Source organism: Dipteris shenzhenensis, chromosome 28, assembly GCF_047967505.1.
Source record: "Dipteris shenzhenensis isolate YYH24624 ecotype China chromosome 28, Dip_SZ_1.0, whole genome shotgun sequence".
Taxonomy (NCBI): Eukaryota; Viridiplantae; Streptophyta; class Polypodiopsida; order Gleicheniales; family Dipteridaceae; genus Dipteris; species Dipteris shenzhenensis.
Window position 1 is genome coordinate 6034233 of NC_141623.1, and position 72089 is coordinate 6106321.

General features: G+C 42.0%; 2 protein-coding genes and 1 pseudogene across 3 annotated transcripts; all 3 read right to left on the reverse strand.

Annotated features, from left to right (window-relative positions):
* Positions 1-7177: 7177 nt before the first annotated feature.
* Positions 7178-51879, reverse strand: LOC147883095 (D-xylose-proton symporter-like 3, chloroplastic). Its single transcript, XM_087399362.1, has 13 exons — positions 51535-51879; positions 51325-51403; positions 39801-39860; positions 39581-39647; positions 39306-39430; positions 38076-38177; positions 37620-37985; positions 37455-37502; positions 37263-37325; positions 25109-25189; positions 24849-24947; positions 24340-24477; positions 7178-7684 (listed from the first exon to the last, which is right to left on the reverse strand). The coding sequence occupies exons 1-13, from the start codon at positions 51639-51641 to the stop codon at positions 7550-7552; spliced, it is 1470 nt and encodes a 489-aa protein (XP_087255488.1). The 5' UTR covers positions 51642-51879; the 3' UTR covers positions 7178-7549.
* Positions 49424-49541, reverse strand: LOC147883096 (5S ribosomal RNA; annotated as a pseudogene).
* Positions 51880-63882: 12003 nt separating the features above from the next.
* Positions 63883-65408, reverse strand: WIH2 (proline-rich family protein). 2 transcript variants are annotated; one of them, XM_087399823.1, is made up of 3 exons: positions 65220-65408; positions 64427-64598; positions 63883-64320 (listed from the first exon to the last, which is right to left on the reverse strand). In XM_087399823.1, exons 1-3 carry the CDS (start codon positions 65269-65271, stop codon positions 64275-64277), a joined length of 270 nt encoding a protein of 89 aa, XP_087255949.1. In that variant the 5' UTR covers positions 65272-65408; the 3' UTR covers positions 63883-64274. The 2 variants fall into 2 exon arrangements, with proteins under 2 accessions (XP_087255949.1, XP_087255948.1); XM_087399822.1 differs by having other exon boundaries at positions 64427-64613.
* Between the last annotated feature and the right edge of the window lie 6681 nt (positions 65409-72089).

Consider the following 72089-nt stretch of genomic DNA (forward strand, 5'->3'; position numbering starts at 1 on the left):
CAGTAAAACTGGTGCAGACCAAGATGAACTACTTGTTTGGATTTGGCCCTTTTTAAGATATTTCGTTAACTGTCTTTCGACCTCATGTTCCTCCGTTTGACTAAGCCTATATGGGGGTTTATAAACAAGGGTAGATCTAGAAGTTAAATCTATTTTATGATCTACTTCTCTCTCAGGAGGTAAACCATCAAGTAAATCAGACGAAAAAACATCTTTAAATTCAAACATTAAATCTTTTAAAGAAGATTTATACTTTTTAACATTACAAAAAACAACATTACTTCTTTTCAATGCAGAAGACATAAAATCACTAATAAAAGTAAGTTCACAAAGATATACCTCGCATTCTTCTTGGTGTAATAGTTGTTCTAATTCCATCAAACAAATAAGAGGAGAGTTAGGCACATCATGTTCTCCTTGAATCTGAAAGACTCTACCCTCTTTTTCAAACATAATGGAGTTATTAAGATAACTCCTCTATAAGCTATGCCCAAGACTAAACAACCATTTTCGACCAAGCACTACATCTGTTCGGTTAAGATGCATGATTTGGAAATCCAAGGCATCCTGATAGCCTTGAATATCCATCTCTACATCATATATCATGGTGTCCCAAACTTTTTTATCACTACCCTTTGCCAAAGAGACCACATATTTATGGGCACTGGAACTCTCACGCAATTTTAATTTCTTAACTAACAAGTAAATTAAGAAATTATGTGTTGCACTATCATCGACCATCACTCTTACTCTTTGCCCCTAAATTTTTCCATGCATCCTCATTAAATCATGAGGACCAAAGGTGGGCTGTCACATTGCGGATGATAGACTACTAGCATATGTGGGTGCTATCCTCATGATAGACCTCTACCGCAGTCTACTTTTTAGTACCATTGAGCGGTAACCCTTGCACCGCATGCACTTGTTTTTGTGGAGGTCTATTTGGGACTTTAGCTCCCGCTGGTTTATTTTTAGGACAGTTCCAAGCAGCATGGTCTTTGCCAAGATATTTGAAGCAAATATTTTCTTGCCTAGCCCTTTCATAATCCTCTTTCTTCAAGAGAGGATAATCTTGTGTTTGAGGTTTCTTAGGTGGTGCCTGAGGAACCTCCTTCTTAAAGTACCCCTTCCTTTTCAAATTGGAAAATTTATTGAACTTTGGAACAAAACTTGTTTGCTTCGAAGTTCCAATTCTGAATTTCCCCATCATATCATCATATATTTGGGCATACTTAATCGCTTCCTCAAAGGTTTTTGGAGAATTTCTTTTCACCTCAACCTTATAAGTGTCTTTGAGACCTCTAACGAAACCCCTTATCTTTTGGAATTCATCAATTCCCTTTAGCTTAAGAACTGCCTCCCTATAATTCGCTATGTATTGGACCAGAGTATTTTTACCCATAGTGCAATTGTCTTGAGCCTCCCACGCTCTTTCTAATTCATTTTTCAGTAAAAACTCTTTTAGGAAGGCTTGTTCAAACTCAGTCCAATATCTAGGAATTTTATCACTCTCCTGGAGGCTCATCCACCATTTATAGGCTTTATTTCCAAGGGAAAGACTTGCTTCCACAACTTGATTTTCAGGAGAGGTATTCCTAAGTCGATGAAAGTCTTACCATTTTTGCAAGAACGTATTAATCGCATCTTTATTACGCTCCTTTTCTTCCCCATTGAAAATTGGTGGTTTTAAGTCCTTAAGAATGTTCGAGGTTTCTCTAAGTCGAGAGGTAGACCTCTCAACTTGATAAGGAGGAATCAGTGATTTTTCAGTAATAGATACCGATTGAGAATCGGCTATCTTAGTTATAGCTTCAGCTAGGGTTTTTAATGTTTCACTGATAACCCCTAACTATATTTCTATATTTTGCGTTCGAGTTTCAAGTTTAGTGAATTCCGCATACGGAATTCCATAATCACCATAATCAATATCCTCCATTTCTACATTATCCTTTTGAGTTTCAGTTTGTACCTCCTCATGTATTTCCTCTCTAACTATTGCTTTCCCCTTTCTAGCCCTTTCCTCAGCCTCCCTATTCATACCATCCCTTTCTGGAGTTGTCATTTTAAAAATGTATATTTTCCAGAAAATGTAAAGCAAAGCGCTTTATATCAGAGAGAGAAATATGATGCCCACTTCCCTGGTATTTGTTCGATGGTCTTGAATTTGTCTTTGAAGCTGACGCATCCTCTCACGCTTTTAATTCTTAATCTCTCGTTCCGATCTCGCTCTTCTTTATACTCTTTTCTTCGAACTTTTCGACCTATTCTTCGATCTTCTTCTTTGAGTTTGGCGAGGCTAAGGAGATTGGAAAGAAGAAGGGGGTGAAAAGACTTTGAAAAGAGAGGGGACTTTAGACTTTAGAGAGGGGTAGAAAAAGGTGTTGAGTTGGCTTTTTCTAAGGTTCTAAAAACCTTAGATTACGTGGCTTTTACAAATGCTTAGACTCTCTGTATTTGCGTAGCAACGAATAGACGATTTAAGCGACGATTTGCTGCGCAATGATTTGCGCTACCTTTTGCATGCTCACTCATGCCATTTTCGCTTCCTCTGCTCTGAATTTCTGCCAATCTTGCAGCTGCTGCTCTATAAGTAGTCTCGCGTGGTGACCTTCTCGAGTTTCAATGGCCATCTGATTGCAATGGACTACGCAGTGCGATGGTGTTCTCAAACTCTAGTGATTCTTTTAAGTACTGCAACAGTGCAATGCAACATCAAGCATCTAAGAGGCCCAAGACTGATAGCAACTTCTGTGACGGCTCCTTCACACTGAAGATGGTGAAGGCTTCTTCACAGCAGGAATCACGCAACTCTTGGATACTCCAATTGTTTTGAAGGGAAGAGCATTGCGTAGGAAGGAAGCTACTAGTGATTAGAATAGCACCCACAAAATACGCACCCCATTGAACCATTGCGACGACAAAGATTTTGCTCTACTTAGCTCACAAATTTACAAGGCTTCCATCTCGTCGAAATAGGGAGCTACGTTTCTAACCTACTTTGCATTGTAATTGTAGATCAGCTCGGCTCTGATACCAATGTTGCAGGTCCTCAAACCTCGAGGGCTTCTGCTGTCATAATCCACCCGACCACGGATTCCCTTCTCTTGGAGGCCCCTAAACCTCCTTTCTTTTTTTGGCTCCCTCTAGAATCCTCCCTCCTAGCCCAGCACTTGTCATAAATGCCTAGACCTAGGCGTGACCCTAGATCTAAGCCCTTTAGGCCCTATTAATGCCAATGCTGTCAAGCCCTCTGGCTTCCCACCTTATACTGTGGTCACACGGTATTATAGTTGACGTAACATAGAGGTCTCCTAACTGCAACATTTTTTCATGGAGTCTACCAAACTTCTTGCAAAGTCTTCTCTTTTCCTTTTATTTGGGAAGTAGAGGGGAGTGAAGCAGTAGTATTTCCATTTGAAATAGCCAGTGCTTTGCCTCTATCCCGAGCAACATATACCTATCAATACCTTTGTTCTTAATCACAAGAGTGTTAGCAAAATCCTTATTTTGCATTTGAATAGGCATAGAGTCCTGTGCCATTTTTTGCACATGCAAGGGGCATTGTGAAACCATATGCCCAAATTTCTTACATTCAAAACAAGTGCCCACAAACAAACCCCATTTCAGCTTGTAGAAAGCACTACCCATTGCAACATTATTTATTGTAACAGTTTAGGACTTAGGAGTGGGATTATCAGTATCGCATAAGATGCAAAATCTATTGGAATTCCCATTTGGCCTTGGAGGGCAAACTACTTTGCCCAAGGATGCTGCAATTTTAGGCAAAAGTGAAGCCAAACACTGTGGGAAATCCACACCTCCACCCAAACTGGACATCTATGATAAATAAGAGCCTGATAATCCCTGGTTGGCGACCAAGGGAGGACATGTACCATCTGATGTCCAAAGTAAAGAGGAGAGTGCTCCAAAAGCATCTATTATGCTACACATCTGTCATAATGACCTCAAAAAAACCTCTTGTTGCATAATGCACTTTTCGTACAAAAGAACCCCCAAGTGTAGTAGTCAACCACTTGCCAACATTTACAACAATAGGCATACGACCTGGGAAGAAAATAATGATAACATGCTGAGCATAATCCCTTATAGGGTCAAGAATATCATCCACCTCAACCATAAGCCCGACAGTAGGGACTGAGTCATTCCAATATTTTTGGGTGTCTTCAAATCCTTCATGCATAGTATCATATACCAATTTAGCTTCCAAAGAGTTGTGAACATGGTCATTCTAACCCTCAGACTGCTTTTGCTTTTTATGCTATCCTAACCTATCTTTGTGGAAGGTTTTCTCAAAGGCATAATCAGCCATCTTGTGATGTCAAAACCCTGAAGATGAGAGAGCTTGGATGTATTGTTGTAAATCTCTTCCAGACTATACTGAGTATATTAGTCCTAAGAGTACTTACACCAAAGTACAAGAACCCAAAGAGGCTTGACCTTGCTCACTTTTTCCCAAATGCTAGAGCCCTAGAAATCATTGGCTAAAAGCTGAAAGTAACTGTATGGCAGAGCAAGCAAAAAGTAGGACCTGGTGTACGAACAAAAGGAAATTCAGACGGGCTGTACAGATGTTTTTATGATAGACTGTATGGACGTACGATGGGCAGTATGGACATATGTACGAGTGACTTTATGATGGATAATACAGACAGAATCGTGACAGGCGTATGTACGACAAGCTGAAAGAAGGACTATTACGAATAGGAAAAAGACAGTACAAATGAAAATCGTGACAGTATAGATAGTACGGATAAGCCATAAGGTCTACTATTACAGTACCTTATGCCATATGAATGGACATTATGCCCATGACTATGGACTATTAGTGTCATATAGATTAGTCTTGAATGGATATCATGTCCATGATTATTGATGCATCTTGTGTCATATAGATGGGTCTTGAATGGACATCATGCTCATGACTTTGGACTACCCTACCCTAAAGGCTACCATGCGCATGGGCATGACTTTCTATTCGCCCTTGCTTTGCATAATGTGCATCTATGGACATATACCATGTATACACACATGCACATTGTAATCATGACACTTCATACAGTATGCTCATGCAATGCACATCATAAAACCATGACACTTAGATTTTGTATGACCGATTATAGTGCAGCGAACATGCACAAAACATGACATGTGCATTTTATCCAATGGATGACATGTATATTTTATCTAATGTAGGATGGCAAGTGTGTTATACAACATGACCAATTTCATGTGATTGACATGCACAAATTTAAGACACATATATATTTTTTAATCATTCAAAGTGAACAAGCATCTCTTTTGAATTATGAAGCTTATTGATGGCAACACCACTACCACCAATAGATAGGCTATATCATCTATAATGTAACTATTGCAAGTAATATGTAATACACTACCAATGGTGACCTTGCTATCACTAGTAGTTATAATACTACAGATGGCATAATTTAGTACCCCTCATTGCTATCTGTACTAGGCTTAATAATTGTTAATAGTTCTACTTTCATAATAGTACTACTAATGTTGTTGCCAATGGTCTCTCAGTATTATTGGTAGTTGCCCATTGCCGATGATCATTTTTATTTCCAAGTACTTGTTACCAAGATGCAGTTCTATAGGATTATGCTTTCCATTTCATAAAAAAGATGTTCATGCATGTAAATCATGCATAAGACATGCAATTACATGAATATACAATCCTTATGCCTTAACATACATCACATATTGTACCTATACATGGAATATGCAATCATTTCATAAAGCTTGTAATAATTAATATAATTTTAACCTTTTTAAATAGATTCTCTATGTCAATTATTTTAAAGTTTAATGAAGGTTTGCCCAATTGGGGTATTACTTTCGAAAGGGAAATTGAACAAAAAAGACTAGATGATACCTCAAGCTAGTAATAGTAGATATCCATTGTTAGGATTTGTCTAGGGGGAGTATTGTATATAGATGCCATTTGTTAAGATGATGATGTTGATCATGAGGGAAGGTGTGGAGGATGAAATCTCAACATCAATTCGATGCAAAAGTATTTTACCAATTGGATACATTAGAGAATGCTAAAAAGGCACAAAGGGATAATGGGATGGAAACCATATTACATGTACATAACACCATTTTGGTTCATCTCAATGTAGTCTATAGATTTTTTAATAAAAAAGTAGCTTATAGTTAGTCTACTACATTTCTATTTTTGCAACTCCTCTCCCCCATCTTTTCCTCTTTCCTTTCTCCCTTCTATTCCAACATTATTAGCTGTTGACGTCCAAATTGACTTGCCAATTTTTCGCTAGGGAAATTTCACATACTTTACTCCCAATTTAGTCTGTAGATTACTAATGAATTTTTTTGTTAATTGCTCATTGCTCCTTCATTCTTCTTATTTGGGAGTTCTTTTCCTTTCCTCAAATTTGGCCAAAATTGCTAATAGCTTGCTCGACAACATATTATTCTCTATAAATTAGCAAACCATATTGAGACATGGTACTTTAGTCTTCATGTGTATCTTGAGTGCTTTTTTACATTTCGATAATGGCAAATTATGCAATAAGAAACTCATTCTATACTTGTGAACATGCCTTTTTATATATCTAGTCTCTTTCTTGGATATTTTGGGAGTCCTTTTAGCACATAAATTTTATAGTATTATGTAGATTGGAATATATCTGATATATTAAGTAATGTAGGTTATGCTCATGCCTTCTTTTGTAAACAATCATTAATTGAAGTTTTAAGCTGCAAAACTAGTAGGACCTTTGTGGATTGCTTCCTTGTGTAGTCCAATTATCTTGTTGATCTCATCAAAGAGTACTATGTGTTTCTTTTTGGAAACAAGGCTTTTACGAGTTGATCAACATCAAAGTAGTCTATTAGCTATAGAAGTAGAATTACATTCTCACATTTTTTAAATGTATGAAATCCCATGAATTGACCACTTTGGAAAATTGTTGAATTGAGTGATCATTTTTATTAAACAAAAACCAACAAGTTTTGCTCGCATTTTGAATATATTGACGGTCTATTTTGCTGAACAAGAGAGGGATAGATTGTTATGAAAGAAAGGTGAGTAGACAAAAGATAAGAGAGCACACGAGAGCCGCTAGTTGTATCATAGTTGTGAATAAGGATTATTTTGATTCGATCCCTGATCAAGTTGTAAGACACATAATCGACAACTCACAAGTGAGATGATTCTTGTATACATGGTGTAAGACGTGGTGCAATTCACATATAATAGAATTGATGTTCCGACTTTACAAACTCTAGTTGTAGCAGCAACCACCACTATCCGAATAGTAAAGCCTACTTGAAAATGTAAAAGACATATAGCCTCTTCCCAGCCAAGTCATACCTTCTTTTTTTTTGTGAGAATCCAAGTCATACCTTCATTAATCCTCCAACTCTACAACTCAGCTTGTACTGGTGATGATTTTATCTCACCGTTATCATTACTAAAAGTATGTTGTACTCATGAGAAAATCATAACATGGAACATCGCATGACTGCTTAACTGAAAACTTCATGAGGAGAGTTTCGCTTCTATCTCCTCCAAGCTCAAACCCTTTGTTTCAGGTACTCTGAGTATGATGAACAGTAATGCAATGACACCTATGACTCCAAACAGTAAGAATGTTGCAGCTGTCCCAATCGCTTCCTGTGATGTAAAGAAAATGTTAATCCTGCATGTCCAGGACCCCCCAAAACAACACACTGTTGCCGTATTTTCTAGAAACAATATATGCAAGAGAGCTATTGCAAATACATGTGAGCATACACCTAATAAATGTCTCAAAATATAATTTCATACATTAGTTTCTGTTTTATAGGATGTATTATCCAGGTGGCTGTTTCTTAAACTGTGCAGAAAGTCTACAAAATACACTATGGGGCATCAGAATTTAAAACTTTACATATTACAAGGTTTAATTTTCAAGTATAAGATGAGCACTGCAGCCTGCCAAAGGTACATCAGTTTTGACTTTGACATACCATAAGTTTTCAGCTGTGAAAAGCATGTGGTTTATAGTTTGTTCCTATTGTTGCACCATCATTGATCTTTATAGAGGGCGCTTAGCCTGTCTGTTTTTTCAATTTCTCTGATTTACGGAAACGGCTGTGGGGGCGGAAGGGGGTCTGCATTCGCACCATCATTGATCTTTATAGAGGGCGCTTAGCCTGTCTGTTTTTTCACTCTCTCTGATTTACGGAAACGGCCATGGGGGCGGAAGGGGGTCTGCATTCGCAAGTGGCTCCATGGAGTATTTTGGAGACAAGTACACCTTTTAGATTCTTTTCAGGTAGAATATTTTGCTTAATGATATGTGTTCTCTCTTGGTCCATCTGAAATCGATAGTAACTTTCCCTATGCACTGGACTTGTACTATTGGGTATCTACAATTGCTCACATTCATATGCTCCAATACTGTAAATTCATCCTCTTTTTCTGTGATTTTTTTTTTTGGTATGTTACTATTGGAATCTATTCAAAAGCAGGTTCAACATACATTGTGCACCTGACTGTCCATAACATGGCTCAGCTCCAAAACTTGTAGCAGGGAAGATCTATGAAAGCACATGACACTGAAAAGATGGAGGGGATACTTTTCCACGTCTAGCAATTTGCCCAAGACTAACCCAAAAGCATGTTGATGAGAATTTCTACGTGGATCCCATGCTCACCAAGTCTTCAAACTCTCGACTCATTGGCAGAATACGGCCTCTTTAGCGTTATTGGTATTGTACGACCTTCTCACCTCAAGATATCCTTCAACATCTTGATGTTTGGAATAGAAAGCAGCTCTTGTGGGCCTTCCATAGAATTTAGACTGCAAAGTTGTTTTTCTTCCTTTTTTATCCATCTTGGCATCCTAATGTTTGCTCTCATATTCCATTGTCTTTGGATCCCATGCTCACCGAGTCTTCAACCTCTTAACTCATCAGCAGAATACCATATCTTTGGCGTTATTGTCATTATATGACCTTCTAACCTCAATGTAGCCATCCATATCTGTGATCTTTGGAATAGAAAACAGCTCTTGTGGGCCATCCACAGAATTTAGACTGCGTTTAATTTGTCCTTCTTTATCCATCCTGGCATCCTAATGTTTGCTCTCATATTCCATCTTGGAATCATATAGTTTGCTCTTATATTCCATTATCAATGGCTCATCATTCCTATATCTTCTTCTCTTGTTAAGCGCTAGGATTGCAATATCAGACATGTCTTAGAAAGTTCCATCCCTTCAGCCACTCTCTCATGTTGTTACTGTGGGATCCTTGCCATCTTCCACAAATATCAATGCAGCCAGTAGTTCAATTTGCAGCTGCTACAAAGCAGAACTCTCACATTAACGACCATAGAAGATCAGTTGCAGCACATGCAGGATATTTTGAAGGTAAACAAGGATCGATGAAAACAGCCCAAGTGCTAATAAGAGCAGGTCAACCAGGGATCTTGATATCAGAGACTATACATACTTAAGGCTCCAACCTCGCTGCTATTCCAAGTTTTAAAACCCAAATAATGAAAAGATGGATCAAGATTTTATAATCCCTTTTTGTTGGTCCACAAGAGAGGAGATTTGGCTTATGAGCTGGATTTGCCTTCCAATACTAAGATGCACAAGGTATTTCATGTTAGTATGCTGAAAATGTGTCAGGCAAAATGATCGTACTTCTTCAACCCTACCACCACTTGATGACAAAGGTAAAACAGTTTTGAACTCGGAGTACATTGTAGCAAGGCATTAAGTAATGGTAAAGATATTGTGCAGAATTTTTGGTCAGGTTGAAGGGGTTACCTGAAGTCAACAACACATGAGAAGAGTCATCATTTCTTAAACCAAAGCCAGATCTGGGAATGTGTGAAGGCTGTTTCTAGGTTCAAAGACAGTTAATTGTTTCAATCCAGCAGTCAGGATATCCAGGTTCATGACTTCCATTTTTTAGGGCAAAAATGCTAAAGTAGGGAGGGGGTGTCATCGACTTGGAAAAGATAGCCTCAGCAACTTTCAGATTTGGATTTGTACACTCCCAACCCTAGATAAGGAAACCTTAAATTTAAAGTACTTAGTGTACTTTTAAAGGACTTTAAATTATAGTGAAATGGATGGTGGGCCCTCTTAAATGTATTAAGTATCAGAATGTATAGATCAACTCCCCACCTGTGAGCGCCTACATGAGGAGGACAAGCGGGAGTCAGACCTGTAGGAGAGAGGGACTGAGAGAGGCTGCTATGTGGGCAGTAACAGACCGATGTTCTTAGGTTTACTTTAGGGAAGCCTCATGGGCCACCCAGGCCAGCACATACGCCTGACAATAGACCCTAGTATAAGATAGACATAGGGGCTGGTAGGTGCCAAGCCTTAGAGTGGGCAGATGGTCTGCGACAATGCCCAGCAGAATATGCCTGGTGGAGGGGCTTTTACAGGCCCCAAACCAGGTCCTGGTCAGCTGGCCAGTCTGTAGAGCAGGTTGGCAGTAGCATGGAGGGTTCGGCTGTTGGTCAGGAGCCCCTGGCACTGGTCAGAAATATGCTGGACCAGTCCGACATTAAAAGGGGGCCAATGTGCAAACCTACAGCCAGTAGGAGAGAAACTATGGGTGCATATTACAGCGAGTATATTGCACAGTAAGAGCTAATCCCTGAGCAGCTATTGAAGCCTATTCTGACAAATTTTGAAGTTCAAAAGCTCATATATTCTCATTTTGCATCAGTTTGAACACAATGGAAAACATGATGAAATCAATTTCTTGAATAACACCACCACACTAGATAAAAATTGTAGTGGAATGTGTAAGGGAATAAATTAGAGTATGTTCATTAACCAAAGGAACTAAGAGCATTGTAGTAGGCACAATATAATAGTTCCCAAATAGGAAGAGAATATATTTTTTATAAATCTTTTAATCAATCATCAAAATTTGGAAGAGGTTTAAATAAATAAAATAATTTGCAAAAAGGAATAAATTATGGTCAGCGTCATCTTCGAGTCGTCGACACAATTAAATCCAATTCTCAGAGTAGAGGGGGGGTCATGGAATCATAAGGTTGAGGAGCCAAGGAAGAGGTAAACATCAAGGCAAAAAGGAAGAGTCGCAATTTTGTACACACACACACATACGTATGTACACTGTATACACACACACCTTTTCTTATTGTGAAATCCATATGTATTATATTACAAGATACTAAGAAACTGCCCCCGCAAAAATAGGGGACAAAGCAGTTACAACAAAAGATATCATTATAGGACAAAAAAGCAGGATATTCCAGATCCCGTGCATGCAAGCAGTCAAAGACTGATTGCCGCAGAGAAGCACGGAAGAAATGATACTTTGACAGGTCAGGGTCACCAAAGACTCTATGATGACAGACCTTCCATAGAGTCCATAGTGCCCAAAAACGGACCCAATGAAAGAAAATATCAAGCCATGCCTGCATCATCAAGCACATCATTCACAAGAGAAAAGCCTCTAGAACAAAGAAAATATGATCTGCGGGGTTCTTGCAATGCCAAAGGCTGAATGAACACCTCGTGAACTCTCCTCTCCTCCCCGGCCGGCTTATCTCCCTCCCACCCCTCGTTTTCTTCCTCCTCTCCTACGCCTTCTCCTGCCTCTGCTAGTCGTTTTGATGCTAGTCCGGCTTCGACTCGCAGCCAGCCAAAGGCCTTTCTTTTAGACTGTCAAGTACTTGGGCAGCCTTCGAGAAACTCCTTAGTTGAATACGGTTCTAGGTTAGCAATAACTGCTGTTTGATGGGAATTCTTCCAGTGAGTTTCCAAAAATGATCTAACCCATAGGAAATCTCTCAATAGGATCTAAGACCACATCTCTATTGACAAATTAAGAATAGAGCTTATATATTGAAGACCCCTAGACCACCTCCTTTTTGTCAATAGTGCGAAGGACCACCTTACAAGATAGATCTGTCTCTTAGCAGTGGATCCTCTCCATAGTAAAGATCTACAAGTCCTTTAAAACTAATCAAGTGCTTTCTAAGAGGGGAACTAGCAAGGGAGAAAATAAGGTGATCGAGGACTCCATCTTTCTCCTAGGAAGCCTTTCCACTTCTCCACCTTTCTTAGGAATTTCTATAGAACCAATCCCATCAAGCTCCCTTAGTGTGACTATGATGAGAGACCCTGAGGCTAGGAATAAGGTTTCAAAGCTATAGCTTCTAAAGCATCCTCTCTTATGTTTCAAGGTCTAAGGATGGTGTCATTTGGAAACTATTGGTTAACTAGTTGCATTCCAAATGCCTTTACAAGCATCATTCTTCACCTTCTGCTATATGAGCCATCCTAAGGCATCTACAACTATGGCAAATAGTAAATTAACAATAAGGCATAATTGCCTTCTTGATATCTTTTATTGGAATGGAAATAGATATTCGTTTGTGTGTGTTATTGTTGGGTGCCCTACCCAAATATAAAATCCATAAAGAATGTATTACTTGAACCCCCCGATGTATCACCATCCAATGATCACTTGTTCTAAAATCCAGAATGTATAAGCTCACTACTAGCACTATATGATGTAGCCAGGGGTACCAAAACTCAATTAGCCAATCAATATTCTCCTACATCCTTGACTACATCCTTGATGACATTGGACAAGGTCATGATCGGCCTAAAATCAAGGGGGGATGTTGAGATTGGTGATGCATAAGCATATGACCTTGTGAGGTGGAGATGTAAGGTGAAGAGATCAAAGATAAGATGGACAATCGACTTGATGAGTTGGCACACGAGTGTGACCAAGTATAATGTACCACCATGTAAGTGACCAGGTATAATGTACCACCATGTAACTCTTTCCTATATAATGAGACACTCCTCTAATGAAAATAATCACTCTTTTTAATGGATCCCTTCCGCCCTCCTTGAGTCCCCCCCCCTCTCTCTCTCTCTCTCTCTTTCCACTATGTTTTCTTGCACTTTTATGAATTTTCAAAAACACATAGCATTGACATTATGCATAAGATAGTGCAATTACAACATTCTTATGATTACCTACTTCATTCATATTGATGTGAAGCTCAATATTGAATAACTCTTACGAGCTAGTTCACTATTGGCTAAGGTTAGAGCTTGGAGCTGAAGATTGATCAAGCCTAAAGTCATGCCTCAAATTCTACCATGTCTTATGAATTCAAAAGGATTAAAATTTGAAATCATAAACCATGATAGATGAGCACCAAAAGAGCTGGGAGGGAGGAAGTATATATCAAGATGAATCCGGGAACATGCAAAACCTTATCCTCTAAAAATGCAGCACAGTGTGCAGTTTCAATCTCATGATAGTCATTCTTTGTCGATGAGTTCTCGAACAAAGTGGTAGTGGACCTCGATGTACTTCGTCCGTGCGTGAAACACGGGGTTGTTGGCGATCGCTACTCTGGTTGTCGCACATAATTGCAGTCGCATCTTCTTGGGCCACATTCATGTCCTCCAAGATCCAACTGAGCCACAATGCTTCACATGCCGTTGTACAGGCAGCCCTATACTCCGTCTCTCTAGATCAAAGGGCGACAATAGGTTGTTTCTTACTCAACCATGACACGGCTCCTGATGAGAGTAAGAAATAATATCCAGAAGTAGATCTCCGGGTATCAATGTCACTTGCCCAATCACTATCACAGAAACCTCCCAACTCAATGCCTCTAGTATAAGTGATGCTGTAGGTGCAGGTACCCTTCCAGTACCTTAGCACCCTTATACCTACGTCCCAATGAGCCTTCTTGGATGTAGCGGAGAACTGACAGAGCAATCCAACTGCAAAGGAAATGTTTGGTCGAGTATTGGTGAGATAAAGCAAACTCCCCACCAAGCGTCGATATAGTGATGAATCAACCGGCTGAGATGGATCACGCACACTCAGCTTCAGACTAGTTTCCATGGGAGTCACTGCTGCTTTGCAATTTTCCATCTCAAAGCGTTTGAGCAGTTTCCTACAATACTTCTCCTGTGCAACAAAGATACTGCTCTTTCCCTGCATCACCTCAATCCCAAGAAAGTAGTGAAGTATGCCTGGGTCAATCATCTCGAACTCCTCCATAAGAAGTCTCTTGACCTAAGAAATCCTTTTCGTATGATTCCCACTAACGATGAGATCATCCACATATAGAATCAATACCAGCTGCAAATCCCCCTCTGCTTCGAGATAGAGATTTGCCTCTGATGGACTCTACTGAAGCCCGATCTTCTAAAAGAAAACATCTATCCGCTGGTACCAAGCTTTGGGGGCCTGTTTCAGCCCGTATAAGGCCTTCTTCAGCTTGCATACTTTTGATGGGGATCCTGGAATCTAAAATCATGATGGCTGTGCCACATATACCTCCTCCTCCAATTAAAAATGTAGACTTGATGTCCATCTGAAAAATAGGCCAACTCTGATGAGCAGCCAAGGCAATGACTGTCCGAATAGTCACCATCCTAGTTGTGGGGGCAAAGGTCTTGTCGAAGTCAAGTCCTTCTGACTATGCTAGCCTTTCACCACCAATCTTGCTTTGTACTTGTCTAAGCTCCCATCTAACTTGAACTTAAGCTTGTACACCCATTTAGTCCCGATGACCTTCCGCTTGGTTGGTTTGGGCACTAAATCCCAGGTGTCATTTTTCAAAATGGCATCCATCTCTGCCTTCATGGCTTCCTGCCATTTTGATATATCCTTCGCTTCCTAGAAGGAACCGGGCTCCGCAAGTTGAGCTACCAAAGCGAAGTTCACGGAGGGAGACTTCATGTTTCTTTGAGACCGCCGCGCTCCGGAACTGCTCTCAGGTATGTCCTGCAAAAGTAAGGGATCAAGGAGAAAGAGAGACATAAGGTAGGAAACACTCAATCTATTGCAATGTATATACTCAACAATACATGATAGGCTTCTTATATAGAGTGAGCCTTTAGAATAGTCAACACATGTGGGATCCTCTCATCAACATTCCTCCTTGTGGATATCCTTGATCCACATCTCCACATCATGTAGTCCACATCCTAGGATGGCTACTTTAATTCTTTCCTATACCATACCTTAGCCTCTAATATGTGCTCATGGCACCATATCTCAACACCACCCCTTGGTGCCATGATCCTTTGGCTACTGGGTCACGTTTGATTTACAAACATGTGGGCTGAAGGTGGCAAGGCTTTTGCTTCTCAATACATGTTGTTCTTGTCATTCTGCTCTTGGCTTGATGATAACTCCACGTAGTTGACCTGCTGGTTCTTCAATCTGCAATCCTTATGTCCCAGCTTCTTGCAATGGTGACACTTTGGTTTGTTCTTCAGTCTACAGTCACTTTGATAGTGACCCATCCTTCAACAATGGTAACACTTCGCTAATGTTTTACTAAACAATGCTCGTTCTTCATTGTTGCTGATACGTGTTAATGTAGATGTCGATGTCGATGCCTTTAGCTCTCTTTCTTTTTCAAGAAGAGAGAATACACATTCCTCAAACTTTGGATCTGGGAGATTCTTCAAAGTTGTTGTCAGTGCAATGTACTCTGCAAGCATGCTTTTAAGGAGAATTGCAAGTACATCTTTTTTTCCTACTTTCGCATTTATGCCTTCTAGTTGGGTCATAATGCTTTTGATTTTGTTGACAAATTGTGCCATGGATTCATTGAAGCTCATGTGCAAACCATAGAATTCAATCTTAAGATGAATTTCTTGGTTTTTGGCTTTCACACCAAACACTGTGTTCAACTCATCCCATGCATCTTTGGCATGATCCTTGGAGTCTATATGATGAATTGTGTTTGAACCCAAGTGCAAACCAATGAGTGATAGTGCTGCTTCATCTTTTTCCTTCCAGGCATCATTTTATGTAGTGCGTATGTCTTCTTTTACAGTCTTCCAAAGCTTTTGATGCATTAGGAGACACCTCATTTGCACAGACTAGGTGTGAAATCCTTCCCCGGTAAACTTCTCAACAGTTGGGGTGCATAATGCCATTGCAAAAGTCTTACCAGTTGAAGAAACTTTCAAATATGACAGTGTCTAATTGCATACAACAAAATTGACTTGACAGGCGCATAGAGCTAGAAAAGACGATCACTTTTCCTTTTTGGAGCATGTGCAAATTCTTCTTGGATTGGAAGTTACGGCTTGTCGAAGTTTAATGAAGAAGAGGGGTCCAATTGATGATGTGATTTAGGGGTTCATATGCTGCATGCAAGACTGTGCTTACAAAGGAACTGTGCTTGGGTGGCACTGCTAACTTGCATGTTGATGTGGCAATCTTCTGACCCAACTAGGTTAACCCAAGGTTACATAAACTTTACCATGGTTCAACTAACCCAAGCAATTGAACCTAACCACAAACTTAACCAATAGCCTTAACCTAGGTCACGGGCTTATCTGCCACGTGTCTTAAGGTTAACCTTAGAGAAGAACAGAAGAGAAATCTCTGCTTCTCTGCAACGACGTTAGAGACGTGGGCATGGCGACAGAGATCTTGGGCGTCGAATGAGAGCTGCAGCGGTTGTCGAAGAAGCATCAGCGAGCATCTAAAGCCATTGCTAAGGCTTTGGAGCTGGCTCACCGGAGTCAATGAGAATTGGTTGCTTTGGAGACGACTACATTGAAGGAAGTCACTTAATTGGCTAGATGGCTGCTCGTGGAGGCCGCTTTCCGTGAGTAGTTGTTGGCACTGTTGTAGGAGCCGATGATGAGCCGGTTGGAGGAGCAAGAGGCAGGACTTGGAGCTTTGGAGGCTGAGCCCAGGAGCGTGGAGGCTTTGTAGAAGAAGGCGCCTTCATTGATGTCTTGTGAGCCCGTTGGTTGCTGAAGGAGCCTGAGTCGTCTAGGCCGTGAGGGAGTGCCGAGCATGGGAGCTTTCTGACGTTCGAGCTTCAAAGGCAGTGGAGACTATTCAGTTTGCAAGTCGTTGATGTGAAGACGGAGATGGACTCGGAGGTCGTGTTCTAGAGAACCGTCCCTGTGAGCGAGCTGCTAGTCGGTGGAGGAGTTGCTAGTCAGTGGAGGAGCCTTGTCTTGGGAGCCTTTGCTTTATGTGCCTGGAATCAAAAAAATTTGCTTTCAGTCTCCTCTCTCAATAAAAGAGGATTTCAGGGTCTACTTCTGAGTCGGCTGGTTGGCCTCATGCCGCCTTGTTGCATGGGAGTACCTAGTGTTCTGATACCATGTAAAAGTAAGGGATCAAGGAGGATCGTAACACCATGAGAGAGACATAAGGTAGGAAACACTCAATCTATTGCAATGTATATACTCAACGATACATGAAAGGCTTCTTATATAGAAAGAGCCTTTAGAATAGTCAACACATGTGGGATCCTCTCATCCACATTTCTCCTTGTGGATATTCTTGATCCACATCTCCACATCATGTAGTCCACATCCTAGGGTGGCTACTTTAATTCTTTCCTATACCATACCTTAGCCTCTAATATGTGCTCATGGCACCATATCTCAACATGTCCGTGACCCGTGAGTCTGCTAACGTCTTCAAATACCATTGAGGTAGCTTCTTCTCAAATGGAGGTACTTTGGATGAAGTTGAATTGGAAGCTAGCTCTAGAATGGCATGCTCCTCCTCCTCCTCGGGGTCTTCAGTCGACGCTACCTCGCGGATGGTGACTTTGGGTGGGGATAACGCTAAGAGTTCTGGAACCTCTTCGGCAGGCTGTGGCTCGGTCTCTTCAAAGATCACATCCCTGCTCATAAGGATCTTCTTCTTGTCCGCGTTGAATAGGAGGTAGGCCTTGGACTCTTCGCTGTATCCCACAAAGATACAGCTCCGGCTATGGGAATCCGGATAGCTTTGTTCACTCATCTTTGTGAACATGCACAAATGCTTTAGAACCGAAAACCCTAAGATGAGATATGATGGGCTTCTTATCATAATAAGCTTCGTATGGAGTCTTGCCATCAATAATCTTGGTCTTGAGGATGTAAACAGCAGTGTTCACGGCTCCACCCCAGTAGGCTTTCGAGAGACTCCTCCCTCGCAACATGATCAACCCTATCTCAGTGACGGTCCTATGCTTCCTCTCAGCAACTCCATTCTGCTGAGATGTGCGAGCTATAGTGAGCTACCTCTTAATCCCTTGCTTCTTGCAGAATCCATTGAACTCGGTAGAAGTGAACTCTCCCCCTCTATCGGTGCGGAAGGCTTTGATTACCTCCCCACTCTCCTTCTCTACCTAGGCCTTCCAATCTTTGAATTTCTCGAAAGCCTGAGATTTCTTGGCTAGGCAAAATACACATGTCATGAGATTGAAATCATCAACAAGTAAGAGAGAATACCGCGAACCTGCGAATGAATTTGTCGACATTGGGCCGCAGATGTCGGCGTGAACTAACTCGAGCGGCCGTGCTAAGGCCTCCTGTGGTGGGAACTTGTCCCTGTGTTGCTTGCATTCCACGCAAGCCCTGCAGACACGATCATTGCTTGCAATCGGTGGAAGTCCATCCACCATCTTTGTCTTCTGCATCTCAAAGAGAGTGCCATAGTTGACGTGACCGAACCGCTCATGCCATGATCTGGATCTTCCATGGTCCCCGTGCACCAACAGAGCGTTGCGTCAATATAGTCCATGCTCCTCGACACCTTGAGCCACCACCTGTCCGTTTGCCTTGGATGTGACAGTGACCTTGCCGTTGTCTAATAATACCGACATATTGTGCTTGTCCATCTAACTAACAGACAATAGGTTCTTGCACAAATTCAGTACATACAGTACATCAGAAATCAACTCCTCGTTTCCTACAGTCGTTATGAACGGAATACTGCCGATACCCTTCACAAGGCATGACTGGTTATCCCCAATAGTGACCTTGGAATCGGGATGTGTACCTTCCATGGTTTTGAACCACTCCTTGTTGGACATGTGCTTTGAAGCTCCACTGTCCACATACCAACCTTCCTCTCCCTCACTGACTGTATAAGTGGAGCCGTACTCAGTGATGATGAAGAGAGCATAGGTCGTGACGTTTGCCGATTTGGTCTTTGGCTCCTCCTTGGACTTGGACTCCTTCTTCTTGAGGTCCGCCTTCTTCTTGCGGGACTCTTTAGCGGAATGACCAAGCTTCTCATAGTAGAAGTACTTCATCTGCCTCTTTTTCTTTGCATTCTCGGTCTTGTTTTTGCTCTTGGAGTCTTTGAACTTACCCTTGCCAGGCTTGTCCCTCGCCATGAGAGCCTTCTCGTCCGATTGCGTAAACAATTTTTCCCCAGCCATGAGAGCCTTCTCGTCCTATCTAGCTTAACCAACACTCAGAAAAACTGAAAGAGCGATAGGACAAAACTCAGATATATTCCTCCACAATCGTGGGCAACAAAAGATTAAGAGTGCGCATGTACAAACAGCCCGAGTGCTGTCAATGATGATGAGCCTCTTCCTCTTCCTTGTGCGCTTGCCTGTGTGCAACGCTGTAAGTGCAGGTGATGAGGAACGAGGGGGGAAGGGAGGGCTTTTTATAGGAGGGGCTAGGCCCCCTCAATTTGGCCGACCAGTGAGTCGGCTCCCTGCCCAAGGCACCGACCTGCCAGCCCACCAACCGACCTGATTGGTCGGCCTTTGCTGGCTGATCAGGCCAGCTTGGGCCAGGCCTATTTAAGGGCCCATAAGCCCTGCTTATGGGCTGCTGTTGCAGCTCCCAACTCCGCCCGTGTGCAGGTCCAGGAGGCACCTAGGATGCCGTGCCATCTTCTTGCTGCAGTGCAGGTTCCCTGCCAGGTAGGTCTTCTGCATTTTCACCTTCCCCTACCCCCTATGGTCTCCTGCCCCCTTGTCCCCTCAAATCGGGGGCTCAGAGGTGGGGCAATGACCTTCTAACAGCTATGACATCCCCACTGACGTCATCAATGCCCACCAGTGGGTGTAGACCATAGAAAAGACACATGCTCTCACAAATACAAATCCACACACCCACACATACTTGAGTATCCATGTATACAAAGGTCTTTGTACTGAGTTTCTGTCAGCACTCTAGAGGTGAAGGGTAGACTCAGCCGTGACAAAGGCTAGTACTAAAGGAGAAGTCTAATCACAAAGGAGGAGGGAGTAAGTGTTTGAAGCACTACAAAGAATATCAAAGAGGGAAAAGAAATGTGCACCAAAAAGGCTGAGGAGGAGGTGTTTTGGAGCATTGGAAGAAAATCAACGAGTGAAAATTGAAGAAAAGGACAATGGGGAAGGGATGCCTACTATGTGCATTGTTGTCGTGCCACATAAAAACATTCACAAAAACTCAAAAGTTCCAAATGCTTGGACACGAACATTTTGAAATCCACCAAAGCACAACACACGGAAGTCCCATCATTTGGAATGGTCAAATATGTTGTTGCATATGAGTGAATAACAAAGAGTTGATGTGAGCAGTCATGCACCCTTTGAAACCAGCTTTGGCCATTTCAACAAAGAATGTACTAACGGGCCATTCTTATCTTAAGTAATGACTTAAGGAAGGGATGTGAAATAGACGATTGCAAATCAAGGGTCTGACCATACATAAACAACCTCACAAATCAGTTGATATTCCTAGAAATTGGCTTGATATAGTCTGATATGCCTAGAAATTGGTTTGGGATAATCTGAGCCGCCTTTGGTATTGCATTGCTAGGTTTTTATACGTGTGACAAAAAGACAAGCTGCAAATACAAGTTTGCAAATCAACGGTCTGATCTTAGGTAAAAGCCTCACTATGCGGCCACTATGCCTAGATGTTGGCTTAGAAAGAGTGAAGCTGCCCCTAGAATCACATTGTGATGTTTTGAAAGTGTAAGGCTATCTTGAGCTCTTCTAGGAGATTTTTTATATGCAAATTATGCCCATCGCTTTCTTGTGGATGGGATATGCCTCATTTCCAAGGGAGGAGATAGAGCCAATATTCATCATTGACTAACTAAGCCTAGACAATGTAGCATCCTCAACAACATCTTCATTGGCAGGCTATTCATTTGGCATATCAGCACTTAGCCCCTCGTGACCCTCCTCTTACATTTCGTGAAAGCGTATAGCAGAGTGAACTGGGCCTTTTTGGAGGGTATCCATGAGCAGATTTGGTTTCTCCCATGCTCCAGAGGCATTTCAGCATTGTTGTCTAGTAGATACAAGCCAGCTCACAAGTAATCCCTTGTCTCTTTCAATCTCAGTTCGTCATGGCTACCCCATCGAACCTTTCCTCTCCCTCCAATCACAAGGGTCTAGAATTGGTAGGCTTGCACTTAGAAATCAATGAAGAACATAATATGATTGGAGCAAAGTCGGCAGATCACATGGCACCCTTCATGGGGACAATCGAATGCCTAGAGAGGCCCCCTCCATCGTTGGCTGTTGTAGCATGTCCTCAGGTTCTAAAATCAACTAGCACAAGTCACTTGGCTTTCTCACGAAGGAAGAGAGATCTATCCTATGGGAAGAGGCCCTAGGTTTGCAATGGTTCCCAAAAGGCCAAATGACATGTTGTTTGGCAAAGAGATCTCTAGCCTTGCAAAGTATCGTCAGATTTTAGACTATCAACTCGAATCTCTCACTGATTACCCTCAGAACAAGCAGCACATAGCACTCAGACAATACAGCAAGTAGAGAGAGCTAGAGAACTCGGTATACTTGTCCACCCATGGGAAAACCGCTCAGAAAGGGGCCAAGTACATCCAGCCAACAGTACTGGGCAAAATGACAGTCAAGGATGGCTGTCAACTACTGAGAACTACAGACTAGAATATCTGTCACACTCTACACACTTTGCGGGGCCTTCAAAGGCTTCAGTTACTGAGTGAGAATGGCCAAATGTAATAAAGGAGGGGAAAGGGCTATTTTAGTGGCCCTTTAGGTGGGAAACCTGGAGGGACTATGTAAGTCCCCATCCACCATTCATTGTGTACTTTTGATTTGACTCTCACTCCTTCCTCCTTGCAGCCTACTCTCTCTCTCTCTCTCTCTCTCCCCCCCCCCTTCCCACCTCTTCCTCTCTCTACTACCGCTTCTCCTTCTTTCTCTCCCTTTCTCTCTCTCCCTTTACCTCCTCAATCCCCCTTTCTGCAATCTACCTTTTCTACATTCATATCAGAGCTCCGGCCTGGCACCTTTGCTTCCCCCTTTCACCTTCACTCAGATTTTCTCCAAAAGCACGCCAAAGCCATCGTAGGACTGACAGTGTGCAATAGCAGCACAAAGCGGACGGACACCCAATCCAACGACCGATGGATAGCTCAATCCCTGCAACAGCAAGACTCTGCAACAACCAGGCAGGCAACAAATTGGATCCTTCACAAAACGTACGGTCTGCTCACAGCATAGTGCTGCCTTGAAGAGGACGCTTGGTCAAATGCATCTAGCTGGGTCACAGAACGAAGCTTGCCTCTAAAAGCTCGACGCCTTTCGCTATGAAATAGGCTAAGACCGGGTAGTAACAAATTCATAGAGCACTCGTCGAAGCGCACCACAGCGTGATCCTCCTGTGTTTCGACTATAGCTCCACCCATCAGTCGAACTGCTAACCAATCATCCGATTTAGGAAGGCCATGAACATCTTGGCCAGACCTGCCACATCAACGATAGCTACACCCAACCAAATGTAGCTGTGCGTGACGACCAACCCTAAACCATTTCCGGCCAGCACTCCTAAATGTGGTTCAGACCTGCAACAGCCAAGCGTGATCACTATGATGTGCTAGATCCACCGGCCTGTGACTGTGACCTGCGGATCTGCAACGACTGCAATTTTGCCACCCATGTCAAGATTTCCACCAAATTCCACGCCACCACAGCTCGCCATTCAACCTTAGCCCAAAAACCTCAGGCTAAGGTTCAATTAGTCGTCTAGTTAGTTTTAGCCAGAGGTAGCAGGGTGGGCTAGGTTAAGTCAAACTAACTAGGGTTAGGCTCAGTCAGGTCGAGTTAGGTTAGTTAACTAAGGTTGAGTTCAATTAAGGAATGGGTTTTATGGACTGGGATTCCCTTGAGAGTCAAGCAACAATTATACCCCTCCCTACTCTTTAGGATGATGGATGGCTGCGCACTTCAGCCAAAGTCCCCTTTTTGCACCAGGTGCTTGCAGTTGACTCCTTTTAGCGAGGAAATAAATTGACCTTCTGTCCACATTCTAGACTCAGCTTTGACCCTGTCATCAAGCCATGAAAGACATGCTTCTGGCTGGATGTGCTTTGACTCCCCATTAGCCATGGCTAGAGCAGGAGGGGAGAGATGATACAAATCATTGCTGCCCAAAGGGGCCAAAAGTCTACATCACTACTTAACAGCAATGCCCTGCGGCCAAGAATATTGCAGGGTGCATACTCAAGATCATTGCTCGACTTCAGCAAGGACTTTCAGTGTTCACATTGGGCATGGTATTGTGGTTCACAAGGGGTCATACAAGCCCTCTAATTCAAGGCCATGAGGCTCCCTAGCATACATGGTAAGTGACTTAGTAGTACATCCAGAGATCACTCAGGTCACACCGATCCCCAATTTTCAAAACCATCTTGAGGGCGTTTCATGAGCTTTCATATCATGCTATGGCGACACATGAGTACTTATTCTACCTTAGAATGCATACAATCAAGCATCTAATATCGAAAAGATGCATGTATACTCACTCCAGTAATCATTGCAATAGCAGTTACATTAACAATACATTTGTTATTAATGAATACATTTGTGAATTATCCTAATTAGCTATGGAAGCATCTGTGGAGAGCTGCACAATAATGCAAATATATCTTCAGAATGCATATCATTCTAACATTAAAAAGATGAATGTGTACTCACTCTCGTAATCACTGCAACAGCAGTTTTATCAAAGATACATTTATTCTCCTAACTAGGTGTAGAAGAATTTATAGAGAGCTACACGATAAATGCAAGTACGATAGAAGGCAATAACCAACACAGCATGTTTGGTTAGCGGCATATTTTCCTCTTAAAGACTTCTAAGGGATTTGAACTCGATTAACAATGTACAGACCACTAGTGCCCAGCGGAACACCTCAAAGAAAAAAGCTTGTATGTAATGCTGTGTCCAAAATTTCTGTGCGCACAAAAAAACTTGTATGTAATGCTATGGGCAAAGAAGCCCATGCATGGTATTCGGTCAGATTGATGACTTACAAAACGGTCGGGAAAGCTATAGAGAAGATAAGTAAAGTTTCAATCTCAGCCTTGGGATCAGTATTTGCTCAAGCTTCAAAGACCCTACACAATTTGGGCTTATGTATCTAAATTAACCCAGAAACCCAATACAGAAGCAGCCATAAGTAAAGTGAAAAGACCTGTCAATTACAGAGCATTTCAAGACAAGTGTAATTATAACTTTCAAAGCATTTCACGATAAAATGTACCTCTAAGGGAGAGAAAGAAAATGTCACGAGAGCGTTGGCCGCAAAATTCACAAGGACTGCAATACTTAGAGCTCGTCCCCTTGTTCTTAATGGAAAAATTTCTGAAACCATGAGCCATGATATAGGCCCGAATGAAACCTAGAAAGCCAGAAGACAACAGGAAACGACTCATATAAAATAAATAAAGCTCTAGCCAGCCAAAGTTCTGTCAAAAGTTGTTAGAATGCCTTTATTCTATAGCAGCTTAGCAACCAAAACTGAGGGATCTATCATCGTGTTTCTGTAGCAACGAAGACTGAGGAAAGTATTATAATATTCTCCTTTTCATGTCACGGATGTATGCTCAGGAAGCATACAAAATGCCTCAACTTCGATGCATGAAGAAAGAGAACCGATGTCTAATGAAATTTAAAAGACAAAAACGTCAAACGGTTCTTCAAGCATGATTGCTGTGGGACTATCACTGTGTAAAGAAGGCACATAGACAGTTTTGTGTTGAGTGATCCCACCTGGTAGGCCCCCACATAAAGGAGCAGAGATACAACTGCCAAAGCTGAAGCGGATTGCAAATAGGCATAGTATATTGCAAGCAGAAATAGGGACACAACCTGTGGGGAGAAAAGTCATGAACATCTACCCAGTAATATCACACAAATGAAAGGCCATCTTCTCCTAGAACAAGGCATCTTTTCTTTTTGAAATAGAAAAGGGGAAACCAAGAGGAAAACATTGACACTCCAATGAAAAGTTTGAAATATGCAAATCTTACAAGCCCGCTCACGCCTACAATCAGCAAAGGTCTTCGACCTAGCTTATCCACTTTCCAAACTGCAATTAGTGTCATCAAAACCTGCACAAAGACCAGCATGTGTGAAGTGTAAATAAATTAATATAGAATGTCAAACCATTTCTCATGGGCTTCTGGACTGATCTTGTGCAACCTAGAGAGAGAGAAGGATAATATTAGTAAGCCATAATGTCTGAAGGTAAAATCCACACAGGACATTGATGAACAGAAAAGGTAGAAAAACATGAACAAACTATCTTAAAGGCTCTGATACAAGAGCCCAATATATGGAGTGAAAGAATCTGAAATTTATGGTATGTTGTGAGCTCATGGAAAGCCTTGGATCCACCAACCGCCTGCATGGTCCAGAGCAGTTTTCAGAATCCTGAAGCTGTTTCCTACCACTGATGGCCACTGAATTCTGGATAAGCTTTTTTGAATCTGTCTCTAAAAGGCTTGTACAGGTACTCTTCCTCATGCAAGCCTTGAAATTTAAAATTTTTTGCTGCCAAATGTTACTATTGCCGACTGTCAAGCATAGTCACATAAGAACATGTTTAAAGAGAACCTGAAACATGGAAAGTTCAGCCCTGAAAACTTTCAATGAAATGTCTCAAACATGGACGTTTTAAAGGGAGAAAAGATGAGACTTATTGCTTTTAAATTTTGGTTTTCTCCCACAAAAAATAGAAGATGCATACCTACGTGCATATGTACATGGCTGGTACGAGAGACATGACAGGCCCACTAGCATGTCAATGCATAGATCCCTCCTATGGCCATATCCTTCACAATATTAACGTCGCTAAGCATGGCACATCAGCGCCACTCCCTCCTTGTTTTCTTGCCTGCTTGTAAAGAGGTGTACTTGTTCACCAAAGGGGTGCATCCCTTTGTGTCAGATTGTACCCTGGGATGAAAAGATACCCCTCCATGCCTTACAAACGCGTCTGAAGGTATGTCTGTTTAGAAAAGATCACTGACACACCTGTGAGCCCCATATGAGGACTTCATGGCAGTGCATCTGTAAGGAGGTGAGGGTAGGCTGATCTGCAACGGTGCACTTGTCAGCAGATTAGGGTTGCACACAGAAACCTCTGCCAGCAGAAAAACAGGGCAGCAAACAGTGTGCATTTTAGGAACCTGTTTAGATTGCTTTTTGGGCAGAATATGGGGACTGTCCAGGTTGGCTCATTAGACAACGAGCTACCTCTCTGAGACTACAAAGGAGGGAGGGCTGACAGGCTGATCATATTGAGCAACACCAACGTTCCATTACCAATTTCCTTCCTCAACAATGCCAACCCTCACCAAATCCAGAGCGACTGCCACTTGAGATCAGCTTGTCTATCCTCAGCCAACTGGTGGAGTTAGTACCACAGATAGCACACATGGTTCATCCCATCACTCAAATGGCTAGCTGATAGGATGGCCAATGGCCACAGAAGTATCTTGTTCTTGTCCTTTGCATTTGGGTACCCTTCCGCAATGTCAACATGGTGTATTTATTTTCTCATCTCAGACACCAACCTTGGGTGTGGATGCCCTACTTTAGTGGCCCCACTCCTTAAGGTTTCATTGTATCTGGTTTCCTTCACCCTTCAATCTGTGAAGACGTTGATAAACTTTCTCTCTTTTCTTCTGCCTTTCCTCCCATCCTTCCTCCCGCCCCCCCCCCCCAAAAAAGAAATAAAATTTTCCTCCCTATCCCCCCTAACGCCACACACCCTCTTGAACTCTCCTACCACCGCTGCCCTCAAGCTCCCCCCCGCCCCCTTTATTCTTACCCCTCTTTCTAGGGTGGGGGTTTGTTGTACGCGCTCCCTTTATCCGCCCTCATGGTCCCACTCTTTTCGAATTCCACTCTTACTCCACACCTCTTGAACCCACTCTTTGAGGATTTCTAGTGAGTTAGGCCTTGGAATTTCATGGATGTCCTCCCAAATACCCAAATCAATTGGAGCTTATAGTGATCTACAATCACTCTAGGAAGAGTGGTTTACTAGGCAACATTGGCAGCAAGCAATACTGGAACTGGGATTTTCTCTTCACTGCAATGGGTGATGAGGATTGGACTCTGGAGGTTTTTAATTGAATGTTCAAAACCAGCTGGTATCCTTCGTTGGGCAATGGTTGGTCCCTTTTGGGCGCTTTATGGGTTCTACATGACAAGAAAGCCAAGTGTGAGGTCACTTGGTCATTTGATATGCCTTCCACACTGGGAGACCGTTGTTTGCATTGAGCTGGAGGCTTCTCATCCCAAGTCCGGTTGATATTATTGCCCCCTACAGGCAATGGCTACTTAGTTGGGTGTCCCGTACACAAATTTCTTAACTTGGACTTACACATTCGGTGTGTCACCAACGACGATTCTATCGTGGCGCCAGAAAGATTGGGATTACTAACCACCTAAGCTGCCAGCCAAGGTTAGTAGTTTAGATACTTCCCAACTCCGCGAGGGCTCTATTTTCCACTCCTATGGAATGAGTATAGATTCCATGTTATGCTCAAGCTGAGATAGCACGACCTCAAAGGGATCAGTGGACATTTTCCTTTAGAAGACCAATTGTTGTATTAGCATTTCATGCAAATGGTCTAAGGAATCAATGTCAAGGTCCTTGATGAGGGTGACATGGTACGGACTAGATGGGTCTAAGGATATGGGTCTTAAATGCATTAAATGTATAAATGTGCATGGGGGCAAATGAATTAAATGTGATCCGAAGAGGGGGGTAAATGATGCATTTAAGAGGTACCCTAGAATGATGGCATGTGTAAGACTAGATCCATCTAGGGATTTGTGGGCTTTGTGGATTAACATGCAAGAGCCTTAATGTGTGAAATATCTTGTGAGCTTGCTGACACAGAGATTAGACTAGATTGGTCTAAGGCTATGGGTCTTAAATGCATTAAATAAGACGTACCCTAGAATGATGACATGTGGCAGACTAGATCCATCTAGGGATTTGTGGGCTTTGTGGATTAGCATGCAAGAGCCTTAACGTGTGAAATATCTCGTGAGCTTGCTGACACAGAGATTAGGCTGGGAGGTTCGTCTTAGTGCCATCACCTGTGATTCGAAAATAAGATTGGGATTAATGGTTTTTATTCCATGACTCTGCATGGCACGGACTAGATTGGTCTAAGGCTATGGGTCTTAAATGCATTAAATGTGTAAATGTGCCCAGGGGCAAATGAATTAAATGTGATCCCAAGAGGGAGGTAAATGATATTAAGACATACCCTAGAATGATGGCATGTGGCAGACTAGATCCATCTAGGGATTTGTGGGCTTTGTGGATTAGCATGCAAGAGCTTTAACGTGCGAAATATCTCCTGAGCTTGCTGACACAGAGATTAGGCTGGGAGGTTCATCTTAGTGCCATCGCCTGTGATTCGTAAGGGATTAATAGTTTTTATTGCCTCATTCCATGACTCCGCATTTCAGCCACCACAACAATTGATCCTGCGATAGGAGTTGCAAAGATGCCTTGTTGGGCATCCAATGGACATTTCGATGTTGCAAGAGCATATATTTTTGGATACTGATATATGTCAATACAACTGCCTCCTTCCAAGGCAAATCATGAGAGCCTGTCCGTTACTGTAAATGGAGCGGTGGGATCCGCAACTCCATTAGATTAACCTGATAGGAGGTCGGGCTATATGAATGGGACTTCGTATTGGAGATCTCATGATTGGGATCTTGAATATGTACACACTTGAGTGCTGTAAGAATGCCCTTTTGAGACCACCTTATAAACTGTCTTCCCGACTGGACTCTTGGATTATGGGGAGACTTCAACGATCCAAAGTTTCAGAAGGACAAGATTTAGGGCAGCTCCACTGACACCCACATGAGACTATGCACATCACCACCAGTTTGTAATGATAGTTGTTCTAGGAAAAGGAGGAGACACCCATGGGCCCACACTCCTCTACAATTGCAGCCATGACACCCTCTCCATATGCACGGAATTACCAACAAGAAGGCTCAAAACGACCCATCCTTGGGCAACAAGATCAGATTTTTTCTCTACAGCTGGCAGTGAGAGAGCTATGATTGGAACTGGCAGAAGTAAAGGATCAACTTCACATTCTGGAAGGGCCTGGTAAGCAGGCAGTAATTGATGAGGCTGTAAAATCTTGTAAGGATTCCCCCCCTACCCCGCAGCTAGTCTCTAGAGTCAAAGATCTTGTTCACACTAAAGTACAAACTGCTAAGAAGGAAGTGATTGTGGAAGTGGACACCAAAGCAAGTAAGTCTGATATTCAAAAGAACACAAAGCTAGATGTGATAATGCGCTGAAGATTAGAATAGGGGGACTCCCACAAGATTGGTACAAAGAGGAGGACACATATAGTGAGATATTGACAAAGATCAAAGAAAGCTTGCCCAACATTGAATGGGTAGATGAGGAGGAGGAGTAGGATGGCGACTCCAGGCTAGCTTCTATTTTGCACTATAAATGTCATGCAATCCTTACACTGAAGTCAAAAGATATGCGGATCAAGCTTCTTCGACAATCTTACAAGTTGAAGGGCACCAAAGTATGGATAGCAGAGGAGCTTACACAAGCTCAACTTAAGATTAAGGCAACTGAATTAGCTAAAGTCAGGGCTGCCAGAAAGGATGGAAAATGGGCAGTTTACCATGAAGGCATAGCACTAATCAGAGAGTTCAAATCAAAACCAAGACTCTCATTCTTAAACTGATAGCTGTTTACTCTTTCATACTATCATGTAGGTACTCTAAATAATGTGGGTTGCTTTTTGCACTCCTTGGGAGCTGCCATGTGCCCTCCCTAAAGCAGATGTACTAGACGGTTTCTTGATGTACCATAGATCTTTTGGTCTCTAGTGGACTTTAATAGACTTTCTTTCTTTCTTTCTTTCTTTCTAGTGGTCACCCGTACGTAATGAGGCAATTGGAGGCACCCTTTACAGATGAGGAGATGCACATTCTGTAACACACACACACACTCCTCTACAACACACACACACACACACTATGACCTAAAGGCCCTCTCGATGCAAAAATGCCAGCCCCAAAGAAGATGGCTTGACCACAATGTTCTTCTGCCACTACTGGGAGTGGATCCAAATTGACAACTAAATGCTACACTTGCTGAAAACATTTTGCCCAATCTAGCCTACTTCCACGTCACCATGTGTGTCTAAATATCTATGCTAGTGTTTGATGTCTACACCTAGCCTATTCATGTACACATGCTGAATCTGGTGCACCACTTCACTAACAACATTGACATTTTTATAATTTCAGAATGCGAGAGAATCTCTTTGATAGACTCAAATCTTGCTGACACTCGTGGTTGGACAATGCCTTGATGATGGCTTGCACATCTCAATTCCATTCATGCAAGTTTCCCCTATAGACCCAAAGTCTACAATTATTTTTCTGAAGCAAGCTTATATTCTTTGCAAGATATGACAAACATAGGTGACCCTAAAAGCCTACCCCCCGGAGTTCTAGTGGATTAATCATAAATAAGCAGTTTTCCTAGCCTTATATGTCACGCTGTTTCATTGCAAAGGTGAGTTTATTCCAGCAAAGTAAGATTAAGATAGGGGATCCCCAGCAATAGTTGCACATAAAAATGGAGCATCATCCTTAAGGTCACTAATTGCTACACCTTTTTCAACACCGCTCTTTCCATAATACCATTTAATGGGGAGAACTGCAAATTTGGCTCTACTTTAAGAGCAAGCAGCAAAGTTTGCAATTGAGTGGATGTTCAGTAAAAGAATAATGTTATATTCCCCTCCAAGCAGAGGGATGAGCTTGCTTCGGCAAACTCTAAGAAACCCACTATCTTGACTGTTAAATGATCTTAACAATACCAATGCAAACTTTGAGATAAGATTTATGTGCTGGCACAATAGGAAAAATTAATTTCATCTCAATGTCAAAAGACATTGAAAATAGTTCTTTGGATGGCAAACTATCTGTGATATTCAAATTGTATGGTGAAGAATAGCAATCCTTGTCATCAGGAAATGCGTCCACATGAGGTTAACACTTTCCACCTGTGGGGGTTAAAGGTCACTGTGCCTTTATCTCGGTTATGTACAATACTCAAACACATATATAAATGAATGAAAACGAAGATTAGGGTGTTCTGCACCCACCAAAACTTATGTGGCTCTCTGTTTCTCTCTCTCCCTCTTCCGTTCTTGCTTTCGTTGAAAGCACTCTCAACTGGTATCAGAGCCAGGTGATCTAGCTGAGCGTGCGTGAATGCCTGGAAGCTCAACAGCTCTGTGGGAGGAAGGAGAAGCTCTGTGGGAAGCTTTGTGGGTAACTTTACTTGCATCCGAGAGTGCAGAGACCTTGGAGGAACCTTTGGAAAAGTCACTTTGGTTTCGCGAAGTGGTTTTGAGACCCTGTTAAGTGTTTTCAAAGAAAAAGTCATTTTTTAAGCTTTTCCCTATTCCGTTCGACGACAGAGACTCCGTATTGACTTGTAGAGGCAACTATTGCTTGATTTTGGTGTCCATTTCACTTTAAGAGCTTGGAAACATCTTTATTCTTGAATCTGGGATCATTTCATTAATTTTCTGACTCACTGTGTCAGTTTCTACGTTTTTATGCCCGAGTGTTAGAACTCAAGTTTGGAGCAACCATTTGCAGATCTCTCAGTTCCGGTGGAGTTTACAAATAGTTCTGTTTTCAAAAACGTTTTTTAGTCCGTGTGTTGGACCCAGTGATTGAGACCACGGTTTCGGACGCCTAGAAACCCCTACCTGTCAGTTCTTGCGCGATTCGGTGGAGTATTTTCAGAGTTATAGATCTCTGTGTATTGGATTTCGTCTCTCTGTTATGCATTTTTTCATTCTAAGGTTTTGAAACCTTAAATTTATGCCACATGGCAGTGGATAAGTGTTGACTCCCATTTCTCACTCATCGGTTGGGATTTTGGAGTTCCAGCAGAAGAGAGACATTTGCAGATTTTCTTGCTGAGTCCGATTATGCAATGGCGCCCATGTTTTGAGGCATCTCAAGCTCTATTTTCAGTAGCGTTCATTGCCATGGGACCATGATTTCTTGAGCATACCTTATGCAAATCACTCTGGTTGCAGTTTGAGCCGTGTGCACTCATTCGTGGTGTGCATTGGGTTGCAGTGGATGATTTATAGGCCATTTGGAAGCATTGCGATCCTTATTGGATGCGCTGATAGGCCCAGATTGCCTTGTGGGATGCTATTTTTATGGACGCTTTGCACATGGATGCTATTTTATACTGAGGGACAGCTTTGACACATTGCAGGTGATGCACTGATCGTGTTATGCTCTCTTGGATGAGATATTATTGATACATATGCCCATGGACGGTGTTTATGCTCGAGCCATTTGACACTTATTGGCATTTTGGATTGCCATTGCAGTTGGCATTTTCTTTCAGGCCACATTTGCTCATATGGATGCATAGTACATGCACACGAGTCAGCTGTATCTTTTCATGCTTTGAGCTTTGAGTTTTGGTGATATTTCACTCTATTGTGGCATACACATTTGGATGCACCTAATATTTGGTGTAATTCTCTCTTGCAGGCACTAGCATTTGGAATTTTGCTTTATTTGCATCATGGCATCCTCTTCCATGTATGAAAAGGAGTTTTTCAACATTAAAAAGTTTGATGGAACAAACTTTTCTTTGTGGAAAGAACAGATAAGGGATGTACTTATTCAAAAGAAGCAGATTAAACCCTTGGCAGGAATTGAAGCTAAGCCTGCAAATATGTCTGAGGATGATTTGAATGAGTTGGATGCATTAGCAAAGTCTACTATTAGACTTCATCTTGCAGAGTCAGTTTATTTCACAGTAGTAAATGAGCAGACTACGAAAGATTTGTGGAAGAAACAAGTTTACCTCATGAAGAGGTTGTTTGGGCTGCAGATGAAGGAAGGGGTCTCCATTGCTTCTCACTTGAATGAATTCAATATTATTTTCAGCCGGCTTCAGGCTCAAAAGATGAATTTTGATGCAGAGACTAAGGCAATATTTCTCTTATGTTCATTGCCATCCTCATGGGATACCTTCCGTATAGCTCTCAGTAACTCTGCACTTGGTGGAGTACTGAAATTCGATGATGTTGTGGGTAGCTTGTTGGCCGAGGAGATTAGACAGAAGTCTATGGACGGCAACAAGCAGGATGCAACCTTAAATGTGCAAAGGGGCAGATCACAGTTCAGGGGGAAGTCCCAAGAAAGAGGAAAGTCTCGTAGCAAATCCAGGGCGCGAAACATTGAGTGTTACCACTGTGGCAAGAAGGGCCATATGAAAAAGGATTACTACAAGCTGAAAAGAGAGCAAAAGGATAAGAAAAATAATGTAAATTGGGATGCAAATAAGAAAGAAGAGAGTCCAAGGGAGGACGAAGGAAAAGTGAAGATCGAGGAGATCAATGCAGTCACACATGATAGTGACAATAACATTCTCTTCATATCTAGTTTATCTGCAAAGTTGCTTACTACTTCAGATGATGCATATTCCCAGGATTGAATTTTGGATTCTGGTGCTTCATTCCATGTTACTCCCCATAGGGAATGGTTCTCCACTTATGACAGTGGAAAGACAGGTTGTGTGCATCTTGGAAATGACTATGCATGTGACATAGTGAGAGTAGGTGACATAAAGTTTTCTTTTGCAAAAGGGTCTGCATTTGTTTTGAAACATGTGAGACATGTGCCTAAGTTGACCAAGAGTCTTATTTCACTGGGTCAGCTAGATGATGCTAGTTTTCACACCACTTTTGGCTTTCAGAGTTGGAAAATTCAGAAGGGCTCTATGCTTTTGTCCAGGGGTGCCAAGTGTGGGACTTTGTATTCCTTACATGTATCAGGGGTGTTTGATCATGTTGTTGCAATAACCGAGCAGCCAAGTACTTCTTTGTGGCATTGCAGGTTGGGGGACATGAGCTAAAATGTAATGAAACTCTTATGCCGTTTGGGTTATGTACCGCATTTGAGTTTCTCTGATTTTGAATTTTGTGAGCACTGTCTCTATGGGAAGCAGACTAAATCAGCCCATAAAAGAAGGGGAAAGAAAGAGTTTGAAAAGCTTGATTTGGTGCATTCAGACGTATGTGGTCCCATGCCTACACGGTCATTAGGCAGGGCTGAATACTATGTGACATTCATTGATGATGCAACTAGGAAAGTGTGGGCTTATGCTATAGCTCGAAAGAGTTATGTGTTCCAGGTATTTCAGAAATGGCTCGCCTTGGTTGAGAATCAGTCAGGTGGAACGCTTAAATGCCTACGGACTGACAATGGTGGAGAGTATCTCTCTAATGACTTTCAGCATTTTTGTGATACACGTGGGATTAAGAGGGAGCTCACATCCCCTCGTACTCCAGAGAAAAATCCAATTGCAAAAAAGATGAACCGTACCATTCAAGAAAGGTTGCAATGCATGCTTTCCAATGCAAGTCTTTCTGGTGGTTTTTGGGCTGAGGCAATGAAGACTGCAGTGCATGTAATCAATAGATCACCTAGCAAGAGTTTGGATGGTGGTATTCCTGAAGAGGCATGGAGTGGCAAGAAGCCCTCTTACTCTCATTTGCGTATATTTGGATGTGAGGCATATGCACATGTGCCAAAAGAGCTTCGAAAGAAGCTAGATCCTAAGTCTAGGAAATGCACCTTTCTGGGTTATGGTGAAAGTGGAGAGATGGGCTATCGTCTCTAAGATCCAGAAGCAAAGAAGATCATACGCAGCCATGATGTAGTCTTCAATGAGAAGAAGATGCATAAGGCACCCATGAGGGATATGGAAATGAGGAGAGTCACTTTCCAGGATGTGAATCCACCTGCATATGTTGATAGACAGCAAGCTGTCCATGCACCAAATGTGCAAGAAATGGTACCACCAAGTACTCCGACAGGTATACATTCAAGGGTAGATGATGGATCATCTATTGGTGGAAATGATGAGCCAAATGTGGCTGATATGCAGGTGGGACAGCAAGCTGACATATCCTTGAGAAGATCATCTAGAGTGTCTAGACCGCCTGATAGGTTTGTTCCAGGGGTAGACTATGTGATGCTTACTGATTGCGGGGAGCCTTCTTGCTACAGAGAGGCTATGATGCGTGAGGATCAGCGCAAGTGGGAGTATGCTATGCAATCAGAGATGAATTCACTTATGAAGAATAAGACTTGGGACTTGGTTTCTTTGCCACATGGAAAGAAAGCATTGCCATGTAAATGGGTCTACAAGATGGTCACAGGTGATGATGTGCCTAGGTACAACGCCCGTTTGGTTACTAAAGGGTTCAAGCAAGAGAAGGGTGTGGACTTTGATGAGATATTCTCTCCGGTTTTAAAGATGACCACACTTAGATGCATGCTTGGACTAGTGGCAGGTGCAGCCGGAAGGCTTTAAAGAAAAGGGCAAAGAGCATTTAGTTTGCAAGCTGAAGAAGAGTCTCTATGGTCTTAAGCAAGCGCCTAGAGAATGGTATCAGAAGTTTGATGCTTTCATTCGGTCCCAGGGTTTTAGAAGGAGTGAAATTGATCACTGCCTCTACACTAAAAGGGCTAACGATAATCCTGGCACTACATGTGGATGATATGCTATTGGCTAGCAAGAATACTTATGAGCTAGATGCATTAAAGGCCAAGTTGCATGAGGCCTTTGATATGAAGGATTTAGGACTTGCACGTCATATTCTTGGTATGCGCATCACGCGTGATCGGAGTAGGAAACTCCTTTGGCTTTCACAAAAGGAGTATGTTACAAAAGTATTGCAGTGTTTCAATATGGAGGGGGGGAAGGCAGTGAGTACTCCATTGCCTCCATATGTGAAACTAAGTCATACATATAGTCCCAAATTAGATGAGAAGAGGGCCATGATGGCCAAGGTTCCTTATGCATCAACGGTTGGGAGTCTTATGTATGCTATGATAGCTACTAGACCAGACATTGCATTTGCACTGGGAGTTGTTAGTCGGTATATGGCTAATCCAAGAAAGAGGCATTGGAAGGCAGTTAAGTGCATCATGAGGTACATGAAGGGTACCAAGGAGATGTGCATCTGCTTTGGTAGAGGAGACATGTGTGTACTTGGATACACAGATTCACACTATGCAGGGCATGTGGATAGTAGGAGATCCACTTTTGGTTATGTGTTCACCTTTGCAGGTGGTGCAGTGTCGTGGATGTCTCGCGCACAGAAGTGCGTTGCTTTGTCTACCACAGAGGCTGAGTATGTTGCATCCACAGAGGGTTGCAAGAAGGCTATATGGCTTGATCGGCTAGTGGGAGATTTGGGGATTCATACAGGCCTACGACATTGCATAGTGATTCTATGAGTGCTATTTACCTAGCACGGAATCCAATCTTTCATGCAAAGACCAAACACATTGAGGTCAGGTACCATTTCATCAGGGAGGTACTTAAGGACAAGCGCATAGAGCTTGTCAAGGTTCATACAGATAATAACCTTGCAGATATGTTGACGAAGAGTCTACCTAGTCAGCGGTTTGAGTATTGTCGTGTATTGATGGGCATTGGATAGTATGCTCCCTGGTTGTTCTCCCTTAAAGGCACATTGTTCTTTAAGTGGGAGGTTGTGGGGGTTAAAGGTCACTGTGCCCTTACCCCGGTTATGTACAATACTCAAACACATATATAAATGAATGAAAACGAAGATTAAGGTGTTCTGCACCCACCAAAACTTGTGTGGCTCTCTGTTTCTCTCTCTCCCTCTTCTGTTCTTGCTTCCGTTGAAAGCACTCTCACCAGCTGTCATCATCATCTAACGAGGAACTACTTGAGGAGATTCTTGATTTGGAACAGATCTTCACACATGCAAAGACTATATTTAATAGCGTGCTGAGCACCATGCCTAGAGTTACACTATGCAAAAATAAGGGGTGTTAGCTTGCATCTTCAACACTTTGATTGAAACCACTTGATTGCACCTTCAGTAGTTGAAAGAAGGCGTACTAGCTTGCAGCATCAAGACTATAATGAAGAGAGTGTAGAAAGCCGCAACTATTATGAAAAGATGAAACCAAAAACAGTCCTGCATATGTCCGAGCCCTAATGACCACGGTTGCTAATAGGTCATGAGACCATATCTTTCAAAAACAAGACCAATTTATTACCTTAAAGAATCCAAGGATGACAGAAGCCCTTGTAGCATCTGCAGCAGCAGAAAATCCTGCAGTCTGTACAGCAAAAAAGGGGGTGCTTCATAAACTTTCAATGTAAGAAGAAAAGCACCAAATTATAAATAGCACAGCTGCCGGCAAGACACTTGAATGTATGGAACATGGTAAAATGAGGACACTCTATACCTGGAAAATTGTCGCAGCATAATAAAGTACACTAGGTTGTCCTGTAATCTGGAAATTTATGAGTTGATCAGGGTTCGGGTTTCCAATTTACAAAAATAAAACACAAGTTTTTGCTGTTTTTATTACAGTAAATTTATATAAAACAACAAATTTAAAGCTGCTGACCTGTTGGAATAAGACAAGGCCAACACCAATAGTAAGGGCTTTCAGACTGCTGCCCCTAAAAATTTCTGAAAGGGTTACATCCTCCTGAACTAATTGCAAAGATTGCAATGTTTCCTCTATTTGATTCTCAACGAAATCTTCATCAACATCCTTTCCTCTCAACCTGCGGATTGCTGCTGCAGCAATGTCATGTGATGCATCCATGCTTCCTTTTCCTTTGCATGCACAAAGCAAGATCCAGCGTGGTGATGGTGGTAGCAAGCATACGCCAACTCCCATGATTACAGCAATGGGTGCACCAACACCATACATGATCCGCCATCCTCCCACCGTGTCCACTGCCAGATAACCAACAAGATATCCAAGCTGGCAAAGGAATAGAAAGCAGTTAATAATACTGAGCAAACAATGGAAGATTTTTCGTTTAGAAGAAAATCCATTTCAAGGCAAACTCACCAGCATCCCCAGAACTATGAAAGCCTCTTTCATAGAGATCAGTGTCCCACGTATCTCCAATGGACAGGTCTCCGCAATATACAGAGGGGCTCCATGCATCGCCTGACGCAAAATACATCAAACCGACACCGAAACCATTCAAGAAACAGTAACCATTGCCTAAAACTGCAGCTCACATGTAAAACGTTCACAAATTTTATTTTTCAGTATAGATCTGTTGTACGCAATATACTTTAGCATGTGGATCTTCTGATTTTTCCATGTTCCATTCCAACACCACTTGGTACCTCAGAGCAGGACTCTAGGCTATGCAATGGAAATTAGTCTCACTCCCAATGTCGTTCTTGAGATAGAAAAGGCCTATGGCCGAGTTGGTAGTCAAGTTATGCTACAAATATGCAGCAGTCATGCATATGGTTCTACAGAATTCTATAGACGTTTCAAGAATTCCTATTGGCAAGAAAAGAGAAGCCTACATAAAATCCATGAAAGCAATCCAGCTTAGTAGAGGTAACAAAGGCCACACAAGCAACGGACTAAATCATTAAAAGTGCTTGTAGCCAGACTTCTTTACAAAAGAGCTTGTAAGCAACAGGCACCAATAAATCCAGATCATGTCCAGTGATTGGTCTTAAGCCAGTAAGAGGAATGTATCCATGCTCCAGGTAGCACTTAAACACGTTTGAAGCAATAAGGCGAGACAAGGAGCTGAATTTGCACATTTTGAAGAGCTTGAATTGGGATTCTCAAATTCACACTTAAAGAGACGTACATTAGTTTATACAGGAATATTGATGATGCAACAGCCACTAATTAAGTCAATGCAGATCATATCCATCATCAGTGATATTTTGATCTAAATGAATTATACTGGCATTTTCCTGCAGGAAAAACATATCCATCATAACAGCTAGCAATCAACACAAAAGATTGATCAAATGCAGTCCTGTACTGTAACTAAACAGGTGAAACAACAATAGCCTCCTCATCTGCAATCCCAGCAAAAGATCCTTACAGAGATCGCTAACAGAGGGCACAAACCGGAAACAATCTAAAACCAGCTACTGACCATCTTATGGGAAGCATAGATCAAATCCTTCATGTCAATTTCGAATATAGCACAGCGCAGACCATAAACAGGAATGTGGGTTGGTCTTCCATTAGACATAGACAAATCTCATTTCAACTAAAGCTAAAGTTGTCTCAGAAGGCCTTGCCCAGGAAACTCACCATACCAATCCCAAACCCATAGACCAATCTTCCAATCAGTAGAACAGCAAAATTAGGTGCTCCCGCCATTGCAATTGCTCCAAGCATATAAAGGACTGAGGCAGTTAATAACTCCCTTCGACGACCTGCACGTTTTACCAACAATTTGTTCTGTGATCTGAAATATAGACAACAGACTGCTCACCAATATTTAAACTCACACAAGTCAAAATCCATCCCTTGAAGCTAGTAAATGTACAAACTAAAGTCCTCCCTTGATTGTGGTTAGAAAATACCTAGAAAATCTGCTATACTGAAGGCCAAGATAGACCCAACGAGTGCACCATAGAGTGACCCACTCTCCTGCATGATTGCAAACAAACGCAAAAGTGAAACACCAAACGAGCCTTATCCACTCAACCCAAAAGAAGAAGAAACTGCCACTGCATCAATGTCTAATGGTAACCGAATTCCTGTCCAGGTTTGCAAGTATCAAGGACGTGGAGACAAACTTACTACAAGCCCAATCTCCACCGATGAGAGGTCATACCAATCTGTTCCGCTGAGTGACGAGGACTGCATCACAGGGGAACCAATCCATCATGACAATACAATAACCATCACATGAGGATTCAAAACACATAACATTCTTGGGACGATGGTGGTGCTCATATTCACATTAAAACACAGAAAAGAAAAGATCAATGTCCATCCATCATGACATTTTCACAGGAAGATCCGTAAAATATAACAACATTCCTGAGACAAAGGTGTTCATATTACATCAAGTCCAGATTATAAAACAGAGAAAAAGACAGTAGTGCATAGGTTCACTGAGCACTCACAAAATGGGAAATTTTTCTCTTAAACAGAGGAAGGAAAGAAAAGAAAAATGCATATGGATAGAGAAGATGAAAGATGAGAAAGAAAAAGAGAGAACAGAGAGAAAAAAAAAGGGGGGTGCAGGGTGGGTTCGGTTATTAATATCTGCAAAAGCCTATGAAACCAAGACCAGAAACTGTTAATTCTATCAATTTCTTCAGGCGAAAGAACAAAGGACAGAAGGGAGTCTGTAAGTGACTTCAGACAAGTGAGAAAATAAAAAGTTAGAAAAAATATATATATAATTAAAACATTTAAAAAAATAGAAATAGAAAGTAAAAAGTAAAAATAAAATAACTTAGTAAGCAAAGCAACGCTTGTATTCTCATCAGTACCCAAGCATAAGCTGCCATCTGGGTATCAAAAGATTCCCAAATCTCTTTGGTAAACCCAGTGCTTATTAAGCTTTGAAATCCCAACCAAAAAACAAAGACCTTGATAGCAAAAAGGATTAACTCTTGCTGCCCACTTGACAGCCTATTTGCTGCCCACATGGCAGCTCTCTCAATCCCTCACGTCTACAGGCCTGAATCGATCTGGTCGGCCACCTAGCCTGCACAGACTGAATCGACTGGCCCAGATCTGGGCTGGCCAGACTACAGCAAGCCGGCCATATTTGAGAAGGTTTCCTGTCATCCACAGTAATTTTATGGTTATGTGCTATATAGACAGAGACGTACTTCCCAAAAGTATCTTCTCAACTTCAAGAATTCTTACACCATGGATGCAAAGTGGGTTGATAAATCCTATCTCACTGAGTTTTCACATCCCCTTGCCCTATGTAAGAGGGCATTATAGCTGAGCACCTCTACTGTCAAGGACAACTGCTTCGACGATATACACGTAACACACTCATGGTACAACAATTTTATACGCTTTGATATTTCTTTCAATATGGCATAGTCCAGATGCTATTTTGTGCACACACTACTTATTTGTGTTCAAGAATGTGGTCTCCAGAACTCTTTTGACCATAAAAAAATTGGACATCCAATAAATGGTCTCAGTGTGCCTAAATTCCTTTGTATATTCCCATCTGGCTCACTCCTAAAGCTACTAAAAGATGATGGCATGTAAAAGCACATATCAGGTTAAAATTTTGGATCCAAAAGATATTCTTGCATTGACATATAACCTTGGAAGTCGCCATAATACTTGCTAGCCCTTTGTCTTGTTTCAAGTAACTGTTATGCATCATAAGTGGTTGAGGCACTCTAATTAATTGCTTCTATTGCCTTGTGTTCTAACCCTAGTGCATGAAGAAAACAAAAGGGTTCAGACCCTAGGAAATTATCCATTGTCATTAGTCTGCTTCTGTCATTGCCCTAATTACTCCTCCATCTTCCCTTGGTAGAAATTGCTGCTGATTCTCCTGTATTTCTTCAAATTGCAATCTGCAAACATTATCTGCCTTCGCCGAAAATTCGTAATTCCAGTTTCATCCTGTCTTAGTCCTTCCTTAGATTGTCATTTGCTCCAAGAAACTTCCTGCTGTCTCCAAAACCCAAGAGCATCGAATTATTCTCATCTTTTCGTTCTAGAAGCCCAAATCTGAAATTGCCATTGAGCTTTTCCTCTCTCCTGCAAACTGCTATTTTACCTGGCGGTAGTTCGGGTTGAGCAAGGAGACTCTATGGAACTTTGTGATGAGGTTCTCTCTCTGAAGTGCTTCCTGCACACAGTTCATGGTTAATTGATTGAGCATTGAAGAGAACCTTGCTTGAAGTCCCCTAGCAGGATCTTTTTTGGGACTAACTTCTTGAATCCTTCTACTTGTCACAATTAGAGGACCTTCATTATATCATTGTATTGATCTCCACCTCATTGTTCACATGGTTGAATGTGCTTTAAGCATCCAGGATGCTTAGATAGTTCCCTTCTCACATCTGCACACCTGTTAATATAGGAAATACAGCAGATACCCAGCCTGGTGGTTTATTCGTACCCCATTGGTTCCCAAAGCTCTACTTCTAAACCCTACTCCCTATGTCTTTATGGGTTTTTTCAATTCCGTGTATGTGGAAAATTTTATCTAAATTTTACCCTAGATAGTATTTTTAATTCACGTTATTGATTATGTGATAAAGAAAGTGTGACCTGAGCTTCTTCTACAACACCCGGACAAAGAATGAGAACAAGATAGGGCTTCCAATGTGATTACTAAAGGTGCTATGTAGGAAAGAGAAGAAGAAAAAAGTTAATATCATGCAATCTATGACGCAAAGAATAAGAGGGTCACACCAAAAACAAGGTTTTGGAGTAGTAGCGCCGCTCTTGGACAGAAGGCATTTTATCACTAATAAGGTATTGTGCCTGGTGTATTAGGGTCGCAAGATCCCAATAAATTTATAAACTTTCATAAGACTGGAATATAACCCCATGAATAAGGACTTCGATGAACATTCTGAAAACAACAGGAAAAGTGAAATGCAGAAAAGGAGGTCCAGTGAGGCTAGGCCAAAAAAAAAACTTACAAGGGAATTTCATCCCAACAAGAACATCTCCTTTCTTGAAGTAGTGGTATTTATTCTTGGAAAAAAGGATACCCAGCAGAGCCAGCTATTTTCAATTTTCCAGATGTGATACTCTTCAAACCTTTTTGAAAAAAACATTTATCATGAACTGGGTAGAGCTCCCCCATTAAAATGACCGAGCCAAAATCTCCCGTTGTCCTATCTTATGCAGCTAAGCCAATCCTCCTGCGAGCATAGTTCTGCCTAACCATAGGCTGCATAGCATAAGAGCAAGGTCTACCATTGTGTGGCACTCATGTCTGAAGATCTCCAGCAGAGAGAAGCGCAAGGAGTGCCTACCTAGAAGTCCAGCTAGCCCTGCCCCAAAGATTCTTCTGGAGGACACTGAAGGCCATTGCATCTGAAGGAAGGTGAGCAGCAGTAGGACAGCAGGTGAAGCCCTCTGTTTGGTGCAAGGTGGGGCAGCAGCAAGCTGTCCACATGGCACGGTTGGGCAGGGTATTTTGTATATGGTTCATTCTTGCTTGAAAGCATAATAAATATTCTATTGGTTCTCCACATGGCTGTCTATTAAGTAGGGAACCCACGCAATGCTGCTGCATTACATCAATTGCATGATTGATCAATAATATAAGCAGAGAACTATTTATGTATGTGTGGTGTGTGTTGTTCAAGGTATGTGCCCGCATCTGTATGCACCTGTGTGTGCGGGCACGGTGCACGCCTGCATGTGTGTGTATGTGTGTGCATCTATCTGCATGTATGACATTATGTATGTTTGCGCACAAACTTGCATGTGTGTGCGCCCGTGTGTGTGTGTGTGTGTGTGTGTGTGTGCGCTATTCCCGGAAGGACTCGTCCCGGGATTCCAAAAGACAGCAAATTGACTTCTCTACTGCAGCCTCTATAGATGCTCACTATGTTTTTGACATGCTCAAAGATGAATTTCACCATAGCCGGAAGGAGTGGGCCAAACCTCCCCCGGCCCTAAAGTATAAGCTGAAGCTGCCCTCTTTGGTCGCTCCTCTCCGAAAGTTCTCTCAGCAAGCAGTTATCATCTTCTTTCCAGGAAAATTACCTTCAGCAAATGATGTGGCTCAGTGGGTTCAGGCTTTGTTGGGAGGTTGCTTTGTTCAAGGAGTATATTTTGCTTCTTGAGGTTTTTATGAAGTGCACTTTATGGATGCCTCATATCCTCAGCAAATATTGGAGATGTCACCTTTATTCTATGGCAGACAAATGGTGCATGTCATGCCATGGTCGCCAAATAAGGATTATCATGGTCTCATTCGACATCACTGCCCTGTATGGGTTGAGGTAGTGGATTTTCCGGATTATATGAGGGCTGAGTTACCAAGTCTAGCTGCTACTTTGGGGCAAGTTGTATGCCCACCCCGTCCTTCGGGTAATCGAAATCAATTTTGTGTTCTTTGGGATACAGATCATCCAACCCCTCCTCCATTGCGGTAGAGGTGGAGGATGTTCCCTTAGGTGAAAGATATTTCGACTTGAAATGGGGCGTATTTGCAGGTGCATGCTTCATTTGTCATAAATTTGGTCACTTAGCCTCACAATGTCCTGCAGTTCTGCATCAACTCCCACCTACAGCTATTGCTCCAAAAAACACTTCCCCTTCAACTTATGGTCCGGGGCCTAAGGCTATGCCTAGCAAATTGGGTGATGTGGCATCTAAATCTGTCCCTCCCAAAGAAAATGTGGTTCAGATTTCAGCCAAGCAAAAGGATAAAGGAAACGGCAAGATTTCAGAATCTCATGCCTCTCCCCAGGGTGCTTGGCAGCAACCCAAAAAGGTATTTGCGCTCAAGCCACGACCATTACAATCTCGCCATTGGGATGCCTCCACTTCCACCCCTGGTCAGGCCTCTACCCCTGCTGATAGCCTCACTTCTCAACTGTGGGTTGATGTACTAAAGAGGGGCATCCCTGTATGTGATAATGATGAAGATTATAGAGCTAATGATCCAGGAGGCCAGGTGGATGTTGATGTCATGGCTTAAGCCTGACAACTTATATCTTTACTATGCTTTTTGGTTCGGCTGTACATACCTTCTATGTCTACTTCAATCACTTGCATTACATACAATGTTCAAGGTCTCTGCAATGTCAATAAGTGGAGACTTTTTTGGCACTATGTATATAGAATGCACCCCGATGTAATTTCTTTACAGGAACACAACCAACACTTCTTGGCTTGCCAGCAAGGCCACTTTGCTGGTTATGATATCTTTTATGCTGGTACAATGCACTTTTCGGGGGTCTGCATGCTGGTGAAACATGATATGCAGCCCGTGGTTACTTACAATGACCCCCAGGGTCGATGGATGGTGATCAGATGCACCTATAATGCTGATCTTTATGAAATAGCATCTGTTTATGCCTCTCAAACTTCTGCAACAAGAGCTCGAATGTGGGCCTCTCTCAAACAATATCCATGGCTGTCCAATGCCTTTTTGTGTGGAGACTTCAATAACTCGCCTGCCATCCAAGATAATACCACTCATCGTTCTCACATGATCCCCACTGAGCTTCGACATTGGGAGGATATGCTTTCTTTCTTGCATGCAGAAGATTTATGGCTCTCAACAAGGGATAGAGATATGGGTTATACATACCATCACAATGCCTTTACTCATTACTGGGCTCGACTTGACAAATGGTATCTGTTGCATGCTCAGCAGTATGCTAGTTTTACATGTGCATTACGGGTTGATCATTCCCTCTTGCTATCTGATCACTTTCCAGTATGCTTGACATTATCTGTAGCACAATTGACAGATGATATGCCTTTCTTTGGTCGTCGCCTCCTCCATGTTAATAGTGCTTATTTGCTTCATCAACAATTTCAGAACATGGTGAGAGTGGCTGTCCGCCCCCTCCTCCTACATGCTCAGGAGGACATGGATTTTGTTTGGATCAGTCTTGCTCATCGTTTGCAGGCTGTCATTCAAGATTATGGACGGAGTTACATGGGAAACTTCAGGCTTAAGCTGAAATGGGCTCAATCTCACAAGCTACAAATGGATGCAATCAGCTCTCATAGGCAGCTCACCTCCTCTGAGCAAGACTCTTGTGCTTATGCTGTTCATATCATCCATCAAAATGATCTTCGCAAATTAAAGAAATGGCAAATCCGAGCTCGCATGAAACCCCTTCTGGATAAAGGCTGCTCCTCCAAAGCTTTCTTTAAAAGCCTGCATGCGGATAGGCGAAAGGAGGATATTTGCAGGATCAGGCAAGATGATGGCACCTGGACCACTTCCAAATCAGAATTGGAATCACAATGCTCTCATCATTTCCAGCATCTCTTTTCTCTTCAACCTGATCATTCGATGCAAGTGAATGCAGCCAGGTCTCAATTTCTTGTGCATGTTCAGCCTATACTGTCTCAGGAACAGGCTCATGCATTGGAGCAGCGCTTTATGCTTCATGAACTGGATGATGCTCTGAGTCACTTACGTAAAGGCAGCTCTCCTGGCTAGGATGGATTGATAGTTGAATTCTTCCGTGCATTTTGGGGTGATCTCAAAAACACTCTTCTTCTTATGATCAATCATGCTTGGGCAGAACGATCTCTTCCTCCTGCTTGGAAACATGACCTTGTCAAATTGATCCCCAAAAAAAGGTTGTGTGAGACAATGGCTGATTGGCGGCCCATATCTCTTATGCCAGTCATTTACAAACTCATTGCCAAAATGATCGTCCTCAGGGTTCGATTTATTTTACAAGCAGGACAATTCTCAAAGTTTCCTATCTCATTTGATGCAGACTCTGAATGATTTTGGCATAGCTGCTGGACTGCATATTAACTTTCAGAAGTCAAATCTTCTAGCATTGAAAGAAGCTGATTGGCATGCTCTTCTCTGGCCAGGCCACATTATTTCATCCCATACCATTGTGAGGCATTTAGGGTATCCCATTGGCTGGAATATTACCCCTCAACAACAGCTTAAATGGGTGCTTCAAAAGATTAACAAGAAGCTGGAATACTGGCATTTGTCCACTTGGCCTCTACATGTTCGACTCCGGATAGTGCAGTCCATCATTATGGCATATGTGCAATTTTACTTGCCTCTTCTTCCATGGTCTATCAGGCACTTGGCTTCCTATATGTCCCAAGCTATGGAGATATTTTGGAAAAGCAAATCTCACAAAAAGGCTTTGCGATTACTTCCCATGCAGTCTGTTTGTTCTCCTAAGACTCATGGGGGACTGAACATACTCAATCTTCAGTTTCATATGTTAGCAAGAAAGAGCACTATGATTGCTGATGCAAAAACATCCATGGGCTATTATGTTAGCAGCTATGTGTGGAAACATGACGTCCCATTCATATGGGCATTGGATTACAGATCACTGGGAAGCAGTCATGACCACTTTTCAGGAAAAAATTCCTGGTTGTCCTGTTTCTACTGCTTTTATTCATGATTGGAAGAGAATTCTTTCTTATGCTAAATGGTCAGGTGCTTCTTCCCATCATGGTAATTCTCTTCGCTTGGAAAGCATCCATTGGAGCAAGGTGTTTGAATCGCCTCTTGCTTTACAGGCACCTATTAAAGCATATAATATTAGGAAATTGGGCATAAGAATTGTTGGAGATGTTGTGGATCAACATGGTTATGTGCTTTCATTTCCACAAGCTTGCAGGACATTCCCCTTGGGTCTGCATCATAGACCCATTTGGAGAACACTTACAATTATGTTGCAGCCATTTGTTCATGTTCCTTCGCTGTTTGTACAAGACAGACTACTGGACTGGAATCTGGTTTCCTCATCTCCTGCTACCTGTTCACTTTCAATGCATAATCTCACTTCCTCAATGGTCTACAGGTTCCTTCTTCCACCGCCATGGATTGATAAGCATGCCAACACTCTTTGGAATTTGGATAGGCCTTTATCTTGGTGGCAATTACAACTCAAGAAAATTTGGAAAGCCAAATTGCCATTGAAACAGAGGCTTTTCTTTTGGAGATGTATAGTGGGAGCTTTTTCCGTTGGGGTGAAATTGGCAGCACGTCGTATTGCTTCCTCTTCATGCCCTCGTTGCTCTCATCCCCGCTAGACAGTTCCCCACTTGTTGTGGTCCTGCCCACACTCTCGAGTATTGCTCACTCATGTCTCTCATTTGCTGCGGCTTTGATTTCCCTCTATCAGATTCGGGAAACTCTTTTGGATGTTTGGATGCTTCTCATCTCAGATGTCTCCTTTCCTCCTTTTCTTTCACTGGGCTCGTTTCTGGCTACTATGGACCATTTGGACACAGAGATTGCATTCTAGGATGGGACAACAGTTTCCTCAGGCATATGCCTTCTTCAGAATGTCCCTCAAGCAATCATTATATGATAGTTATGCTGCAAAGGACTTGGATGCTACTAGTCTTTTGAAGTGTTTTCTGACTGTTTTTGAGTTTTTCCATTAGGCTCCTTTTGGAGTCTAATGCCATGTACATTGATTTCATGTTAATAATATAGCTACTGGTTTCACCAAAAAAAAAAAAAAAATGTGTGTGTGTGTGTTGTTGTTGTGTGTGTGTGTGGGGGGGGGGGTATGTGTAAGTGCACATGTGTTGTTTTTGTATGCATGTATACATGTGCATATATCGTGTGGTGTGTATATGGTAGCCCAAGAGTCCACGAGTGCTAGTCCAAGCATTGATTGTAGTCCAAGAGTCCAAGGGTGGTAGTCTAAGAGCCAGTGGTAGTCCAAGAGCTTGTAATAGTTCATGAATTCGTTAAAGTCCAAGTGTCCAAGGGTGGTAATCCAAGAGGTAGTGATAGTCCAAGTGTAAAAGTCCAATAGTCCAAGGGTGGTAATCAAAAAGGTGATAGTCCAAGCGTCCAAGGGTGGCACATGGCAATATTCCCTAAGCTCTTCTCCTCCAAGCTACCGCTTGTCAAAAACCTATCCGTGGTTTTTTTCTTTTTTGGGTTGTAGTTAATAGATAGAATAGATGTATGTGTCTATTTCAATAATGCTTGGGTCAGGAGATCGGGGGGGTGGCACCATGACGGGGTTCGGGTGCGTAGGGTGGCGGGGTGACGAGGGTGCGAGGGGGTTCGAGACGACGCGATTGCTCGAGGGTCAAGGGTCCTGACCTGATGCAAAAGCCTGGGGTGCCAGCGTTGTCAGGGGCATGTCGGGAGTCGAGGGCGACGCAAGTGCGCGACAAGGTCGAGACCAATGCGACAGCTCGGGGGGCAACACCGGGGTCTGAAAGCGACGCGTCTGCACGAGGGACCGAGGGCACGTCGGGGTCCAGGAGAGATGCGGGTGCGTAGGGCATCGGGGGCGCAACGGGGTTCGGGATGACACAAGTGCTTTGGGGGTCGAGGGCGCAACGGGGTTTGGGACGACATGGGTGCTAGGCGTGCGGCGGGGGTCCGGTCCGACGCAAGAGCTTGGGGGAGCATTGGGGTTCGAGAATGACGCAGTTGTGCGACGGGAGCTCGGGGGGGGGCAGCACAGGGTTCAGGAGCAGCACATGTGTGTTGGGGGTCCAGGGTGCGATGGGGTCAAGACGGCGCCAATGCTCGGGGGCTCGTGGGGCCGACGCGAGCGCGATAGAATTTAGGACCAACGCGGGTGCTCGGGGGGTCGTTACCAACGTAGAGCTCGACATGGATATCGGGGGCCAGGGGGCACGACTGAAGGTCGAGGCACATCGGGTGGAGCCGAGGCACGGGAGGGTGTCAGTTGGGCGCACTGGGCCAGGTCGGTGGTCAAGGACATCAAGGCGTGGCATGACTGCTGACGTTGAAGGCAAAAGGGGTGCAGCACTAGGCTTCCCAAGAGGTCACCCATCCCGGTACTATGCTGGCCCAAGCACGCTTAACTGCGGAGTTCTAATAGGATCCGGCGTATTAGTGCTGGTGTGACCGCACCACGTAAAATCTTGATTGGTGCATTGTGTGATTCCTGGGTATATTCTTTTGTTCCAACATCTCTTTCATCGAGAGAAGCTTTATCATCAGTTAGGTGCCCTATGTTTATCAACAAGCTTCCCATACCTTTATCCAACAGCCTTCCTCTCTGCCTGGCTGCTCCTTGCCCTTCTCTTTCACCATGCTCGCGCTAACACTTCTCTCAGTTTATTATTTTCTGGAGCACTAGAGCATCCTTTGCAAGGCTGGTTCCCTCTGCACAGATGTTTTCTCCTCTAGATCTGAAGTACGATGAATATTCAAACTGTGATGACTGAGTCAACCACAAGCTTTCCCTCCCTGTACAGGCTCCTTATGTCCCCTTTCATTGTTCCAAAAATATCCACATTTGCATGGCTATCTTTGCAATCATTTGCCGAATTCTGAGAATCTAGGTGCATAGGGGGATAACTAGGCAGCTTAAACTTGCAAGGCATAAAGCCACAATGGCATATAATCTCTCCCCAACAAGCAACTAGAAAAAACTTAGAAAAAGTAGCTGATAGGGAAATAATAATCATAGACTCCATCATACATAACAAGGACTAGTTATTGTCTCGCAACTCTACCATGGTTATCAACTCCCAACAGTGGGTGCAGGCCATAGTATCAACATATGCTCTCTCACACCCACACACATGTGATCATCCACTTTATATGAAATCTGTGCTGGACTTCTATCAGAACTCTGGAGGAGAACGCAAACTCAGCCATGTCAAAGGCTACCTCAAGCCTCACTTATGGAAAATGCTAATCAAAAAGTGGTCTAGATACTCTTCATCCAAGCTACAACAGCCTATAAAAACAAGTGTATGGATTTAAGTCTCTCCCAACCGAGCATTTCTAAGCGAAAAAGAGAGAGCTGATACGGCAACACACCACTAAGAATAAGACGAATCATCTTGATAGCAGCGGGCTCACACCTTGAACAAGAACTCCGCAAGGCGAGAGTTGTATGTCTGCCAATATGGCAAAAATATACATCCTCTCAAAACAAAGCGAACACTGCAGTTTTATCTTGTGATACTTAACCACAAGGTTAGTGTACATGCCCAAACCCATCCTAAAAGCAAACAGTGCAGCTTTACCTCTTGATAGTTGACCACAAGGTTAGTATCCATAAACTCAATCATGCATAGCAGGGACTAGTTACTATGACACCTTCACCAACATCAGCTCTCAACAGTGGGTGCAGATCAGAGTATAGATATATGCTCTGTCTCTCCCATATTTACGCAATGGCCTTTATAAGGAGACTTTCTGTCAGAACTTTGGAGGTGAAGGGCACACTTAGACATGGTGAAAGCCAGCACTATAAACGAAGGCTAATCAAAAAGTGGTCCACATTCTCATCAAACAAACAAACAACTGCCTAAGAGGACAAGCATTTATCCTTACTCTGTCCCAAGCAAGCATTTCCAAGCAAAAGAGTTCAACAAGGACTTGAAGGAGTTTGGGGATGGAGTTACTGGAGGAGTCCATTCAAGCTTTTAGCTTTTGATCATTCTGATTTGGCCCTTGCCATTTTGTATGAACAGCTAGCGTTTCTCTCTCTCTCTCTCTCCACACACAATTTCAATTCTCATATAAAGAACTGTCTCTAAAAGTTCCGGAGTCTTCTCTCTCTCTCTCTCTCTCTCTCTCTCTCTCTCTCTCTCTCTCTCTGTATAGCTTCACTACAGCCTGCACGGCAGTTTTGCGTGTGACTGTCTTGCAAAAAGTCTAAACGCGAGCAGAATGTTGTACCTCGATGGATATACTAGCAGACGATGTCGCCCCAATATCATACCCATACAAAAATCCTCCAAAGGCTGGGAAAAGGAATCTGCATGATTGCAATGGTACAATAGAACATCAGTAGTGTTCTGCCCATTCTCTAAACATAAGAAGTTGCAAAAGATAAGATTCATCTTGACAACCAATGCGTGGAGGTAAGAAACTAGTGGGGGCACTTACGGTAGAATCACGGAGGTCCACTTATAACTCGTGGAGATTAGATTTTCTCGCGATCGCTGTGATTCAGTTTCGGGGAGAGGGGTATAGACGCCTTTGTCTGACGTCATGTTTTCTGCTGCTCTAAGAAAAGAAAAACACAGAGCACAAGCTGCAAGCGAGAAGAGGAAGACGCTGGAGGGGGGTAAGTATATGGAATAGGAACGATGGAATCATAAATACGTGAAACGAGGAGGAGCAAGAAGCGTGAAACGAGAGTGAAAAATGCTCATCTCGTGATAAATATATAATTTGGCTCTAACTTCCAAGTGTCATGCACACCTGTTGAGGCATTTACGTAGGGTCCAAGGGACTAGATTGTGTGCCATCTGTCTTGTTTAGGCCTTGCCTTCTTATATGGTAAGCCCACCAAAGCAATCCAATTGCATGCACACATTTACTTGGTCACCCACATACGCATGTTTCTTTGCCAGAATCTACCTTGGGAACCTTGCACACCCATCTCATCCACGTCCCAAATGTTAGATGGCAGGTAATCATGTGGGACTTGACAACATCTAGGACAATCCACCGTCGCCCTACGATAGTAAAAGGGTTTCATGATAATTTGAATCTGCCACATGAAAGGTTGATGTGGGGTGCTTGTTCGTCCCCCTAAGCTACACTCCATTTGTGAATGGGGTGGGTCTACTTGGACTACTATATCTAGAGGCACCATTCGAAAAGATGCTTCTTCTCATCCTCGATGAGCATTATAGGTGGCCCATGCCATTTCTCCGTACTCCTCCCCTCCATCGATAATTGGTCAATAGTGTAGCTATACCATACATCCTTAAGATTCCCTTAGTGGCACCCCCCTTTTGTATCCTCCACCACAGTACCATGTCTTTCTCTATTTAATTTCTTAGCCCTCTTCTTACTAGGGAACCTAGACACTACATTGTTTGGAATTGGTTGGTGTTATACTCCCTCACATTATGTGGATAGGCTAGGATGCAGGGACTTTGCATCTTTGCACCAACAGGAACGTCTGTTGGCAAAAAAATGGGCTTTTAGTGTTTGCATTTTGGGTAGCAACAAAGGTTATGTTTTCTTGCATGTAGCAAATGAAACAAATGTGAGGGTAAGCAATAACAAAATGGAAAGCAACATCATTCGAAAATCAAGGCTCTTTGATGCATGGGCAATCAACATGCTATGATGCATGCTATGTGCAATAGTGGCATATAGCAATGTGAAACATTGGAATAACAATGGCATGCATTGATGGATTTCGTGTGCAACACTGAAACAACAATGTATGTTAGGGTTGTGCAACAATGACATACATGTGATGGAGGGGTGTATGAAGCATTTGCATCATTGGACTTGCATTGTCAAATGCTGGGCATGGTGTCATATGCATGGGAAATGAAGTGCAAGTGGTTGAGTAACTTAGATGGCATGACCTCGTGTCATGTGATAGTCATTGTGCTTAAAAGCACTATTATGAAGTGCATTGTGCTTTGGAGTGCAAGCATGCATGTGGTGGTGTATGTGCGAGTCGTTATGCAAGCAGAAAGGCAATTTGGAAGGCTAATCTGTGCTTGAGCATGTGCAGAGGCATAAACATGGAACATTAAGAGATTATGCCTTATTGCAATACTCGTGCTGGTAGTAGATGGAACATAAAGATCTCTTGCTTAGAAGCACATTTTGGGTGGAGAATTTGCTTAGAAGCACATTTTGGGCACAAGTGGGAGGAGAATGTGGGAGGCACATGGCATAAAATGCGAAGGAGTATGAGGTGGCTACATAGTAAGAGGATATTAGCAATGCTTGGAGGGAGATTGGGTTACTCATAGCAAGAAAAGTCTCCTTATCTTTGGCTTAGGAGGATATGGGGAGGACTTGAACAATGTCAACATTGCTATGCATGGGCCATGGGAGGTTAATTGGGCAAGGTCAACGAGTGGATGCTCTTCAATCGTCAAGGTGGAGGGGGACAAATATTAGGGTTGGCAATGAAAATCAAGGCAAGTTGGCCACGTACCCCTTCCTTCGCATGTGTACATTATACAACCCTTGTGTCTCTTAGGAGGGATGTGGAGATTGTGTTGGCATGCTTGGTTACAAACAATTAGGCAATTTTCTCACTCACAATCTTGGAAGCTAGGAATCCTTCATCTAGTAGGAGGGATAGCCATGTGTGAGCGAAACCTGAGGGAGAAAGGGTGGGGGTTGGAAGTCAGGGCATATTACTTTTGTAAAATGGGGGAAGGGAAGCCAAGGGGGGGAGAGACACAACTATAAGCAATTGAGGAAAATAGCTATAGACTGAGATTGAGCTTTTGGCAAAGGATGGAATTCTATAATGGGCTTGGTAAAGGGAGAATATATTGCCAATTGTGCATTGTGCTTGTGTGTTGCATTGTAGTATGGGATCAATGCATGCATCTAGCAATGTCTACTCATTTTCAAGTTACAGTGGGCATGAAATTGCTATAGAATAATATGGATTGTGAATATACTTTGATTCCCATGAGTGGGGAATGTTCTTCAAGTGCTGTGTGTCTTGCTCTAGTGGTATGGTAGGAATTTTTGAACGCGGCTAGCATTTTGTTCAATGTGAGTGTGTGAATGTGTGGATGGCCTTCCCTTGATATTATGCAATTGTGCATGCATGCTATTCATAGGTTAATGCAAGATGATGCAAGGTTAAATTAGATGGAGGCAACTCCATTTTCTCTAAGTAACAAGAGGGTAGGTGCATGGAAGCACCAAGGTCTTGCTTGATCACTAGCATGCGCATGCCAATGGGCCCTTGTTTCCTAGCTACATCATTTTGTGGTCTTGCCTTATAGCTCTGAGTTTTTGTAACCATGAGTCATATAATTACCAATGGAAGGCAAGATCTCAAAAAGATTCACCTACCTAAACAAACCATAGTATCATTTGCCTTAAGCAAGAGATATTATGTACATCTCTTCTAAATAAGCATTTGCAAACAAGTGACATGATTGTTAGGAATGATATTTATTTGGATTTGGAAAGAGTACATAGATCATTTGCAAACAAGTGAAATGATTGTTAGGAATTATATTTATTTGGATTTGGAAAGAGTACATAGAGAGTGTAAATCCATATGCCCTCATGTTTTGTCTTGTGCCAAATTTTTGTTATTCAATTTAAGTTAGGATATCTATCCTGCCGTTACAAAGGTAATTCTACCATGTTGTGGGATGTTGGGTAGCTTGATGAGAATAAAGGAATTACTACTTTATTTTTGTCTTTGTTGCAGAACCCATCCATCTCCTTCTCTACATTCACACATTCTAAAGTTGTTTCTAATTTCTAAAGATCATGCATAAGGGTAATTCTACCATGTTGTGGGATGTAGCTTGATGAGAGGTAAAGGGATTACTAATTTATATATGTCTTTGTATCAAAACCCATCCTTCTCTACATTCATATATTCTAAAGTATTTTTTAATTTCTAAAGATCATGCACACCGGTCACTACATAAACTAATACTTTTTTATGTTTATTCTCTTGCCCCTAGCTAGGTTTTATCAGGGAAGCCGGAGGGGGATAGATTTCATACAGCCAGATCAATGAGGGATATCTTTTGGCCCCTATACTTTTTTAACTTATTGAGGAGGCTATGAACAATGTTTTGAGAGATAGAGGCATGGGTATTTGTGGCATTAAGATGCCCATTGTAGCTTTGGAGGACTTGTAGACTTTGCTGATAATACAATAGTATATCTTGATGGAGGAATATGTATCTCGATCTGCCTTACATATTTTCATTAATATTTATGCTTCCCTTCTTTCTTCAAGAGGTCTTGACACACCTACTAGATATGATGCCACACATAGACTTTGGCAGGCTATTCTAGCATTGGTGTGAACCCAAACATGAGAGTCTTACTTTAAGCACCTTTCACCACTATGGAATTTAGGATTGCACAACTTCAAGGCATTTATTTCAACCATGGAGGTGTTTTATGTCACTTCATGGGCTCTTATTTGGTTCGATGCTTGGGTCCATCAGTCACACCTAGACCAAGCTGGACCCAAGAAGGTGAAAGTGTATCTTCATTGGGTACAAATCTAGTAATTCCTCATCGGGCATTTGGTACTCTGGCTTGGCATCCTCAATCTCCTTCTGTTTGAGAAGAATTGCATCTAAATTGTTGAGGCTTGAGTCATTGAAGCGTACAATCTCACTGACTGTTGGATCAATGGGAGCACCAAAGTCAATGATCCTTGCTGGTGTCATTTATGAACTGGCGTAGTACCTCATAGGCACCCCATGTGATTTGAAGAGAGGAGGCAACAACACCTCCTTTTAAATGACCTTATTAGATCAATGATTGGAAACACCATTGGGTAAAGACCCAACCTCTTTAGGGAGGTTTTGCTCAGATAGTGGCTAGCACACTGGGAGAGAGGTCTTTTTCCCCACTTACTCAAAGACAAAGAGTTGAGGTACTTAAAGGATCATAGGTCATGATAGAGGAGATACAGAGTATAGTCTTTGATGATTGGAGAGGCCACGTTACATAGGCTCATTCATGGCTTTCAGAGATTGGAGAGGCCACGTGTTACATAGGCTCATTCATGGCCTGGGTATTTTACAAGGCATGACATATTCCTTTTGGTGGTGAGTACTTAGGTCAACCTTCATTCACATTTATGGTGTGAGACAATGGAAGGATGTAGAGATATGACATTAGGATAGAGGAATTTGGAGGAGGTACACCTTAGAGAGTTAGGATAGTAGCTTAGTATCAATGGAGGTAGCACATTGATCCAAATCCTTGTGCATCAAAGGGCAGAGGCTTGGGGTTTTGGGTTTGGGAGAGGAGACCCTTGCAAAAACTATAGTGAGTTACTTTCATTAAATACACCCTCGATATTCCTTTTATTGGCTATTCAATTAGATTGGGGAGGAGATGTAGGTGGAGAGGATTGATGGCATGCCAACCATAAGAAAGCATTGGTACAAACAAGGAATCTCTCAAAAGTTTCTTGAGGTTTTTGGTGCAAGCTCTAGGATAGCTATAGGCCAAGGAAGATCTTCCACTTCCTTTGTCTCTACTGGCATATAAAGCCTTGCAATGGGCACCTGGCTTGGTTTTGTCATTTTCTAGTTACATGCTCATGACATGGTTTTGCAAAGGAGTCTTAGAGGTACTAAATTTGGGATTCCCCGCCGTTGGCATAGGAGGTTTGGAGGAGATCTTTAAGGATGGTCTTCACTAGGATTCAGAATGAGATGATGTTGATATGGGGAGTAGTGGCCTAGGTTACAGACACAAGACCTGCTTGTTGGTACAAGAACATTCAAGGGGGTTTTCCCTTCAGATTGTTAGGGCAGGAGTTGGCTTCCAAAATACTTTAGACTTCATAAAGATAATGTGGACACCAAAAAATCATCATAGATGGAGCTAATAGTGGGCATCATTGCCAGGTACATATGGACAGCCAAGCAGAAGCAATCCATAAAGCAATAAACGACATCAGTCTCAGAGACATTGGCTAGCATTTGGCTAGATATAATTCATATTCTTAGAGGTGATAGCATGCATTTGGCTAGATATCATTCATACTCTTAGAGGCGATAGCGAGCATCATTGCCTGGTACATATGGACAGCTAGTCGTAGGCAATCCATAGAGTAGTAGACCACGATACCCTGGGAGATACTGGCTAGCATTTTCTTTTCTTATTTTTCACACTAGCCAGCATTTGGCTCAATATCATTCATACTCTCAAAGGTAGATGGGATAGGCTCCAGTGAGTGTTGGATCACACTAGATGCAAGAGCTTTTATCAGTATTTGGGAGCCAATCCTTCACTAGATTGCCTATTCATTTAGAACTTTGTACAAGCTAATCCCGCATAGAATATCCAGCTAGGGGGATATCATTGTGTTTTTATATTATATCCTTCATTGGAGAGTTTTATTTTCCTTGTATGTTGGTCACTAAGGAGTTTGTTAATAGAATGTTCTTTTCTTTTGGGGGGGGGGGGGGAGGCAAAGATTTGCACCTATCACTTTTGATGGATTGGTTCCATTTCTCCTACAGGAAGAGGCATGGGAGAAGAAACATGGTGGATATGTATACAAGGCCTTTCCAATAATAGAAATGGCAAAGGCAAACCCCAGCAAGAATAAACTGGGAAAGAAGCCAAAGAAGGACTTCAAGTATGGACAACCAAGACACTATGCCAAATGATGCCAAAGAAAGAGAATGGATCCTCAATGAAGCAAAGTGAGATTGACTCCAAGGTAAACGTGGCAAACATCATCAAGAATTGCTCGAGTGAATAGAAATATCTTTTGCACTCGCGGCTGGGTAACTCCAAAGCTATCAATGAACATGAGGAAGTACACTACTTTAGCATGTGACTTTGTAGTAGGCATTGACCGACAAATATTTGAGTTAACCAACTACAATGGTTCTATGGCCCAATCTGTGGCCACCATTAGGAATGAATCTTGATGTTGCTTGCCTTCCATATAAGCTCATCAAACTTCATGACTGCCTACAAATGTGGGGACCATCCTAGGCCATTGCATGACTTCTAGGACCAAATATCTGACATGATGGAATCTCTCATGCCACACTCTCGAGGCATATTCATTGTCTCACACCATAAATGTAGTGATCGTATAGAGTCCCTTGTCCTCTATGACAATCTCTACCTCTATGCTTTGGGACTAAATAACATTATCTTTGTTGAAAACCACACATCTTGTTTCTTGCAAGTTGGCTCACAAAGAGTATAGATTCTTGCATAAATTTAGCATGTAAAGTACATCCTTGAGGACTTTCTCTTCTCTAATAGTAGCCTTGAATGGCACTATTCATATTTCCTTAATGGGACAACTTCAATGACCATGACAATAGATTAGGAACCAACGTGGGCAAGGTTCTAGAACCACTTCCAAATCTTGGACATGTGTTGCTTGGAGGCACCGTTGTCCACCTATCAATCTTTAACCAGTAGTCAAAAAACGTGGATATAGACTCTATCCAAGAAGTCTCAAGTGTTCAACAAATTCAAGGAATGGAGGGTAGGGGTAGAACACAAGACCATGAATAAGCGAAAGACACTTCATATAGATAGAGGGGCAAATTCACATTGATTTGATATGTGCTATAGAGACATCAAGATCAAGAGGTAGTTGACCATAGCCTTAAATTTGGTGGGAGATGAAAGAGCCTCATGTTGAGAGCTTATCTGTTTCATCGAAATTTTTATTCTAATCCATGCAAGTATGAGATGGTTGTACATGCTGATGTAATTGGAAGAGCCTCATGTAGAGACAAATACCCTTTTGAAAAAACCTAGTAAATTCCTTTGAGGTGTATTCTCTCCCATTATTGCATGATATCTATTTAATTTGTCGATTCAATTGAGCTTTCACATGGTCTTTAACTATTGAGACTTTTCAAGTAATTCAGACCTCGTCTTCATGAATTAGACTATCACTTTTTATGTGGTGTCATCTATAAAAGTGACAACATATGTGCTACTTGTCAATGATGGTAAATCTAAGATTTGTTGGCACGACTTGTTGAAGCTTGTGGAGGATATGGACAAGCATCCTTGTACACCCTCATGAAGAGAATGCTAAAATATCTCAAGATTCCCTCTCACTTCAAGTCTTCTTGCTTCCAGCCTGAGATAAAAGTAGGGCACACACTATGCGTACTCTTGCCTCTTATTTTCAATTCAATCACATGTGATGAAATGTGCACCCAAACTTCACTTAATGTGCACTCACTAGAAATCCTTGAGACACCAACTCAACCATGCAGAGCACAACCTCACATTCAAGAGACCCTTAAAAGTCATCATCAAAGAAACATGAGACATGTATTTAAGAATATGAAGCCTTGGATGGGAATGGGAATGAGGTATGAATGAGGATGAACACGTGATCACACTATTAATGCCAAATGGTGGTGGTTCGTTTGGTTTGTCAATTCTCATGGCCCTTCATCCATCTAGGATGTGGGGCAATCTCCTTTTCAAGATCCTTGTCGAATGCATATTGTCATGAGTAATGTGTAGCATGGGGGCAAGGGGGGAACAAACAACACAAAGTGAAGCACAGGACTGAAAGAGAGAGGAAAGATTGCAATGGTTGGAACTAAATTGTCCTTCTATTACTCACCTCAAAATGGCTTCAAATACAAACAACCCTTGGCTAAACTCCACATATGCAAGTTGCTAAGTTGCATGAACGATCCTAACTTCTAGGACTCTAGAACCTTATATACATGACTTCCTATTGACATTTCCCGGTGTGTACTACCCATTGCATTTACAATGGTTCGCACCTCCCTATCAAAAAGAGTAGGTGCCATCACTTTGTATGTGTTCGGCTTGATAGGCTTTGCCCTAGCAGATCCTTCATGCAGAGCCATTCATGGTGTCCTTGTTCTGGCAAGTTAACTCATCGTTGGGTCCTAGCTTCCTCTCCTCCTCAGCTACTGCACCCACCATGGACCTCTGAAACTCAGGCTCCTTTGTCGCCTTGCTTTGTCACATGATGCTAATCACCGTATCTACTAGCATCACCTATGGATTGGGCATCTTGAACATGATGTTAACGGGCGTGTTCATGCCACTCCTCGTTTTGCCAATTGCTTTGACTGCCTGCTCCATTCATTCTTTGATTGGGAGCATGGTTTGTAAACTTCATCCTTTAGCCTTTGCGAGCTCTACTTTGTTCACAGTGGAATCCCAAAACGTTAATTCTTCCAAATTTCAGGGTATCCCCTCCCTTTAGATCTAATTTTTTAGCATGCATTTCAACAATCTTTTTTTCAATGATGACAATCACATTAAAGAATCTTCAAGCTGATGTGGAGGGATTTTGGGCCTTTTCTAGGTTCTGTAAGGCTAGCTGTGCTACTGGTTTGCATGCAAATTAATCCTAGCTCCAAAAGTTGCAGACGAAAGCAGAGATTTATTTTGCAAAGAACGAAGATCTTGTCTCCCTTTATCTACTACAAAAACTACATTTTCTATTGCCTGGAAGCTGTGAGATGCCAAAGGGAAGGATGTGCATGCACGACGTGCTATATGGAAAAGCCCTAGATGTAAGACACACATGTGAGACCTCCTTTTACAAGGAGAGCCTCCAAGGGAGAAACCACTCGTTCTTTTAAGGTTCAAGTTAAGAAGCCAATCATAAGGGAGAACCAATCGTCAACGTTTGCCCAATCCTAGATCAAAAGTGAAAGTATCTCTCCCGAAGCCAAGGAAATAGGGTCTAAACAAACCGTTCAACCAAAGAACTCTAGCATCTTCAATTTTGGTAGGCCTTCTACTATTAAGATTAAGATGGGTATTCTAAAGTAAACCATAAAATGGTTGTGCTCATGTGCATGTGCTCACGTGATCTCAGATGTCTCTTTTGGTAGGGCTAGGTCCGAAGTACTTGTCAAGCTTAGATTGGCTATTCAAACTTCAAGTTTTATGTAATGGATTCATTATTTTTGTTCTGGCAATGTAGTCTAGGATCAAAGCACTTGTGAATTCATTATTTGTTGTTCAATACAAGAGTGATGGCAATGAGGTGATTTGCCATATCAAAGACAAATCTAGAGGCTATCAGCTAGTAGTAGCATTTGGAATATAAGGAATGAATCTCTAGTCATATGGACACCCAGCTCCTCACCAAAATTTGCATCAAATTTCCAAACTTAACATTGTCATTATTTCCTTAGATAGAACCTCTTCGTGGGACTATTTTTGGGCATAAAAGAGGAGAGATTTCAATCACAAATTGAAAACGGAGCTCCATGGAGTATAAGTTTTTATGTAAATATCTACCAACTCCTATTTTCAATATGAAATTGGTGGACGCCTCGCTATTCAAATTTAGATGATTGACTACAAAGGTGTAGAAAAGGACAACAAATTGGAACAATAAGAGAGAAATTTTGTGCTATATCATTTTAGATAGGCATCCATCATCTTATTTATGTCTTGCTAAAAACCGCTTCTAATTTGTTATAGAAAGCTTTACTCCTTTAAGGCTTCTCTCTCCAAGAAGGGGGGATGAGGACACGTTCCCAAGAAGGGGGGATGAGGACAAGTTCCCAAGATTGGAAGGGATTTCATGGGTGGAAGGATTTGAAGCCCACAAGGAGTTTGCTTGATTAAATAGGATGATTAAAAACCAAGGAGGGGAGTTGTAAGCAACTTTAGACCAAATTATAAGTAAATAGGATAAGTACTAATAATAATAAGCAAACCTATGTTTGTATTCTCATCAATACCAAGCATAAACTGCCATGTGGGTTTAGAAAGATTCCAAAATCTGTTGGGTAAAGCCAGTGCTTCCTAAGCTTTGAAATCCCAAACAAACAAAAACAAAATTTACTCTCGTATAGGACTCCCAAGATTGGAAGGGATTTCATGGGTGGAAGGATTTGAAGCCCACAAGGAGTTTGCTTGATTAAATAGGATGATTAAAAACCAAGGAGGAAGTTGTAAGCAACTTTAGACCAAATTATAAGTAAATAGGATAAGTAATAATAATAATAAGCAAACCTATGTTTGTATTCTCATCAATACCAAGCATAAACTGCCATGTGGGTTTAGAAAGATTCCAAAATCTGTTGGGTAAACCCAGTGCTTCCTAAGCTTTGAAATCCCAAACAAACAAAAACAAAATTTACTCTCGCATAGGACTCCTACAATACTCTGGCTGATTATTCACATGGCGGTCTGGGTAAGAGATAGGGCAGCTCGCCTAGCCTATGGCATCAGCAGGATCATTAAATGCTATATTGCCCTGCTTCTCTCTTACTGCCCTGCTTTGGGAAGTGTCTTGAGAATCGACCAACTTCCCCCTCTTATTAATGGTATTTGCTGCGACTGACAAGTTTCCTCCTCGTGATTGGAATACTGTTAGAAGCTTCACCATCTCGCACATTTAGTTACAAAGTAACGCTCGAGATACCTGGATTATTACTTGATCATGGTGGATGCATGCATGAACAAAACACACTAACCCACTCTGATGAATTACTTCATAAGCTCACAGTTTCCACGAGAATAGGACCTGGACTGACAAAGGGTCTAGAGAGATCTGCCACCTATGCGAAATTTCTGAGGCACTAACTCCAGAAGAAGAGCCAATTTTTGAAGTGATTTTGATGATGAAGTTCAATCCACTTCCAAATGTTGAATATACTGACGTCTCCTAACTGAACTCCAGGGATATCTGACTTTCTTTAAATCTGGAGTAACTTTTTGACCTTTTGATAAACAATGCAAAACCTTTATGCTTTCTTTACAACGGCAGGACATTATTAATCAGTAGTTCCAAAAACTTGAGCACGCACACGCACAGGTATATGGGTGCTTCCCTCCTAGCTAGAAATGAACCATGGCATTGGAGCACGGTAAAATTACATGAGAACAAAGCTATATGGACTTAGGAAAATATGTTTCCTAGGACTGGTGAACAGCAGTACTTCAACTTCCACTGGTGATTGATTTCAATAACCCAGACAAGCCAATAAAAGCTGCAGGCCTACTGCATTAACAGCTGCTGTTAATATCCATATCAATATGAGCTTCACATCTACTGGATCACTTAGTATCATTCATACCCCACTAAAAGTTGCGCTTCAAGTATTCATAAGAATAGTATTACAAACAGGGTACTCTTGCACTCCTTACCGTTTCCAGAAGATACCTTGGCCACATTCACTGCGGCTGGCATTAAGTCACGACAGGATTGCATTAAAAGCAAACTTGATCACCCCCAATTTCCCAGTATTTATCACTTATACCCCATACCACGACTGCCCCGAAGAAACACTTTTTCAAAGTTGTGTTTCTAACATGACTACCTCCTGAATAGAAGCAAACCTAATGGCTCATTACTCTAACCATACAATAAGTTACGCTCACTTTCCATGCATTATGTTATCCACTGCATTCCAAGGCATGCACCATGGAGGCTAGCCTAAACAAAGGCATACAGGTCTCCCAATTAGAACATTCTTAAGAACATGGAAATAGACAGGCATACAATGCCTGCGAATGACATCCACACTGCTAGACACGCACACTGAAAAGGAATGCTAAGATCTGACAGGTTCAGCAGTCCCTTCCCAACGTCAAAGCCAGATGTTGATTATAACTAATGTTAATTGACTCTACTCATAAGGTCGTCAACCTTTCATCAAGCTTCCAAATAGCTAGACTCCTCTTCGGTTTTAAAAACCAGCCAGTCTCGTTTGACTTCAAATATCTAACACCTAGCTTTGGGGCTCATGCAGACCAAGAAAAAAGTTAAAGAACAGTGGTTTCATGCAAAATTAGTAAAGGAAAAAGACATTCAATAAACCTATTTAACAGGGCTTCAGCCTTAAAAACCTCTTACAGCAACCCTTGAAATACTTGACCGAAGAGAAACCCAGAATTGTGGAGAATGAGCTCTCTTGAAAGTCACAAGACCACTTTTTAGCCACGGCTTGGGAGACCACAATAGGAGGTAGGCTACAGTAAGATCAGCAAGCAACTGAAGCATTGATGTGACTTCCAAAGTTTCAATTGGCACGCATGAACGCCTTCGAAGTACTATTAGATAATCTGATTACAAATGAATCCACAGATATGAAAATGTTTTTTGAGTTATTGGCTATCCATTACAAAAATCGTAGTTCAGACAGTCTGGCATGTTGCATTTCATGCCACATAAAGGCACTCGGTCTTTAAAAGCAAGCCTCCAGCAAGCAGCAACAACACAACGCTGCTAAGCTGCACGTAACAAGCTGCAAATATTATAACTTGACCCCCAAAACCAGAACTTTGCTCAGAAAAAGAATATGAATCAGCACAAAATTCTGAACGAAGCTACCCTTACCATCCTTCCATAAACGACGGCCCTTGGCTCTGTTGTTGTTGTTGGTAATATTGAGGAGGCTGCTGCTGCTGTGGAGGATATCCCTGCTGAGGATAACCTTGTGGAGGATAACCTTGTGGGGGATATCCAGCAGGGGGGTACCCCTGGGGCGGGTAACCTGGGGGCGGGTAACCTTGCGGAGGATAACCTGCGAAACGCCATGGCAACAAATATCGAATATCAGCGATTTGGTGTGCGTCCGACTATACTCCTGCGAAGGAAAACCTGTGGCCGGCGGCTGCGAAAACGAACACTGCCACATAAACTCGGAAAAGCATTTACGACAGATCCATGGGATCTACTCAATCCTTGAACAGTGACTCTTCCAGACTAAAGTTTTCTCATCGATATGTCGTTATTCGGAAGACCACAATGCTCGAAAGACAAAAGATCGATAAGCGGACCAGGGCCACGTCAAATACGAAGCGATCGAAGCCCATTAAAGGAAGTAGAAGCACGAGTGCATGAATGAAACATTCCAAGCACGCGAGTTTTGTATGTGTATTTCGATTTTCCTGGGGAAGATAAATTGGAGATCGACACTAGAACGTCCCGCGGCCTGGAAAGGAGAAGAAGATGGCAAGATCCACGAAAAGCGCTGACCGTCCTCCAAGAATGCAACGGTTACGCGTCCTCCAGGACGCACACAAAACTTCTTACGCCAAGAGGAAGATCACGAGCTCGGGATACAGAAACAGGATCGAAGCAGAAGCCAGAGGCGAGATGACTGCAAGCAAGGGAAGAGGAGGCAAACCTTGAGGAGGGGGAGCGTTAACGGGAGGCTTCTGGGGGTCGTAGTAACTCATGGCTATCCGCGGTGAGCTTGTGCTGCTCTGCTGTTTCGAAGCTCCAACACACAAGGTCGGCAGCCAAAACAAAGAGACACAGAGAGAGAGAAGGATAAGCAAACGCGAACGGCACAAAATCTTCAATTTTAACGTTAGAAAAGGAACTGGAATAAGTAGAGATCCCTTAATGAGTACTTAATCATCATTATCTTCACCTTGGTCAATACCATAGAATTGGAGGACCGGGTCGTTGCGAGTGAATGCTTTGATTACAAACCATGCTAGGTGGTCTACAATTCAAGCCTTTGGGGTGAACACACTCTTATAGTCTTTCTACACAAAAATTATCCCTTGCATTTGCTCATATATATATTTTTTAAATGAGAATTTCCATTTGCCTTTTCAACAATAATTAGATATAGGACAGTTAAGTTATTCTAGAGACTCGTCCATGTGATTTGAGATGGAAATTTTAGTTGAACCCTAGGGTTTACCTTTTCAAAAAATGAGTCGATTTAGGGCAATTGAGTTAGTAAACAAGCTCATCTATTCCATTTAAGGTGGAACTTTTGGTTTACTTAGAGGGTTGTCCTCTCTCTCTCTCTCTCTCTCTCTCTCTCTCTCTCTCTCTCTCTCTCATATTTCCCCCCTTGACCTGCAAGTCCCACTTGACCCTCAAGGATTTGGCCTCATTATATATAGACATTGCCCTCCCCTAATGATGCCCACCCTTGAAGGGTCCTTCCAATAAAACCACTCAAGTATACTTGTTCAGAAAACTCCTTCGAAAAAGCTAGTGGGTGGGGGCTCGGGTGGGGGCTCGTAGTGTTAGTTTAAAGAATAAAAGTCTACGCACTATGTGAGAAACCAATTGTCCACCAAACATGAAATAGGGCAACAATGTCTTTACTCACCTAGCCTAGAACGTAGTTGTTAGTTTTGTGAAAAGGAACACACACAAGTTAGGGGAAGTTCAACTAGTGGTGGGCTATAATGAAAGTACATTGATGCCACATGGCACTCTATTGACTCCTCATGTGAAGTATATGACAAGACAAATAAGACATTAGCTTTCTATACTTTTCTATTCATAAAATAAGAGAGTAAGGACATGCATGTGAATGTAAGTCTCCGAAGATGAGTGTTGAATGGAAATCACAAGAAGTTTGATGGAAAATGAACTGAACATTACCAACACATTCATATGCAACAATACAATAACTAAATGTTTGAGTTGTGATAGTTGTGCTCTCCATTAGTGACCTTTAGCTCAACGCTAGGCGAAGCTATTTTGACATTGTCATCACTAGGTGAAGGCATAAGGTATCTTGAAATTGTAAGAGGATGCATATGCTTTACAAAAAAGAAATAGCTCCCAAAAATGTCAAAGGGGAAGGAAAGGCCCAAGGAGGGGACGAGGGGTGGGTGGTTTTTTGTTCAATACATGGGAGGATATAGTTTATACATATCATCATGTGAAAGTTTGAAAAGTACTTCATGGGCTTGTAAAGAAAATGACATGAAAATCATGATAATAATGTGGGCATACTATTTTGACTAGGTCATATAGCATATGATCATCACCACTATACATTGCCATTAGGCACCCAATGTCTAACACGACTTGTAGATAGAACCATCTTTAGGAAACGCACAATCGCATGTAACTCCAGTCATGACAAATACTTTAGTATCGGTTACTCCTCCCTCTTCACAAATGTCTTAAACTTTGGCATCCCGATGTTACCTATGACCACTACTTTTGCAATGTTTTGAAAATGGTATGTCCTTTAATCTATTGGTCAAACAACTTATTTCTAGAATCATGTTCACAGTAAGGTATTTTGTGTACAAAGGAAGCTGAATAGTTTCACTTGGGATTAATCGATGGCGAGAATGGATTTTTCAAAAATAGTGCCATCTAATTCCCTTCGAAATCCACAAAAGCACCTTTGACAACTTCCAATAGTTTTCACTTTGGCACAAAAGTACCTTTTATACATACCCACAAGTACTTTTGACATAGATTCATATAAATAGTGGGCAAGGGGATTATGCTTGCATTGTTTTTATTGCTGGATTTAGGATACCAAATCCATTCAAAACATATTATGAGAAGGTGCTAATAATATGCAAAGGGAGGAGGTGCTAATACTATACAATAGGAATATGGCAATACCCCCCTTGAACCATGCATCTATTACCTCATAGTAATATAGGATCATTCAAAAAAGGATAAAGTATTAGCATGAATGCAAATAATGACCCTTGATTTTTTTGTTCAAAACTCAATGGCTTAGATGCACTAAGTGTGAAAATAAATTTACAATTACTACCTTATAGCTAAAAATAGACAATAGAAGCAACATGTCTGAAATTCCTTTTCCCTTCCTTCCCCCCACCTCCTCTCTCTAATTTTTTCCTAGTTTTCTACTTTCCCCCCCTATTTTTGCTTATATTTTCCTTAAAGTTTTCCTCTTCTCCCCTTCTCAAGTATGTTATACCCTTCCTTTTTTCATACTTACATCTCCCCTACATGCCTCTCTCCTCCCCTCCATTTCTACCTTTATTCTCTCCTGACAATACAAGTTTCTTCTACCCTCGTTGTACCCTTTTCTCAACTATTTTCTCTCTCTTCTCTATACCCCCCCTGTCTTCTCTCCACTCTGTCTCTCTCTCTCCACCCTCTCTTCTCTAACCCCTCTCTCTCTCTCTCTCTCTCTCTCTCTCTCCACCCTCTCTTCTCTAACCCCTCTCTCTCTCTCTCTCTCTTTCTCTCTCTACTCGCTCTCTATCTCTCTTTCCCCTCTCTCTTTACCCTCCTCTCTCTTTCCCTCTAATTTACTCTCTCTCCCTCTAATTTCTCTCTCTCTCTAGCCTTCTCTCCCTAACCTTTCCCTAACTAAACCTCGCCCCTAATCTTTCCCTAACTAATTCCACCCACCCCTCGACTATGGGTCTTGTCTCCTTGTCACACTTGATGCGCTCCCTAGCTCCACCTCTTTCACGCCCGATGAACTCCCCATCGCTTCGGTTTTCGTACTAATTAATCTGTCTCCCCACCTCCCGAGTCCCTTTTCTACCTATTTATTCTCCTTCCTACTCAAAACTACCTCATCCCATTTGTGGCCCCTTTATCCCATTCATTGCCCTCGTAATCCTCTACTGCAGCCTCTGTTATCTGCTCACCTGTGACCTATTGTCCCCTCCTTTGTAGTTTTACGTCCTCTTTTTCTCTAGCTCACGGCAACCTCTCTCGACCCCTGTGCCCATTTCTCTACTCCTCTACTACCCTGTCCTTGCCTCCACCCTCATTCATGCCTCATGAGCTCCTCGGTTTCACAAACCTTGCAGACTCTTAACTCTTACTCTCTTCTCTGTGGCACGTTCTTCATTGCCTTGTCTTTCGTACGTCGGCTGCCTCATCCCCTATGTGTTCGCGTCCTTGCTGTGCTCCTCACTCTACACTTTCGTCATGAACCAAGCTTGTTATCATTATGGACTCACAGGTCCTTTCTCCCTCTTTAATCCTCCTTGTCTTCATTTCCTTATACTAAACACCCCTCCCTTCCTCGTTATCTTCTTACATTCTTTATCTCTTTGTTGTTTTTATTTTTAGTATCTAACCACCCCCCTACATTCTTTCATTTAACTAACTCACCATTGATTATACTTTTCTAACTAGCAGTTAATCCTTTACTATAAGTCCCCCCCCTCCAGATAACTATGTAAAAAATTAGCACTTCCTTTTAAAATCTCTCTCTCTCTCTCTCTCCTTTCTTTATATTGTTTTAATCTATGTTTAACCTAAGTGCTTTTAAAATTTACATTCAATACTCTAAAGCATTAATTTAAGCTTCTCTTAAATTTTCCCCCTCCTTTGCTCTAAATCTTAAATTTACATTTAATGCTCTAGATTTTAAAGTTCTCATTAATGTAAGCTCCTCGTTCTTATAAAAGTTTCCCTCCTTATAATCTTAAATCTTACATTTAATACTCTAAGTCTTAAATTCTCCCCTCCTCTTTCCCTTATCCTATATTCATCAACTTTTTTTCATTACATTACCATAATTTTACTTTCCCTTCAAACACTTTTTACACATAAACCATAGTGTCAAAATTTAGCTTTATGAGTTTGTAGCATGAGCAACTATTTTTATTGTGATCCTGATAACAAGGGAGGGTGTTTATGACACCTGTCTTCCCAACTAAGTTAAAATATGGTTGTTATCAATTTTCTTGTTGGATGGTGGTAGGTATGTAGACTCCCCTCTTTAATAAAAGTGATGCTTGCCACGACTTATCAAAGCGCAACCTTTTGAACAATTGTGCATTCTACAATTTTTTGACCTTTTGACAAAACATTAGCATTCAATATCTTTCATTAATGACAATTGCTCTCTCTTTTGAGCTACATTGTTTTCATTTCACTATAGAAAGGGGTCATGTCAAGTCTAAAACACACACACACATGCACGCATGCACGCACGCACGCACACACACTTCCTACCCCTTCCTCCCTTTTGTTTAAACCCTAGCTCTAAACCCTGGCTCCCTTGTCTTCCCACCTGACAAACCCCCCCCCCCTTCGGCCTCCCCCCCCAGCCCCCCAAATTTACCCCCCTCATCCCACACTTAGCTCTCTTAATTTAACTTGTTAAACTTCATTTTTACTTCCTAGTCTCTTATAATTCTAAAATTTTCTCTCATTTTCCCCTTTTCCCTTCATCTTCTTTTTTTTTGGGCTATCCGTAAACCCCCCTTACTTTCTTTTTTTAATAATTTTTTCCTTGCCCCTTATTTTCTCCTTTATATCACTGTCCAAATTTAAAAAAAAAAACCTTTTTCAAATTTTAATAATTTTACTTTCCTTTAAATGCTCATTTTTTCCAAACTTTCCCTTTTATTAATTTTTATTCTTTTTCCCTTTTTTCCTACTATCATTTTTTTACTATCCTACTATCTTTTCCCTTAATGTTATCCTTTGGTCCTTAATCTTTTTCTTTTTACCTATTTTTTACGATTTTCTTAATTTCCTTTACAAAATTTATATTTTCTTGTTTAAAATTTCCTTATTTCTTATCTTCTAATATCCTATTTTTCCTTATGTTTATTAGATCTACTTATTCCTGATTCTTTTTTTTTACTTTTTCATTACTCTTTATAAACCTCTATTCAAATAATTTAAAAATAATTTATATTAATATCCCATCATTAAGAAAACCCCTTACATTTTCCCCCACCTATTTTTCAAAATTTTATTCCACCTCTACTATAAATTTTTTACTCTTACTCACTTTTTCCATATTTAAACTAATCTAAACCCCCCTCTTGTGCCACATGTTGGCTTCCCTGCCATCTGACTCACCTAGTACTTACTGACACATCACACGACTCTTTGGCTCCCCCGACCTTGAATCTATGCACATAATTAATGACAATACCTTCCCCCAAATAATGTTCATGTTTCGAATCCCAACTAGCCGCCTCCCCTAACGTGCAAAGGCCTCGGTCTCTATGCTTTCTTCTCAACTCACTTCACCTCCAGCTTCCATAAATACCCCGACTACTCTCACTAACTATCTATTTAAACCCCCTCTACTCTACATACCCCCTCACACAACTCTCGAGCCTCCACTGCAAGCCTATCACTCTGCTCCTCTTTTGGTTTCTGTGCTGCCCCACCCTCAGCCCCTGCTGTGCGCTGCCCACACTGTTGCATCCACAAACCCCCAAGCTATCTTTGTACTTACTGTGCCAAGGTATTGTCTCATCCACGGACCTTGTGTGAGCAACTGTTTGGTGTACTCCAGAGTCTGCCACCTGTGTCCAAACCCTTCCCGCCTCTTTGCCTCCGAGCCGCTCGCCCTAGTGCCCACCATGGACTCACACGTTACCTTCTTCCATATATCTTCTCTTAAACCCCTTCATATCTCATTATGAGGAACCGCCCCCCCCTCCCCCCCTTTCTTTTTTCTCCTCTCTCTCTTTCAAAAAATTCCCATTAGAATTGTCCTCTTATATTCCCCCTTTTTTCTAATTTCTCTTTATGTTTTCCCTTCTAAAACCCATCCTTTAGTTTTTCCTTTATAACATCCCCTTATATTCCTTTCTTATTATTCTCTTAAGCTTTTTCTTTATATTTTCCTTTACAATTTCCCCTTAAATTTTCCCTCTATAATCCCCCTCTTTAATCGCTTATTTTTCTCGCACATTTCTACTTTAGTTCACTATCTCTCTTTTCCACCTGTCATTAGATTTAACTACAAGAAGTTCTTCCTTTTTTCATATTTTTTCCCACACATTACCACTTTAGTCTCACTATAGATGCTCCTCTAGTGACTGAGTTGGTACTAGTTGGTGATGAGGCGTCTAATATTGATGTTGAGTCATCCTTACTACTGTCCCCTTTTGTTTGGGACCTTGTCATAGCTCCCAACATGGCACCAATCAAATGGGTTTTGTCACTCTCCCCTGCCACTACTACGTCAACCATGTTGACTTGGGATGCTGATTCCCCTCTGCCATTGGGACAATCTCTGGTGTAGTGGTCATTTATGTTGCATTGTGTACAAGAGGGTCCCCTGAATGGTTGTGTACAGTCATCTTGGTAGTGGTCGTACTCACCACATCTGTAGCACATGATGGGCCTGTGAAAGTTGGTACCTCTGCCTCCACCTCCACATCCACCTCGGAACCCACCCTGTCGACCGCGTTGATAAGGGGATCCATATCTACCCCTTGACATAGGTGGTTGATAATGTGCATAGTAGGGTGGAGGATAGAAGTATGGATACCCAATTTGATTGGGAGCAGGAGCTTGGAGCAAAGGAGGA

What these genes read in the sequence shown, in the direction of transcription:
- LOC147883095 (XM_087399362.1), bottom strand. Translation starts at nt 51,641, where the DNA reads ATGACGTCAGACAAAGGCGTCTATACCCCTCTCCCCGAAACTGAATCA. An exon ending in CTGCTAGTATATCCATCGAG is followed by an intron (nt 39,861 to 51,324) that starts GTACAACATTCT and finishes CCTGTGATGCAG; the next exon opens with TCCTCGTCACTCAGCGGAAC. An exon ending in TCATCCTTGGATTCTTTAAG is followed by an intron (nt 25,190 to 37,262) that starts GTAATAAATTGG and finishes GTCTTTGTGCAG; the next exon opens with GTTTTGATGACACTAATTGC.
- WIH2 (XM_087399822.1), bottom strand. Translation starts at nt 65,271, where the DNA reads ATGAGTTACTACGACCCCCAGAAGCCTCCCGTTAACGCTCCCCCTCCT. An exon ending in TAACGCTCCCCCTCCTCAAG is followed by an intron (nt 64,614 to 65,219) that starts GTTTGCCTCCTC and finishes GGCGTTTCGCAG; the next exon opens with GTTATCCTCCGCAAGGTTAC. An exon ending in CCGTCGTTTATGGAAGGATG is followed by an intron (nt 64,321 to 64,426) that starts GTAAGGGTAGCT and finishes TGTTACGTGCAG; the next exon opens with CTTAGCAGCGTTGTGTTGTT.